The sequence below is a fragment of the Marmota monax genome, unplaced genomic scaffold (assembly GCF_021218885.2).
Source record: "Marmota monax isolate L192 unplaced genomic scaffold, Marmota_monax_Labrador192_F-V1.1 WCK01_AAM20220418_F8-fsc00320, whole genome shotgun sequence".
NCBI classification, from domain to species: domain Eukaryota; kingdom Metazoa; phylum Chordata; class Mammalia; order Rodentia; family Sciuridae; genus Marmota; species Marmota monax.
The window spans coordinates 777,928-850,016 of NW_026694783.1; the positions used below are offsets into that span (position 1 = coordinate 777,928).

Below are 72,089 nucleotides of genomic sequence, written 5' to 3' on the forward strand. Positions count from 1 at the left end.
TGACCGCTCAGTTTGGGCCCCCGAATTTATGTCTGTTTATGTCCATGTTCCTGCCAAGTGAAGTCCAAATACTACCCAAGAGTCATCTATGGATGAAGGTTTTACACTAGGGTCAAAAAAGTAAGTGTGGGAGAATTGTCATCACCATGATGTGACAGAGAAGAAAAGAAATGTTGAACTTGAAAGAATCTGGGGTACAAGTGAGTACAGTATTGACATGGTATTATTTTAGGTGTTTTATTTGTATTCTTTGTGCATACCAACTTGCTACAGTTCAGTAGTAGAAAGTAAATCAATGAGTATTATGTTACTTTTTTGCTTAAAAGAATTTTTAGAAATTATTGCATTTTTATTTGCATTGATTGACCCATTCAAATAGAAATCTTTGGATAAATGAGTTCCTTTTTTAGAAAGAAAAATATGGACAATGATATGATAATGATTTAAAAGCAAGTTTATTATGCATAAAATCAGAACTAAGTTAATAAGATGTTTTTATCAATAAATTTTGCATTGTTGAGTTTGGTTAAACAAAACATTATTACATGTTACATTAACTTAATACGATCAATTTGAATTTTCTTTTGCTTATATTTAATTTGTTAAGGGATTTGGTTTTATAGTTGCATATGGAAGATCTATAAACATAAGGAGTGGAATTTTCACCTAGCTCATGATTGTATCTATCTGTTTAACTTTATAATAAAGTAATCTAAGTCAATATTGTATGTGTCATGTGTTAGTTGACTCTGAGAAACACTCTTGGGCCAGCATTTCCCAAAGATGATTCTGCGAGATGCTAGTCTGAGGAAATTAGTAACACACACACTCACACACACATACACATACACAACACACACACACAACACACATCACACACACTCACACACACACAACACACACACAACACACACCAAACACACACACACACACTCACACACACAAAACACACACACAAAACACACACACACAACACACACACTCACACACACACACCACATACACAACACACACTCACACACAAAAAAACACACACACACTCACAGACACACAAAACACACACACTCACACACACACAAATACATTTATTAACCAGAGGGTTTGGGAAATGCACTCCAGCGCCCTCCGGGGGAATTCATGACACATTAACATATCTCTACGTGAAGGAACCATTGACTCTTGCCTATAGCTTTCCAGAATTATTTTCACTATATAAAACCATTTTTATGGAACAATCATCAAGATCTATCAAAGTTCCACAGAACATGGTAAAGAAAACTTGCTCTGGGAAGGTGCAGCGGCACATGCCTGTATCCTAGCTCTTTGTGAGACCCGGGCAGGAGGGTCACTTGGGCCCCGCAGTTGGAGGCCATCCCGGGCAAGATGGCGAGATATTGTCTCCAGGAGAAAGGAAGATGGCCAGGAAGGAAGGAAGGGAAAGCAGAGCAAAGCATGGTTTGGGCTAGAGAAGCACTGATTACGGACGCTCCTCTGCGGAGACCATCAAGGGGAGACTTTTAACAGCACCAAGGCTCCAGAAGGCGACAGGTACTGAAACCAGAATTTTTCTTCTGCGAATACAAATGGTTCCAGTAAGGAAGACAAGGTCGGTGGACATGTGCTGGAAAGGTCCAGAGTGCCGACACAGGATGCTGACCCAGTCTAAAGAGGACCCCTGGTAGAAGGCATACGCAAGGATGGGGTGCTTTCTTCAGTGTGGCCCAAATGAGTAGATCTGGGTGAAAGTTATCAGGGGGCAGGTTTCACTCCACCGAAGCAAGGCCACTCCACTTCTCAGAGATGTCCAGAGGTGAGCACTGCCCGCGGACACGCATGTGCCGCCCCTGAGCTGCCCAGACAAGGGCTGAGGGCGATGAGGTGGAGTTCAAGTTGCCCCGAGAAGTGGGGCCTCATGGTCTCAGCAGCGACGTTCTGTGGGTGCACTTGCTGTGGACACAGAGACGCTGCTCCTGATGAAGGCCCAGGTAGCAGTGCACCTTCAGGGCGACAGTGCACACTGATGAAGCGGCCCCGTGCTCCCAGGGACCCAGCACAGAGCCCTGCTCAGCCCACCTCAGGAGAAGGGCTCCTGGGCTCGCTGACGTCCTGCAGGAGAAGGGCTCCTGGGCTCGCTGACGTCCTGCAGGAGAAGGGCTCCTGGGGCTCGCTGACGTCCTGCAGGAGAAGGGCTCCTGGGCTCGCTGACGTCCTGCAGGAGAAGGGCTCCTGGGTTCGCTGACGTCCTGCAGGAGAAGGGCTCCTGGGGTTCGCTGACGTCCTGCAGGAGAAGGGCTCCTGGGCTCGCTGACGTCCTGGCCGCGGTGCAGCCCAGCTCTGAGCTCCCCTTCTCCCCACTCTGCAGGACAACGAGGACCTCTCTTCTGCCCTCTCTTCTCCAGCGCCCCCCGTGCTCACTGCGGCGACGCGGTGCTGCCCGCGCAGAGGGAGTCACAGGGACCCAAGGGACCCCCGGGACGCGCCCCCAGGCCCCGCGCGGGCTCCTGCCTGTGGCCGGTGAAGGGCACATCCCCGGGCTCCCGCAGCCCGCGGCTCACCTCCCGACACCGTCTGCGCCTTCTCTGTCCTTCCTGCGGCCACCACGCCGCCGCCTCCTCTGACCCCGCTGGCTGCCCCTGGTGGACTACGTGGCCGGTCTCTGCTGTTCCCTTTCGGCTTCCAAGGGCTCCGCGGTCCAGGTGGGGGACTGCGTTTCTGTTCATTTCCTGGGTGACCTCACCTAGTCCCATGGTTTTAAAACGCCATTTCCATGCTATCGACTCCATATTTGTCATCAGCCCAGACACTTCTCTTGAGCTCCCAAATCCCGTACCCACTTGCTACTCAACATCTAACTGAGTGTTTAACAGGCATCTCCGATATGACAAGCTGATATGGGGACCTGACCTAGTGAATGCTGTGGTCCCCTGGCCACCCTGCTTCAGGACAGACCCTCCTCCCTCAAGACCCTCTAGAAGTTTCCTTCAGCTGAAGGAAGCCATCTTGTTGGAGCTGGCATCCTCCTCTGGACAACTCTTGCCCAATGCCTGGTCAATGGGGGGGGGGTCCCCTGGCTTATGTTCCTCCCTCCAGGCTTATCAGTCTTGTGTTCTGTTATGACGTGTGTACACATTTAGGGCTGGCTACATCTTCTTTAAAATGGACATTTTTATCATTATCAACGCCCTTCTTTGTTCCTGGTTATGTGTCTTACTCTGAAGTGCACTTGGTTTCTCTTTAGCTAGTTTAGTGATGTGAAACAATGCATTTCACATTTGGCCTCAGTTATCATTTTTTGCATTTAATTCTCTTCTTTTTCATTCAGGGCCTCTTTGGATATACCTTCTCTATGAAGTTTCTAAAGCACATTAATTTCCTCTGGTGTACGGAGTGTTCTTGGAATCTCTCTTACCATTTCCGTCAGGCTGTCACCTGGATATCCAATATGATTATTTGTTCAATGTCATTGAAAGCTAATCAGGCATTTCCCCACCAAGAGTGGTAGGTAGTCCAGAATAGAATAATTAGAAGACTGACAGTCCTATGGTATGAGAGACTTTGCAAATATCCTTCTTTGCTGAGTGTTGCAAAAAAAAAAAAAAAAAAAAAGAAAACTCGATCCACAAAATACTTATTCACAAAGATTCATGGGAGTCTTATTCGTAATATCACCAAACTGAAAATGACTCAAGTTCCCATCAACAAGATGAACAGAAGGACACATTGTGGCACATTGACATAATGGAATACCAACAACATTAAAAAGTTACCAGTTGTGGATATGCAGAATCTTAAAGACCTTCGGTCAGACTTGGGAGAGTTCTATTTACATGTCCATCTTCACTGGTTGCAAAGACCAAGCAAGTCATAAAGGGCCATGGGGTGAGGGAAGGAGAAGCAATATTAAACCAGCAAGAATGCCCTCTTGGAGGAAGGCACATTTGATATGTGATCTAGAGAATGAGGCAGTCATAGGAAGAGCCGGGGAAAAGACCTCAGGCTAAAGGAGTAACAATCGCAGAGTCCTTGAGGCAGGAGAAGTTTCACTTTGCTGGTGAGAGACCCCTGTGGCTGAAACACAAGAGCAGAGTAGGGAAGGCCTATGGGAACTGGGGGGAGTAGCAGGAGGTAAGGCCGCAGGGAGGCAGGACAGCTCATGGGTAACGCCACAACCAGGGCCAGGGGGGCACTCCTAAAAAGCCACTCGGTTGGAGCTGTTATACTGAAATGTACATTGCATGTTTTTTGAGAAGGTATTTCCATTATTTGAAAAGTTTCCTCTTTCTAGTCAATCTTCCCCATCCTCAAACCCAGGCAACGACTTTCATATTTCTGTCACCATAGACTGGAATACACACACACGGAAGAATCTGGTGCTCTGGACTAGGTGGAATGTGGGTATCTCCAAACACTGATACAGAGTGTTTCTCTCCCTGGTAGACACAGCTATAGACAAACGTAAGCCCCAAAGCCACACCCCAGTAACCGGCTCCTCCAGCCACACCTGCCTCCAGGTACCACTCAGTTAACCCCACCAGGGGACAATTCACTGACTGGGTTAAGGCTCTCACAACCCAATCATTTCTCTGTGTCCTCTACTCTGTACCATTGGTCTACCAGTCTGTTTTGGTGCCAATGCCATGCTGTTTTTGTTACTATTGCTCTGTAGTATAGTTTAAGGTCTGGTGTAGTGATGCCCCCTGCTTCACTCTTCCTGCTAAGGATTGCTGTAGCTATTCTGGGTCTCTTATCTTAGCAGATGAATTTCGTGATTGCTTTTTTTGTTTCTCTGAGGAATGTCATTGGGATTTTGATTGGAATTGCATTAAATCTGTAGAGCGCTTTTGGTAGTATGGTCATTTTGATAAAATATTAATTCTGCCTATCCTAGAGCGAGGTAGATCTTTCCATCTTCTAAGGCCTTCTTTGATTTCTTTCTTTAGGGTTCTGGAATTTTCATTGTATAGATCTTTCACCTCTTTTGTGAAGTTGATTCCCAAGTATTTTATTTTATTTTATTTTTTTGAGGCTATTATAAATGGGGTAGTTTTCTTCATTTCCCTCTCAGAGGATTTGTCACTGATATACAGAAATGCCTTTGATTTATGGGTTTTGGTTTTCTATCCTGCCACTTTGCTGAATTCTTACTAGGTCTAGAAGTTTTCTGGTGGAGCTTTTTGGGTCTTCCAAGTATAGAATCACACTTCAGGAAAGAGAGCTAATTTAAGTTCTTCTTTTCCTATATGTATCTCTTTAATTTCTTTGCCTGTCTTATTGCTCTTTGTCAGTATTTTATTAAGAAGTTTTGCATCTATGTGCATCAGAAATATTGGCCTGAAGTTCTCTTTGTCTGGTTTTGGTATCAGAGTGATACTAGCTTCATAGAATGAATGTGGAAGGCTCCCTCCTTTTCTATTTCATGGAATAGTCATTTTTTTTTAATTTACTGCCTATGCTTTTCAGGACTTACCCAAATAACCACTGTCAATGTCTGAAAGAGTTTCTCACACGCTCTTCTCCTGTAGTTTAATAGTGTCAAGCCTTCCATTGATACTTCTGGTCCGTGTTGAGCTGGTTTCTGTGTAGGATGAAGAGCAGTGGGGTCTCAGTCTTCCACCTGGGATAGCCTGTTTCCCCAGCGTCGTTTCCTGAAGGGACTCTTCCTTCTCCGATCTATGTTTTGGCACTGCTGTGAATCAGCGGTCTGTGGACGAGGGGGTTTGTTCTGGGATCTCTGCTGTGTTGCAGTGGTCTGTGTTTTAGTGCAGTGTCATGCTGTTTGGGTTATCATAGCTTTGGAGAGTGTGTTCAAGTCAGGGATTGGGATGCTCAGAGCTTTGTTCTTTTTGCTCAAGATTGCTTTGTTTATTCAGGATTTTTTGTGCTTCTATATGTATTTGATGATTTTTTTTCTAATTCTATGAAGTCATTTGTATTTAAATGGGAATTTTATGGAATCTGCACACCACTTTGGGAAGTATGGACATTTTAACAATGTAATTGTTCCAGTCCACGAATACGGGCATTCATTCACTCATTCATTCTGCTTTTTGTGTGTGTGCTTTCTTCCATTTTTTGATCAGTGTTGTACTTTTCCCCCATAGAAGTCTTTCTATTCCTGGGTCAATTTTATTTTCACATATTTTATTTTTATAGTTATTATGAATGGTATTGCTATCATATTTTTTCTCAGCAAGTTCATTATTGCTGTATAAAATGCTGTAGATTTTTGTTTGCTGATTTTGTGTTCTGTAGCCCTACTGAATTTGCTTATCAGTGCTAAGATTCTTTTGGTAGAGTTTTTAGATTTTTCCAGTTTTTAGCTTTTTTTAGAGTCATATCATCTTCCCACAGGGATTTTATTTATTCTCTTCTTATTAGTATGCTTTTTATTTCTTTCTCTTATCTAATTTTCCAGCCAAAACTTCTAGTACCTGTTGAATAACAGGGGTGAGTAGGCACATTTCATCTGGTTCTAGATCTTGGAGAACATGTTTTTCAATTTTCCCCATTCAACATCATTTTGGCTACCTGGTAGAAAACTATTTGAGATAACATTGAGTAGAATCAGAAAAACCGAAGGGTGAGCACTGGGGGAATCCCAGTAAGAACTGTTTGTGGGTAGGCCCAGTTTGTGGTGGGTAGATGAGATGGTCTTCAGAAATATGGGATTCAGTCACATAGACTTAATGTTAAGTGTGGTTTGGCAATTGGTCAAAGATGAATAGGAGGTCAGATGGAGGGCAGGAAGGATCAATGGTTCTATTTTTAACATGGTAGATATCTGACGCCTATTAGACATCTAAGAGGATGCTAAGTAGGCTCTCCAATCTGTAAGTCTTAAGCTCAAGAGAGACGTGTAGACTAGAAATGTAAAACTGAGAGCCGTCAGCAGGTGGGTCTATAGGAATTGGTAAGGCACTAAGGCCCTCATAAGGGCGTGGTGAGTGGCTGATACTTGACATCCCTCTCTTAGGGGAAGTCCTTCCTCCCCTCCTTCCTTCAAGTTACACAGCTTTATTTAGAAGACAAGGACAATCCACCACCCAGCCCTCCCACTCCCAAGGTCCTGGCCACATGGACCTTGAGCTCAGGACAGACGGGCATCCTGCAGAGGAAAGATGGAGTCAGAAGTCTGAGTCCAGAGGCCAGACCATGAGACCAGCCCAACTTATGCTGTTGGGGCCCGGGTTTTGCCTCCCACAAAGTGCAGTGTGTCACTGGTGAGCTGAGGCCCTTGGAGACTCCGGGTGCTGGGTCTCACCTGCAGTCACGGCCATGATCAAAGCCAGAGGTAATTTCCAACCAGTGCCTGGCGTGTGGTAGATTTCTTAGTTTTATTAAGTAAATATTTAACCCAGGAAGATGAAAGTCAGGTAGCGATCGGTCTTATGTATGTAGAATGTTCATTGCAGAATAGGTGGACATGCAGCAGATGTTCAAAAATCTCAAGTTAGTGAGGAGATAAAACATTGGAGTGCAAGAGCAGAACTGTCCCCCCCCCCCCAGTGGTCGTTATGATGAATGTATCCCCAGGAGAGTCTCCGGTGAATAATCAAGAAGATGAGGCAGAACAATCTCTGTAGGTTGGGTGGTCAGGAAAATCCCGCGATGATAAATTTATTGACATCTATTTGATTTTTTTTATTTCAAATGATGTTGTAAAACAACAACGAGGAGAAAAAAATTAAAAGGAACCACAATGAAAACGTACAGAGAGCACCCCAAGTGAGTTTGAGCGCCGATGGGTTCTGTCACACAAATCTGGTGGCAAATCAGCCTGGACTGTGGGGGTAGGTGTGCAAGGTGCCTTCAGGAAGACCACCTCACAGGTGGCCCGGCACCTCCCCTGTGGGTTCCGTGGCTGAGAGGGTAAGAATGAATGCACGCGGACCAAGTTCAAGTCTACGGAGGTCCTCCTACTGTGGAGAGCTCATTCCCAACAGCTATGCAAACCCCTCCTCTTAGCATTACCTTCACTGTGTTACTAATTTATTTATGTAAATGTTACTTTATTATCATGAATGTAGACATTTATGAGCAAAAGTCATGCAAAAAGATGCTTGAATGATTCATTTAGATGTACTTCATTGAATTCTCATTTTCTTTCCTTCTCTGTCCTGTCCCTTCACTTACTCTTTTTTTGTTTCTCTATTTTTATCCAAACGTGTACTTATATCTTCACAAAATAGAGATCTTACTCTGTAGAGTTCTGTACCTTTTAAAAACTAATATCACAGCACAAACATTTCCCCATAGCTTTTATTATATTGAAATGTATGATTTCCAATGGCTGTGTAATATTCCATTATGTAGAAATACATGAGAAATGTCTAATTAATCCCATATTGTTGAACGTTAGGTCGTATTCATGTTTCTGCTTTGTAGAACGACTGTGATGGGCGTCTTTGGTGTGATTATATACACTACTTCTCTATTTTAGATAAATGCTCGGAATCTGTGTTTTTGACAGGTTTCTTGAGAATTCTTTTTTGAGGAAACATTTTTCCCTTTGTATAGGCTTTATCTTTCTTAATGATTCTATATCTCTTTTCAGAATATATAAGTTCTTAGAAATTTTAATCAACCAGTTAGTTTTAGGCCAATTACTTTTGATATGTTATATTTTGGACAGTAAATACCTCCCCCAGCTCACGTGTTGAAGCTTGGTCCCCAGCACTTCTGGGGAGCGGTGGACCCCTTAGGGCTAAGGCCTAGTGGGAGGGAGCAGGCATCGAGGGGTGCCCTTGGGAGGCATCGAGGAGCTCCCCTTCCTCCTTCCTGGTTCCCACCAGGTGAGCAGCCTTGCTGAACCATGCCCCCTCTGCACCATGAAGTTCTGCCTCATCACAGCCTGGGAAACAGGTGAAGTGACTGTGGACTGAAACCGTGAGCCAAAGTAGATCTTTCTTCCCTTAATTTGATTTTCTCATGTATTTTGTCACAGTCACAGACAATTGACTAACAGAGAAAACTGGTACCAAGAAGTGGGGATCGTTGCTGTGACTATACCTGATCATGTGGCTTATTAGCCTTTGGAGCTGGTTTGCACAGGGGACTTGAAAGGTTTGGGGAAGCAGGATAGAAAAACACCTTAGCCTGCCGTAAGTGGAACTTAAGGGGAATGCTGGTGGAGTTCAGAAGACCAGAGTGCGGGCAGGAATTCAGACAGTAAAGGCCATGCTCACGAGGCCTCAGTTGGAAATAAGGACTCTACCGGAGGCAGGGACCATTCGTGTTGCATTCTGGCAAAGAACTTGTATGCATTTTGTCCTTGCCCTGAGGTTTCGAGGGAGCTGAGTTTAAAGGGGATGGATTAATTAACCCGGTGGGGAAGATTTCAAAGTGGTACAGAATTCAGGCTGAGACATGAGTGTTGTCGTCTGCCTTTAGATTAACCGTGAGAATGGGGTACAAAAGAAGAGTGGGAAGATTAGAAAAGCTTGCAGTTTTGCCATGGCACGGAGGTACAGCTGTAAAAGAGGTCGGAGCCGTTAGAAAGAGGTCAAGCGCTTGTCCTGAGATGGGAAGAAAGCTGTGTGAGGGCATCTTGGGAATCAGTAAGACTGCCCTCCCCTCCCAGGCTGAAAGTCTGAAAGTGCAAACCTGTCCTTCGAGAAGAGAGAGCCTGGGCGTCCTGCTCTACAGGCCACCCCACTCTACAGGCAGAGGTCACTGCCACCACAGCTCAAGCAGGCCTGGTGACTGTTGCTGCTGTCAGCAGACGGGGACGTTGCTCCCGAGGTGCTGGTTTTGCAGGCAGGTGGAATGCAGGAGTTGTGGGTCACAGAAGCTTCTACTGAGCTTCCAAAAGGCAGTCTTGGAGGCTAGGAGGTTTGTGGCAGGGCCGGAGTCCCTCCAGCAGCCCTCAGAGGGTGACACGGGAAGCTGTGAGAGCTGAGAGGCTGCAGGAGGCTGCAGGAGGCTGCAGGAGGTCAGAGGTCCAGGAAGGGGGAGTGTCTGCTGAGGACAGGGACAGAGAGTGGTCAGGCGGGCCGCAGCTGTCAAGGTAATGGGGGGCGCTGCCCAAGCCCGTTGGCGCTCCCGTCGTGCCACGGAGTGTCCGGATGCAGGAGTGGAGCTAGAGCGTTGAGCCTGGTCCCTGCTGGGTCTCAGTCTTCTTTGGTCTGACCTTCCTCCCCTCTCCCCGTGCTGCGAGGCTTCCCTCTGCCTGTTCCGTTGTGGTTGGAGGCATACACCTTGTCTGGGTGTGTATGGGGCTCACAGCTAGGAGCTGTCCTTGAGTCTCAGAGGAGACTTTGGACTTGAAATTTTGAACAGTGCTGGAACTGTGAGACTTGGGGACCCCTGGAGATGGACCAGATGCATTTTGCAGTTAGCTGGACATGAGCCTTGGGCTTCAGCAGTGGAATGTTGTATTTTGGATTTTCACTGTCCCTGAAAAGATCATATGTTAAAGGCTTGGTCTCCAGCTGTCGGCACTACTGGGGGGGCGTGGAATTTGGACAGGAGGTGGGGTGTAGTTTGAGGACGTGGATGATTGACAGTGAGTCCTTGCAGAGTGTGTTGGGCTCCCTGCCCCTTATCCATTCTTCCTCTCTCTTCCTCCCTCTCTCTGCTTCCTGGCAATGAAGAAGTAAGCAGATCTGCTCCACCAGGCCTTCCCCACAGTGATGTTCTGCCTGATATAAGTCTCCAGCAAGGAGCCAAGTGCCTATGGACTGGGAAGTTGTCAAATTGTGAACAGGAATAAATCTTTCCTCTTTGAGGTCATTTTCCTCAGGTGTTTTGTCACGGTGATGCAAAGGTGACTAACGGGATGTATTTCCTCATTGATATAAAACTGGTACCAACAAAAATTTTTTTACCCAAGTATTTTATACTTCTCTTGGAACAATCTAGATGATCACCAATTTCCTACAAGTTTATTCATTTACATCTTGAACTGATATTGGACTCTCCCCCGTATATCTCTTCTAGATTTAGAGCCAATGAGGGGTAACGGGTCAAATGGACTTTGACACCCTAGTAGATTCTTATCTTGGCTTTGCCACTGTGATTCTGGGTGAGAAATCTGTCCTTCGGGGTTCCGTTTATTCATGTGAATGATAAAGATAATCTCTATCACATGATTTTGGAGAATTAGATTATGTATTACTTCATGTAGACCTCTCTCTCTCTCTCTCTCTCTCTCTCTCTCTCTCTCTCTCTCTCTTTTGTGGACTGGGGATTCAACCCAGGGCTTCATGAAGGCTGGTCAAGTACCCACCACTGAGCCGCACCCCGCCCCACACAGGTCTCTTAAAGCACAAGCCGCCATCTCTGTTCCACTGCCTCCCAGGGACGTCCTCGCCAGCTCTACTGCTGTCCGCTCCGTCCAGGGGGCCGACTCCTTTCTGCTGGACTGTGGGCCTCCCGTTTCCCTCGAGATGCCCAGGAGTCCGTTCTCACAGTGGCCTTAGCGGTTCTTCACGGATCTCTCCTGGCATTTTGCTCTGGGCCCAGCCTTCCAGGGTATTGTCACAGAGACGGGAGAAAAGCCACCTTTCCCTCACTGCAGTGCCGCGTTGTCCTCCCCATCTCACCCGTGCCCGTTCCCACCATTTCCCACACACTGGAAAGGGGACTTCTGGCTAAAACCCTTCAATAGCATCCCACAGTGAGGAGAGTAAAATCCCAGCCCCCAGTGACTTGTGTGTGGCTGATTCTTTGACCTCATTTTGAACACTTTACCTCTTGCTCACTCCTATACAACTGCGCCAACTTACTGCTCTCAAACACATCCAGCACACTAAGCCCACCCACCTGTCCAAATTAGGTAACCAACTCCTATCCAGGTTAACTGAGGCAGTAATGAACAGAAGGAAGACCTGGATCTACGAGGAGAGCACACGGTCTCCCCAGCCAGCCACACACAGTCAGAGCGACTCTCAACAGGGCCGAGGGCAAATGCCGGGACACGGCCTCGTCCCCTACCTAGAAGGGACCTGGACTCTCCTGAAGGGGGTCAGTACTGGTGGTGTCAGGGTGGAAGCGCAGGACATGAAATGTAACAACTGGTGAGGCCACAAATATTCAACACTCCTCAGCAACAGGAGTTTGATTCTGCCTCGTTCATTTAGGTAGACGCAACAATAGCCCTCCAAAGATGTTCACGTGTGATCCCCAGAACCTGCGAGTGACAGGAGGTACCTTGAGTGATGAGTCGAGGTTTTGAGATGGAGAGATGGTCCTGGATTGTCTGGGTAGGTCTAATGTAGTCACATGGGGACTTATAACAGGAGGAGAGGTCCTGGATTGTCTGGGTAGGTCTAACGTGGTCACATGGGGATTTATAACAGGAGGAGAGGTCCTGGATTGTCTGGGTAGGTCTAATGGAGTCACACGGGGGGGATTTATAACAGGAGGAGAGGTCCTAGATTGTCTGGGTAGGTCTAACGTGGTCACATGGGGATTTATAATAGGAGGAGAGGTCCTGGATTGTCTGGGTAGGTCTAATGTAGTCACATGGGGATTTATAACACGAGGAGAGGTCCTGGATTGTCTGGGTAGGTCTAATGGAGTCACACGGGGGGATTTATAACAGGAGGAGAGGTCCTGGATTGTCTGGGTAGGTCTAATGTAGTCACATGGGGATTTATAACAGGAGGAGAGGTCCTGGATTGTCTGGGTAGGTCTAATGGAGTCACATGGGGATTTATAACAGGAGGAGAGGTCCTGGATTGTCTGGGTAGGTCTAACGTGGTCACATGGGGATTTATAACAGGAGGAGAGGTCCTGGATTGTCTGGGTAGGTCTAATGGAGTCACACGGGGGGATTTATAACAGGAGGAGAGGTCCTGGATTGTCTGGGTAGGTCTAACGTGGTCACATGGGGATTTATAACAGGAGGAGAGGTCCTGGATTGTCTGGGTAGGTCTAATGGAGTCACACGGGGGGGATTTATAACAGGAGGAGAGGTCCTGGATTGTCTGGGTAGGTCTAATGGAGTCACAACGGGATTTATAACAGGAGGAGAGGTCCTGGATTGTCTGGGTAGGTCTAATGTAGTCACATGGGGACTTATAATAGGAGGAGAGGTCCTGGATTGTCTGGGTAGGTCTAATGGAGTCACACGGGGGGATTTATAATAGGAGGAGAGGTCCTGGATTGTCTGGGTAGGTCTAACGTGGTCACATGGGGATTTATTACAGGAGGAGAGGTCCTGGATTGTCTGGGTAGGTCTAATGGAGTCACATGGGGATTTATAACAGGAGGAGAGGTCCTGGATTGTCTGGGTAGGTCTAACGTGGTCACATGGGGATTTATAACAGGAGAGAGGTCCTGGATTGTCTGGGTAGGTCTAATGGAGTCACAACGGGATTTATAACAGGAGGAGAGGTCCTGGATTGTCTGGGTAGGTCTAATGGAGTCACATGGGGATTTATAACAGGAGAGAGGTCCTGGATTGTCTGGGTAGGTCTAACGTGGTCACATGGGGATTTATAACAGGAGAGAGGTCCTGGATTGTCTGGGTAGGTCTAATGGAGTCACAACGGGATTTATAACAGGAGGAGAGGTCCTGGATTGTCTGGGTAGGTCTAATGTAGTCACATGGGGACTTATAATAGGAGGAGAGGTCCTGGATTGTCTGGGTAGGTCTAATGGAGTCACACGGGGGGATTTATAACAGGAGGAGAGGTCCTGGATTGTCTGGGTAGGTCTAACGTGGTCACATGGGGATTTATAACAGGAGGAGAGGTCCTGGATTGTCTGGGTAGGTCTAATGGAGTCACATGGGGATTTATAACAGGAGGAGAGGTCCTGGATTGTCTGGGTAGGTCTAACGTGGTCACATGGGGATTTGTAACAGGAGAGAGGTCCTGGATTGTCTGGGTAGGTCTAATGTAGTCACACGGGGGGATTTATAACAGGAGGAGAGGTCCTGGATTGTCTGGGTAGGTCTAATGGAGTCACACGGGGGGGATTTATAACAGGAGGAGAGGTCCTAGATTGTCTGGGTAGGTCTAACATAGTCACATGGGGATTTATAACAGGAGGAGAGGTCCTAGATTGTCTGGGTAGGTCTAACGTGGTCACACGGGGATTTATAACATGAGGAGAGGTGAGAAGCTAGGAGGAGACCTGACAACGGAAGCACAGTTTGGAACGATGTACCTCACAGAGGAAGGAGAGGGAGTTAGGTCAAGGATGCGGCAGCCTCAGCAGGTGACAAGGCATGGAACAGGACGGCTGTGAGCCTCCAGGAGGAATGCCCTGAGACGTCGTCACTCAGAACTCCGGATTCCCAGAACTAGAGGATAACCCACTTATGTTGCTTTAAGTCACTAAATTTGCAGTGATTGGTCGTGCTGCCCACAGTAGCTACAGGTTACCACTCCACGGACGGCACGGTGGGTTCCACAGTCCCCACCTCAAATCTCTTAAATTCTCTATCAACTTATCTGGAGGCAGTTCTGAAATCTGCAACTGAGTGCTGATCAAGGTCAATGGCTGTCAGAACAGGGAAGTGTGTTAATGTTCATTAGTAGGTCCTACCCCAAGGCTACCAGAAAGGCAGCCCATCATGTAGGGCATTTGTCCAGAGAACACCATGGTAGATCCACAACAATAAGGACCTCTCTGGAAGGCTGTCTTCCAGGCTCTGGACGGGGATGAGGCCAAAGCTCTCCCAGACATCTCCATTCAGGAAGAATGGTCCTCTGGAGAAGGCCTGGAAGCTGGCCCTCAGGGAGGCTGGACACAGTTCCAAAGGGTGACTGACAGTGGCCAGGGACCTCGGGCAGAGGTTTGATCACGTTCTCTCTCTTTACAAACCCAGGATGGTGTCCATGTGGGTTTATATAAAGACCGGCCTCTGTTTCAAAAGCAAGGGTCCGTATGTGTTTGGAGCAATGGTCCTATTTGTTGGGTTAATGATTCACGGACACAGATACATTGCAAAGCCAACTCCCCGTGTGCATATGAAGGGGTGTGTACATCCGAGCGTGTGTGTGGGGGGTGTTCTTTAGCTATGGTCAGGTCACGAATCATAGACAGCAGAAGTAAAAGATCAACAAATTGACAAATGTTTAATATAAATATGTCCAGAGCATAAATGTCCCTCCTGTTTCCGAATCCCCAGTGTCTCTGGAACACTGGTGAACACCTCCAAGGGTGGTATAGCTCCCGAGGTAAAAAGGTCTGAACTCCGAGGGAGGAATCATTCCCTGCTCCCCCCCAGACTCTCCTTTATCCCTGAAGGTCCCTACCGGGGGGCAGGCTCTGTGTGGCAACTCCAGATGGCTACGTCAGTTTTCACAGCTCATTTCAGAAACACCAAGTGAGGAGGAGTGAGTGAACTGTCTGTCTCTTACCAAAGAACACTCTTCACCGAGCTGCTCTGAGAGATGCTGGCCTAGGTCTTGAAATACCAGTTTTTAAGAAGGACATAAATATGCAGGGTGGTCTTTGGAATTAGTCACCATGCTGGTTTATTATTTTAACAAACACAAACAATGCATATTAATAGGTACCATCTCATGTTTCAATATATGTATAAATTGGGTAATGTTTCAATCAGGCTAAACATACTCTCTCCTCAAACCTTTATCATTTCTATATGATGACAACTTTCAAAATGCTTTCTTCTAGCTTTTTGAAAGGCATCCTATGTTGTTACCTATGATCACCTGCACTGTGCAAGAGCTCGCCAGACCTTCTCCTCCTAACTGCATCTTAAGACCCTTGATCAATCTTTCCCTGCTCCTCCTCTCTCCCTGGCCTCTGGAAACCAGTATTCAAATCCCAGCCTCTACGAGATCAATCTTTTCCCCACACATACAAGTAAGGTTTTTTCTCCCCCCCCCACCTGGCTTATTTTTCTTCTAGTTCCATCCGTGTTGCAAATGACGGAATTCATAATGTTTTATAGTTGAGTAGCATCCCACTGTGAATATGTACTACTTCTCCGTTATTCATCCGTCGAGGGTATTTAGGCCGTCAGTGCTGCAGTGAACGTGGGAGTGTCTTCCACGTGCACATTCCATTTCCTCTGGATAAATACCTGGAAGTGGGATTTCTGGATAATATGGTAGTTCTGTCTTATTTAAAAATGTTTTATTTAAAAATCCTCAACAAAATATTAACTACTGAATTAAACAGCACATTAAAAAATCATTCACCACAATCAATAATCACTATTTGTCTCAAGGACGCAGGAATGTTCAGTATGTGCACGTCAATAAACATAACAACCACATCATCAGAATGAAGGACGAAAGACAGGTGATCACTTCAACAGACGCAGGAAAGGCAGAGAGGAGTTTCATATCCCGCCATAGTAATAATACAGAACAACTGAGGGATAGAAGGAAGGTACCTAAGCATAATAAAGACCATCCGTGGTCGATTAACGACTAACATACTCAATGGGGGAAAGCTGATGACTTTCTAAGGTCTAGGCCAAGACAAGGGTGCAGACTTCCACCACATTAAAAAATATCATTCTATTTTATCTTATTTTGGGTACCAGAGATTGAACCCAGGGGCACTTTACCACTGAGCTATAGCCCCAGCCCTTTACTTTATTTTTTTATTTTGAGACAGAGTCTCACCAAGTGGCTTAAGGCCTTGCCAATCTTCTGCCGCCGCATCCCCCGAGTCACTGGGAGACAGGTATGTGCCGACACACCTGGCCCCACCACGTTATTCACCATCATTCTGGACGTCCTAAGCAGAGCAATAAGGCAGGAGAAATAATAATAAAAAAGACATTAGAATTGGAAAAAAGGAAGTCACATTGTCCCTGTTTGCAGGTGTTGTGAATGTATACACAGGAAATCCCCAAACTGTTAAATTAGTAAATGAATTGAACAAAGTTTTAGGATCCAAACTGAGCACACAAAAGCCAGTAGTGTTGCTATATGTCAATATGGATCTAAAACAAAAATCAAGAAAACAATCCCATTTCTAATTGCTACCAAAAATACCTTGGAATAAATTTAACCAAAGAGGCGAAAGACCTCTGAAATGAGAACTATGAAATATTGGTGAAAGAACTGAAGAGGACTCAAAGAAGGGGGAAGCCATCCTGAGGTCATGCGTCAGGAAAATCAACGTTACTAAAATGCCCAGACCACCCAGAGTCGTTTGCAGGTTCAGGGCAATAGCTATCAAAACCCAGTGGCGTTCTTCACAGAACTAGAAAAAAATCTAAAATGTATTTGGAACCGCGAACCCCTGTGCACAGCCAAAGCCGTCCCGAGCAAAGAGAGCACAGAAGGCAGCTCCCACCGCGGCATCGAGCCACTTCAACAAAAACGGGGTAAAGGCTTGTATAAAGTTCACTTTTATAAAGATGCTCTACACATTAATTCAGCTATTTTACAACAACCCTAGGAAATTGATACGATTATTAACTGTATTTTACAGATGAGAGAAATAAGACAAAGGAATTGAATAAGGTGCCCAAGTTCACTTAGCTGAGATAGTGTCAGAGTTGGGAGCAAATCTAGCTCATCAGATCCCAGGGTCCATGATGTCAATTCTATGCCAAGTATTTTTATCATGACCTATTACCCACAGGTTGAGTTCATTACAAACCAACAAATCCACAGCTCTAAGTCCTAAGCGATCAATTCGAAAACAGTGCCCGAATCCACATGCCTGGATTCAACCTGGACCTTTCAAATTGTGTTGAGCGTGTTGACAGATTAGTGTTCATAATGACACTCACTGAATACTTTCTAGGGGCCAGAATCTGTTCTAATTGTTCCACATGCATTAGTTATCTAATCCTCACAACGACCTCATCGTTAGTTATGTGTTGACATAGAAGTTTGTTTCATGATTCTTCTTGTTTTATCTGTACTGCTTCTGTCTGTGTTTTGCTTTTTCAATCCCTTGTTCCACTCATTTTAATTCCTGCAAGCACTTTATGACTTCCAGGGACTAACGTGGTCACTACTGGGTGTACTTCAGCAGAGGATGGAACTCACATCTGGTGAGGTTGCTCTTCACAGTTCCTACAACCATGAGTTTTGTTGTCATACGTAGATATTTATCTAACATAAATATATGTGACTTATAATAATGTAAGGGCTTAACATTTTTAGATTTCCCTGGAGTGGACACATCAGCTACTCCTGATGAATACTAGAGAGCTCGTTTGACAGTGTTTCAAACCGTCCTCTGGTCTGTTATTTTCAGGATGGGAAAGTCCCTGATAGACTCTTGAATTTGCAAGTAACAGGACTCTCTTGGGCTTTGATCACCCTGCCCCCCACCCAGTGAACTGATGTAGATACCCCCCAGCGGCCCTGGGATCTCTTTTGTGCCGAGGAGGGCAGATTGTCACAATAGGCCACTCTTTTAACTTGGGTTGTTGTAAATCAGAGTGTCTTTGAATAGTTGATTGTTGAAGTTCCTTAGTCCAACCTTGGTCATCATACCTCCCTTGTCACCGTTGCTGGACTCTCTTGTTACAAACTGTCCCTCACTGCATTCCGTCTTCCTCTTACCCACCACTCTCTGACCGTTGGGTCCTGACAACCAGCACTCTCCAGGAGATTCAGGTCAGTCCACCCCTTGACCTGCGGTCTCCAGCTTGGTCATCTGCAGAGTCGGCTTCTCCCTGGAGAACATGCATACCTCACCACCCTTACCCATCCATGCTAGAGAGGCTTCCGCCAGCCAGCAACAGACAACTTCTGCCTTCCTATGAACCTGCATTTATTCCTTCCTTCACGGCATGAGCACCTGTTTTATTTCAGGATGTCTTCGGCACTGAAAAGACACAATTCCGGGTCTTGGAAGCTCCTGCCTACGGCGTTGGTTAAACTGCTGTGTGGTTCTGCATTCCTGTGGCTATTCCTGCTTTTGTGTACTCTGTTCCTTACCTATTCCCTATTGGCCAGTCTGTTCTGTCCATAGCTAAAAATTCAACGACCCTCTCTTTGGTGTTTATAAAACCAACAACAGATTTTGCTGTTCTGCTTGGATTTCAGGACACAAATCATTGCTCAATGCTTACTAAGACTCCACGTATGGTTGTTTCCCTCCATTTAAGCAGAAGTCCTTGGACACAGGCTCTGTGCTTGGACTTCAGATCGTACCTTCCTTTTCCTTGACTCAGGACCTATGTTGACCTGTACATAGGTCCTGAGTCACCAGACACATGGCTCTAACAATGCACCCCTTCCTCAGAACCTACCCAGGCTATGAAACTGCTTTTCCAACTGTTGTACCTTTTGTCTCCCTCATATCTTCCCATGGTTCATGATCCTTTTCATAGTCTGCCTGCAGTGGCCCACGACCCGTCACTAATGCCACTTGCCCCTGGAATATGCTAGAGATGTGCACCAGCTACTCTTCAGGGTGAAGTCATGCCTCCAGACAGAGGGAAGGCAGGAGGTTGGATGTATCTTGCAACATTTCTTTGCAGCAAAACTAGGACAAAAACATCTGACAGCATCAGATTTAGATGTCAAAAATGCAGACACCATTAATAATTTATGGTTTTTCCTGCTAAGGAGCAATAGTGCTCATTAGGAGATCTTAGACATGTCATAATGGTGGCATGTAAATTGTACACAATCTGAGCATAGCCCAAAGGCATCCAAAATAGAAATATTGAGATTCAAGTCGCCAAGCTTGCTATTTTTTCCAAAATGCTCAAACCTGGAAAAAAAATGTCTCTTTTGCTAACTCATAGATTTTGTAGAAAACCATCGCCTTGCCTCTCCTCCAAAACAAAGCATCAAGGAGGTTTAACATGTTCACTATTAAGGTAGAAGTGAACCTGTGCTATTCAAACAATCATGTGTTCCAAGCAGTTCCTAGCTCACACACGGGTTTTTTTTAATGAAACATCATTTTAAATATTTGTAAGTAAATTACACAAAAAGGATCATTGACCTAAATCTAAGTGCTACACTTACATGTTTTAGAAAAAACAGGAGCAAATCTTCATGTCTCTGGGTTAGGCAATGGTTTATCAGCTGTGATACCAAAGACATAAACTGGCAATTTTAGGAATTTCATAAAATTAAAACATTTTGTGCTTCAAAGGACACCATCTAGAAAAGTGATGAGACCATTCAGAGAATAGGAGAAAATATTTGCAAACATATATTTAATGGGGGACTTGCGTTTAGAATATGTGAAAAACTATTATAATTCAACAGTAAAAAGTCAGATGATCCTATTTAAAATGAGCGTAGCTTCCAAGGAGGCTTGTCTCCTAAGAAGACATACAAATGGCAATAAGCAATAGAAGAATGCTCAACAACCCTGGTCATCAGAGTGATACACAATACCCCTCACACCCACCAGGACAGCTGTAAGAGAGAATCGGTAAGTGGGGGTGACAGTGAGGCGGACTGGTCCCCCCAGCACTGCTGGTGGGAGAGTAATATGGTCTGGCTGTTAGAAAGCAGCCAGCGTTCTTCCCAGGAATTCCCTTGGCGTATGCTGAAGAGACCCTGCAGTTTTGGTTACTGTAACTCCGTAGGAGGACTGAAGTCAGGTACTGTGAAGCCTGCAGCATTGCTCTTTTGGCTTAGAATTGCTGTGGTTATTCCGTGTCTTTTATTCTTCTAAGTGAATCTCAGGATGTTTTTTTTTTTCTATTTCTGTGAAGGTGTCACTGTTATTTTGATGGAAATTGCATTGAATTTGCACGTTGCTCTTGGTAGTATGACCATTTTAACAATATTAGTTCTGCCTATCCATGAACAGGGGAGGTTTTCCCATCTCCCGAGGTCTTCTTCAGTTTCTTTCTTCAGTGTTCTATAGTTTTCATTGTATAAGTCTTTCACCTCTTTGGTTAGGTTTATTCCTAAGTATTTTATTTATCTATTTATTTATTTTTGAGGCTATTGTGAATGTGACTGTTTTCCTGATTTATTTCTCAGCAGATTCATTGTTGGTATACAGGAAAGATATTAATTTTTGCATGTTGATTGTGTAACCTGCTACTTTGCCAAATTTGTTTATTATTATTAGCTCTAGCGGTTTTTTAGTGGAGTTTTTTTGATATTCTAAATATAGGATCATATCATCTGCAAAAGCATAAATATCAGAAGAAAGTTTTCTTATTTTTACATAAGAAAAAAGGCATAAAATTTAAAAATCTAATTTCCTTTCCCCAAAGCTAGAAAAAACTGTGATTCAAATTCAAAATATTAATAGATTGAAATAACACACAGTAACAAAAAAGTAACAAAGTAGTGAATCTGGATTGATATATATGATTAATCTATCAAGTGTCTGAGAAAAAATGCAAAAAGTTCATAAGTATAACATTGGAGTATTAGAAGGCAAGGAACGAGGAAGGGTCACCAAGTCCTAGGCCAGAGACTTGACTCTGGGCCTCCAACAAATCAGGTCTGGCTGCTGGCCCCCAAAACCAAACAGAAAAGGAAGTGGTTCACAGCACGAAAGAAACGTCAGTCAGCGTAGGCCGCAAGGCAGACCAGGGACCCACGTCTTCACCCAGGTCTTTGAGGGGCTGACGATGACCTAGGTGCTTTATGAAAGGGGGATGACCGTAAGGTTTGGGGTTTGACTCTCTGGAGGCTTTTCACAGCAGCCAGAGCAGGTGACCCTGATCCAGTGCAGTCTGACCTGCTGCTGTCTCAGGATGGTCAGGCAGGCTGGTGCCTGGAGGGCAGCTGGGACTCATGGTAAGATGTTTATGGATGAGACCTTCTTCCTGGAATCCAAGGTGACATGGCGCAAAGGAGGTGGATCAAAATGGGGTCGGAGATATCCAGTCTCTAATTCTGATTTTAGCTGACCCCTGGACACCTGTGGGTGTGAGCAAAGAGTTTATCTTTGTTACAAAAGTGTACAGGTTCACACATCCAGAAAATCTTTCCAATTTGATGAAAGACATGTTTGCAGGATGAATGTAATAAAACCATTCTATCTTCAAAGCACTGAAAAGAAGAAATAAAGAGAAGAGCTTTAAAAAACAAAAATAATGCCACTGTCGGGGAACTAACAAAAATTTGAATTCTCATTTATGTGTCATCAAAAACAATGGAGGGGGTGGACAGTGGCTCCGTGGTGGGGCACTTGCCTGGCACATGTGAGGCCCTGGGTTGCTAGAAGACGGGAGAACATGGTTAACGTGCTGAAAGAAGAAGAAAAAACAAAAACAAAAAACAAAACCTGCCAACCCAGAATTTTATACCTAGTGAAAATACTCTTCTAGAATCACAGTCAAATAATGACAATTTCAAAGAAAGAAAATTAAGAGAATATGTTGCTAGAGTAGCTGAAACATAGGGAATGCTAAAAAATGCTCTTCAGGTTGGAGGGAAATTATACAAGATGGAATCTGAATCTTCAAAAAATAATGAAGATCATCAGAAATGGTGAATATGTAAGGAAATATAAAAAGTGTTCTATGGGTTGACTACTGAATTAGGTCCTCCAGTTTTCTTGAAATCTAAGAACTGGGAACTATTTAATTTCCTAAAGAATTTTCAAGTCAGTGATTTAATGACTTTTCTAATAATAAGCCTAATTGCTATCTTTATTGGGCCCTAAAGATATTTTTATAGAGTCAGGTGTAGTGGTGCACACCTGTAATCCCAGCTACTCAGGAGGCTAAGGCAAGAGGATTACAAGTTTGAGGCCAGCCTTGATAATTTAGTGAAACCCTGTGTCAAAATTTAAAAAATATTAAAGGCTAGAAATCTAGCTTAGGGACAGAGTACCCCTAGGTTCAACCCCACTACTGAGAAAAGAAAAAAGTGTACCTAGAATTTGAATGAAATGCACTATAGTCACATTTAGAGAGGGTGAGAGAAGGATATCACGCCTATACTTAGGGTTCACTAAGGAAAACAGAGGCTGCTCTAGATATTTCAAATAGAGAAACATTAAATACAGAGAATTGAGTTGTACAAATTTCTGAAATGTTGGAAGAGCACAAGGGAAGACAATATTGAAGCTAACATCCTTGCTGGAGCTTATTTTTTTTTTAATTTTTGCCAAGCTCAAACTTGAGGAAAACACAGAGTTTGCATATGCACATGTGTAGAGGAAAGTCTTACCAGTAAACCTAGAGCGGCTACTAATTCTTGTTCTCTAGGGTCAATCAGTATGATACCCTGAATGCAATGGATCAGTGTGATATCTTATCAAAGGAAGAGATCATCAAAATCCATGCAAAGTAGATTACAGCATAGGACCCCAGCTGAGATGCCACTGAGGTGGATGGTGAAGGCGTACTGCTGGCCTCTCCAGTGAAAACAAACTGCTATGGTGGTCTTCTAAACCAAGTGCGGGGAGAAAATTCATATGCCAGATCAGTCGTTGTGTACCAGTACCAGGAGATTTGTTAATTTGCTCAAGCAATGACACTACATTTGCAATAGCAGTTACACTAGAGTCATCACCTAGTTAAGTTTGTGAAAATCCCTTGTCATTCTCTAAGATTCACCTGTTTCCACAAAGACCAAGTAGGTCCAAGGCGGATGTGACAAGAATCACCACTGAAGTATTTTCACGTCCTTGGTGATGGCTCTAGTCTGTGAAATCCTACCAGATGTACAATATTGGCTTTGGTTCACTACTGTCCCGGGTATCGGCAGTCCTAGTGGCTTCCATGTGGCCTTTCCCACCATAATGACCCTCCTTCTGTAGACGAGGAGCCAATCTGAGGATTTCTCCAGATGTCAAGTGTGTGTATTTAATCATCATTCCAGAACTGGGAGATGGCCACAGGAAGGTTCCAAGGGCCGCCTGGCACACTGTGGGGCAGACCTGAGCTGAGACCCCATTGGTCATCTCATCTGCAGAGCCCCTGCTCTGACCGGTGGACTACGGTGACATTCGCAGTCAGGAACTGGTGTCGGTTCAGAGCCGGTGTCCAGGAGTCCCCCGAGGTCTGATTGTTTCCTTTTATCTATAAGGAGCTACCTTGGTTTCAGGCCAAAGTCCCTTTAGTGCAGGTCACTGTGTAAATTTTTGGCAGTGTACTGGGATTCTTTTGCATGGGGACCTCGGGGTCTGGTATCATAAAATGGCTGTGGATTGATTGAGAAGGCTTGACTCTGTTTTTATGATTCAGGCTTGAATTTCATTCATTGGCCTAGAATTTTTCTGTTTATACAGTTCAAGTAAGAATTTAGGAGGTCCATATCTGTTTCACTTTTGGGTACACAATAATCAGCTGACCAAAACCATAGATCTGTACCATTCAGATCGCTGTATCGATTCCGCTGTCCTGACAATAACCCCACGCACCTTGACTTCAGTGGTGGGTGCTGCTACACGGCCCCCATTCATCGTGGAACTTTTTCTTAGGGAGTCTATATCAATACATTTAGGCTGACCCGATTTTATGTACTTTCATCCTTATCCCACATCCTTGATTCCATCCTTGCATATTCCATGGATTTCTGTCTGTGTAAATTAGGAAATTCAAGTAGTTCTTTTGAGTTTAGAGCACCTTCTCTTGGGTCACGTTTTGCACCTTATCTTTGGGGGCTTGTTGGGGCTTGCATATAGTGAAAGACAGAAGCCAAGAGTGACCGTGGTGAGGGTTCTGAGGAGAATCAGAATTTCCTTACAAGACAGATGTCTCAGAGGAGACCACTACGGTTCCCTCCGGCCACGGGGTACCCTTCCCCTCAGCTGGGCAGAGGAGACTCCGCACAGGGTGGGAGCTCCCACGGCAAAGACGATGCATCACGACTTGGGAGCTCAGTGTCCCCATGTCACTGGGATGTCCCCACATGTCCCCTTTCCACCTTCCCAGATCTCCTTACTCCTTCCTAGTCACACTTCCACTTCAAAAGTAGACATCCTGGGTTGCAGTCCTTCAGCGGATCTTGGGGCGATCGGCTGCACTCAGTCTACTGACTTCAGAGTTTCTCTTACCCAGATCACCCAGATAGATACGCCCATCAAAATACCCAGAAAGAACATCTGATCAGAATTCCAGGGCCCCCCATAGTCCATCAAGTCGATACATGAAATCAATCATCACAAAAATGCTCAATTATAAAATCAACCACTCACCGACTCTTTACAAATAGTAGTGAGCAAAGGAAAGGGGGAATACCAGTTAGTGCACAATCACACAGGAAAAAGGGCAAGAGCCGTGTGGCTGCCACCCTTCACAGCTGTGACGTGCCGAGGCCAGAGTTGATACGTAGCTTCCTTCTTTCTGCTGCATCCTGTCTGGCTCCTTTCCTTTAGCAAAGTTCATGCAGTTCATGCAGTGCCACACTGTTAGAGTCTGTAAACAAGTCTGGATGGTGCCTGGCAAAATGCCAGAGGGAGTGGTTTGAGAAGTAACAAAAGCAAGCCATTAAGTGTGGAGATTCCTGATTGGTTGACTGATGTATCTAGTTTATGCTAATTAGATAAGCTGTGTGGAATGTATAAATACTGCTCCTGTCCTGCAATAAAGGGTTTCCACTCCTGCTGTATCAATCTACACAAGATGCTCGTCACCCCCCAGTTATTTTGCCCAGCCAGCCGGGCTGCGGCACCACATACCTACAGTCCCAAGAGCTTGGGGCTCTGATGACCCTCCCTTTATTTGGTTACTGTAGTGTCCTGTTAGCTTACACTATTGGTCACGTTGGTTCTGAGCGTCACCCCAAACAATCATCAAGGTTCCAGACTTGGCCGTATTTCCCACCATGACTTATCAGCATCATTCCTTGGTGATAATGGGGTTATAGACAGGAATCTACATTGTTCCTTCCTTCAGGAATTTATATGGATGTCAGGACACAGAAGTACCTAGGGACATGAAGTTAGGTTTATTACTCACATGGGAAACACTCAAAGAATTTCTGTGGAGTTTTCTTCTAGAGTGAAGAAAGAGTAAAGCCTTGGCTTTGACCACGTGGGGGGTCGCATAATTGAACTTCCTGCTGGAGCCCTTGGAGAGGTATGTCCTTTCTTATTGGCTGGCCAAGACGGGGGGAAGGGAAGGTGATACACACAGGAGAAGTATTTGGAATCAGTCAGGAAAAACAGATCTTTCTCTTCACTTCAGTGGGGAAGAGTCACCTCAAAAAATGCAACCTCCTATTTTGCCTGTGGGTTCAATTGCTCCAGAGCCCAAAATGGCAGAGGCAGTAACTTCTAGTTGCCATGTACTTTTTAAAAAATTTCATTATTTTTCAGTTGTACTTGGACACCAGACCTTTATTTGGTTTATTTTTATGTGATGCTGAGGATGGAACCCAGGCCTCGCACTTGCTAGGCGAGCTCTACCACTGAGCCACCACCCCAGCCCAAGTTGCCACCTACTTTAACAGAAGCCTTCTCCTTTGAAAACTCAGGCCACTACACTAAAAGTGCCCAGAAATAAAAGTGCGATGAGTTGGTTTCAGGTAAAAGGTAAAGAAACAATTCAGTTCTCAACATCTGGCTACAGACCCATGGTTTCTAACTTCAGGATAAACTCCCCTGTATATTGTTCACTGATTAAAAAGTGCACAGTGGTCATCTTCCATCCATGCTTTCTCTTTCCACGGTTTCCCTGACCCATGATCAACCAGAAAATCCCAAAGATAAATAATTTGTAGATTTTTAATCACATGCCACTCTTGATAGATGATGAGAACTCACCCTGTAGAGTTTATGCTGTCCACACCTCGTACGCTACCCCTGTTGGTCCCTTGGTACCCGTCTCATTACCTGATCATCTTTTGTGGTATCACAGTGGTCATGTTCATGTACCCCTATTTTACTGCATAATGACCATGGGGTGCAAGAATAGTGAGTGACATTGGCAACTTGGATATGCCAGAGAAAATGCTTCCTTTAGGTGCAGAGTTGAAAGTACAATATTAAGAGGGAAGGAGAGAAACAGAGGAAGAGAGAGAGAGAGAGAGAGAGAGAGAGAGAGAGAGAGAGAGAGAGAGAGATCGACATAACTTGTATTATAGTATATTATTTTACTTTTCATTTTATTAGTAGTAATCACGGATAAGTTTTTAGTGTGCCTCATTTTAGAGAAAACAAAGTTTACATAAGAGTTAGCTCTAGCCATGAATTCTGGCACCCGCTGGGGGTCTCGGGACACAGGTCCTTGGACAAGGGCAGACCACTGCATTGTGTCTTATTTAAAGCACCAAGTGCTTAAGTCTTGTTTCCTCAGCAGAGTCCTTAACTGGCCATCCCAGTGTTCTGTTTGCCTTTCAGTAATAAGGTAATAGAGCCCTTTTTAGTGAAATGAATTCCTAGGTCACTCAACACTGTTATGTTTGATGCTGTTGTGACAACTAAGGCATCCCATAAACCCCGGATGATGAGACTGTTGAAGCATGCATCTGTATTTCAGAACTCAGATCTCTGCCCTGCCTGTGATATAAGTGGTCAAATTAGTCAACCTTCCCTGGTGAGAATGATGTTGTATCAAGGATTCGGATGGTTTCCAGTACTGTCAAACTGGGCACCCAGCACTCATGGTAATCAGATGAGCTCTGACTTTTTCTTTAACATAAGGACCATTTGATGAGTATTGCCATGGATGACACAAGTCTTCTTAGTCTGCCCGGTTCTGAGAGGTTTATTCACATATCTTTTCTCCAAATCTTCTTGTTAGAAATACTCCATCTTCATTTCCTCCAAGTACCCAACCATTAATCCAAATAACCAGCCACTCCCTGTGAACTGGTATGAATTCATATTTCTGGCAATCTCTCTCTCTAAGCAGAAGAAACAACCAGCTTTACTGATCAGAGTTCTGCCCACTTGGAGAATGACATCACCCCTGGTTCTTCCAGGCTGCATCAGTCAACACTGGGTGGTAGCAGAGCATTCCCTGGAACTATCTGTAAATCAGTTTGCAAATATTTTCCTTTAGTAAACTGGTCATGGCTTTGTGTCAAGGGCGTGCCAGTGCAGCAGAGTAAGGGGTGTGGACCTGTGAGCCACTTGCTCGTGCCGTTAACAGGTGCCTTCAAGACTGTTCTGAGTCTGGTCTTACGTATTCTCCCACTTGATAATGATGTTTGTTTTGGTGGGTCAGGGAATACATAATTCATATGGACAGCTCATATCACAATGTCACTTTGTGTCCCACGGCCAGGTATCTTTTGGGGGCATGGCAGCCTCCAGGATCTCTTTCTCAAAAGGAGACTAGCTTGAAGAAGAAGACTGGTTTTACCCCTCACTGTAGGGGATCAGCACTATGATTCACCCACGGGGGACTTTTTCCGGCACCATGTGTGCCTTGGACCCTTTAAACCTCACGGGGTCGTGAGCGTGTAAGGTCTGAGAACTGGATGAGGTGCCTCTCCACTGTGAAGATTCAAGTAATGATTCTGCTTACCAGACTTAGAGAGTTGTCGGGACTGGGGTGTGATCAGTGGCAGAATCCTTGACCAGCTTGTGAAAAGCCCCCGTTTGAATACTAGTACAGCAAAATCAATTGATAAATAATAAAAGTTAAAAAGAGTTTTCAAGTCAGAGGTTTAAGATGGTCACTTAGAGGAAGCTGCCCTTCAGTTGCTCTTGGCTCAGGATTCAAGCAGCAGGGGCACGGCACAGGTAGGTGAAGAGGAGTTTCACTAAGATTCAATTCACCGGACAGTGTCTTAGTGACTCAGGATCTGGGCACCTGCCTGGCCTGCGTGAGGCACTGGGTTTGATTCTCAGCACCACATATAAATAGATCACGTAAAGCTCTATCAACAACTGGAGAGAGAGAGAGAGAGAGAGAGAGAGAGAGAGAGAGAGAGAGAGAGAGAGAGAGAGAGAGAGAGAGAGAGAGAGAGAGAGAGAGAGAGAGAGAGAGAGAGAGAGAGAGAATTGAAGAAAACTTAAACATCCCGATAATCAGCAATGAGATAAAAGCAGAAATAAAAACCTCCAACAAAGAAAAGCTCAGAACCAGATGGATCTCAGTTGATTTCTACCAGACCTATAAAGAAGAACTAAGGCAAATGCCCCTCATTATTCCATGAAATAAAATTATTCCACGAAATAAAAAGAGATGGAACATTTCCAAATTCATTCTATGAAGCCAGAATCACACTCCTGCCATAACCAGATAGTAACACATCAAGGAAAGAAAACTGCAGACCCCTATCCACAATGAACTTAGATAAAAAATCCTTGATAAAATATTAGTAAACTGTATTCAACAACACATTAAGAAGATTGCACATCATGACCCTTTTGGTTTTATCCCAGGGATGCAAAGATGTTTTAAAATATGCAAATCTATAAATGTGATTCATCACACAAATAAAATAAAGGACAAAAATCACTTAGTCACCTCAACACATGCAAAGAAATCCTTTGGCAAAATTCAGTACCCTCTCAAAAAACAGTGACAAAAAACACTGACCAAACCAAGGATAGAGGGAATATCATAAAGACTGTACATGACAAACCCAAAGTCCACGTCTTAGTGACAAACCCAAAGTCCACGTCTTAGTGACAAACCCCAAGTCAACGTCTTGTGACAAACCCCAAAGTCCATGTCTTAGTGACAAACCCCAAAGTCCACGTCTGTGACAAACCCCAAAGTCAACGTCTTGTGACAAACCCCAAAGTCCACGTCTTAGTGATAAACCCAAAGTCCACGTCTTAGTGACAAACCCCAAAGTCCACGTCTTGTGACAAACCCCAAAGTCCACGTCTTAGTGATAAACCCAAAGTCCACGTCTTAGTGACAAACCCCAAAGTCCACGTCTTAGTGACAAACCTCAAAGTCCATATCTTGGTGAATGGGGAAAAACTGAAAGCATTTCCCTTAAAGTCTGGACAAGACAAGAATGTACGTTCCTCCCCACTCCTCTTCCATACAGTCCCAGAAATTCTCACCAGAGAAATGAAGCAAGAGAAGGAAATAACAGAGATACAAATAGGAAAGGAAGAGGTCAAAGAGTCACTGTTTGCAGATGAGATGATCCTATCCTTAAAAGATCCAAAAATCTCCACCAAAAGACTGTTAGAGCTAATAAACAAATTCAGCAAAGTAGCAGATCACAAAATCACCTACAAAAATCAATATATTTCCTATATACCAGCAATGAATCTGCTGAGAAATCAGGAAAGCAATTCCATTAACAATAGCCTCAAACAAACAAACAAAAAACCCCAACAATAACACAACCCTAACAATTCTACCCAAGGAGGTGAAAGACCTCTACAATGAAAACTATAGAACATTGAAGAAAGAAATCAAAGACACAAGAGATGGAACTTCCTCCCTGATCGTGGATAGGTACAATTAATGTTGTAAAGTGGCCATACTACCAAAAGCAATACACAGATTTAATGCCGTTGCCATCAAAATACCAGTGACATTCTCATAGAACTAGAAAAATCAGTTCTAAAATTCGTTTGGAAGAATAAAAGATCCAGAATAGCCACAGCAATTCTAAGCCAAATTAAAAAAAAAAAAATGCTGGAGGCATGACACTGCCTGACTTCAGACTGTACTACAGAGCTCTAGTAACAAACACTGCCTGGCACCCAACAGGAGACAGACAGACAGGCTCACACGTCTGCAGTCATCTGTTCCTTGACAAAGATGCCAAAAACGTACACTGGAGAAAAGACAGCCTTTGAAACAAAAGGTGCTGGGACAACTGGTTGTCCACACGCGGAAGAATGAGACCAGACCTATTGCTCACCCTGCAAAAAATCAACTCAAAATGCATTAAAGACCCAGGCACTAGACCAGAAATTATGCAGTTTCTAGGAAAAAACAAAGTCAATACTCCAACATACAGGCACAGGCAATGACTTTCTCAATAGGATGCCAAAGCTCAGGAGATAACACCAAAAGTTAGCTAATAGGATGGCATCAAATTAAGAAGGTTCTGCACAGCAAAGGAGACAATTAAGAATATGAAGAGAGAACCCACAGAAAGGGAGAAAATCTTTGTGAGATGCTCTTCTAAAGGAGGATGAATATTCAGAATATTAATAAAGAACTCAAAAAACTTAACATCAAACCCACAATTATTAAATAACCCAATTATCAAATAACCCAATTACCAAATGGGAAACTAAATGAACTAAACAGACACGTCTCAGAAGAAAAAATGCAAGTGGCCAACAAATATATGAAAATACTTGCAAGTCAAGACTACCCTGAGATTTCGTCTCACTTCAGTGACAAAGGCAACCACCAAGAATACAAACAGAAACGAGTGTGACCAGGAGAGAATTGGAGAGAAAGAAGCACTGTCATCCTGTTGGTGGGCGTGTAAATCAGCACGACCACCACGGAAATCAGTGTGGAGGCTCCTCAGGAGTAGCCATGGACCACCCTGCGACCCAGCTCTACCTCTGCTTGGTATTTATCCCAGCGGATCGAAGTCATCATACTATAATGACACATACTGCCCATGAACCAGCCGAGGTGACATCAGCGGACGAATGGATAAAGAACATCTGGTATATGCACACTGGAATTTCATTCAGCCATAAAGAAGAACGAAATTATGTCATGCTGGAAGATGGATGGATCTTGAGAACATGAACTGAAATAAGCAACTCAGAAAGTTAAGGGCCGTATGTTTTTCCTCTGTTAAAGCTAGAGGGGAAGAAGGAGGGAAAGTGGGGGGAGGGAGTCTCCCCATGAAAGTTGAAGGGAGATCAGTAGAGTCAAGGCACCAGGGGAGGAGGTGAGGAAAAGGGAAATATTGGGATGATATTGGCCAAATTTCACTGTTATTCTGTGTGCGTGTTCAAATATGTGTCAGCAAATCCCACCATTATGGACCTCCACAATGCACCAATGAAGTGTGAAAAGAAGAGTCACATTACATGGAAGAGGCACTATTCTAGGAGGTGCCCATTTTTTCCCATCTGTAAATACCACGATCATTTACCGCTGTCAAAGATCTCTACAGATTCAAGTGTTCTGATCACTGCTTCTCCACACGACCTCTTCTGCTTCAGGGTCCCGTTATGCCCACTGAAATCAGGGAGCCCATTTCAACGATGCCACCTGTCAATGCCTTCCCAGGCTGCAGAGGACAGCGGCTGCGGGTTTCACAAGGGTCTGGTGCTCCCTTCAGAACGCATGTCCACGAGGCCTTGGCGAAGGTCGGTGCTCCAGGCCCTCCTCAAGATCCCGTTGTGAGGCTAGGGAAGGGGTCACATAACACGCCATCCAACACCTTATTTATTTCCGATCACCATCCTTTCCAGTATTCCAGGACCATATGGGTCGTTGAACTTATGCAAACACTGAGTCCAGGTTTCAGTCCGTCAACCAAAGAGAGTCTAATAGCCACTCCCCGCGGCTCAGGAAAATCCTTGGCCCTCACATTTCTGGTGATTACGTCCCTGTGACTGCATTCAAGATGATCCAGCAATGTGTCCTGACGTCTTTGGTCTAGCAGACTCAACCAGATCCGTATTCTTAAGGCTTCTATTAACAAGATACAGTAGCATCTTTACACTTTATTCTGGTGCCACCCTTATACTCTCCTGGGCTATATTTCATACTATTACCTGGGACATTCTAGGGTCAGACCCCGATTAAGAGTCTGGTGACAATGCGGGATGATGGGTGAGCATCTTAAAGACAATTGCCCAGGTAGAGTCACCATAGGGTCTTCAATTTAGGGAAAGCTAGTCTCCCTGGGGGAGGAGGGGCAGCTTCTGACAGCAAGGAGGGTTCATGGAGATTTCAGGGTTCAAGGCTCTGAGATTTGTCTGATTCCACTGGCATTTTGCCATTCTAATTAACAGGGTCTCAGTCATTCCCCCATTAACGTCCTAATTGACAGAAGAGAGACCTGGAGAAATTGTGGATTTATAATTTTCTTTGTAATTCTGCAATTCAGAGAATTGGATGTTTCATTCTGATATTAACCTTTATCAGTTTCAAGAGAGAAAATATTTCTGATGATCTGAACCTGACTTGAACCTATCGTTTTCTTTCTGTAAGTCTCCCACTCCGGTCAGTAACAGCAGTCTGTAGTCATGTTGTAATGTTCATTCCCACCCTAAAGGTCTATGGTGTTATTCCAAAGCTCGGTTTTCCATAGACATGTGATTTCAGGCGACGATAACTTAAAATATCTGTTGTGTTATTGCACACCAGGAATTATCAGGTCCCCTTTCCCATTGGCTGTGACCTCATCAACATATTCAATTCCATCAGGTCAGACATGTAACCTACCTGAGGGTCTGTTACCTAGAACCACCACTGATGTGGACTACTACTGCGGTGAGTGCAACCGGGGTCAGGTAGAAACGGAAAACGACTCTTGATGTCTCAGGGTAGAGGAAGTCGACACAGAAAAAAGTTATAAAATGGTTGGGAGATCTGGAAGAAAAAGGGAAAACAGGGCAGGTGACACCACCCCATATATGGAAACCCTAACTTCCCTGTAAAGAGACGCTCGTTCCACGCCACTGTGACCCACATTCAGGAACAGCTGTCGTAGGAGCCTGCACACAGCTCCTGCCCTGCACGGCTGGTTTGCTGCTGCGCTATGGGGATCCAGAAGAACCCACTTTCTTCCTTTCCTTTCTTCCTCTCTACCTAGAGTTTGGCTGATCTTGACAGAGCCTCCTGGAATGGAGGCCTGCAGGCAGGGGAGTGTGGGAAACGAGGTTCTCGTACTTTCTGTCCCTCTGGTGTGGGGAGAACACAGAAGCTCAGAGATGGTGCTGAGATGGTATCCGACACACTTGGACCTGAAAGTGGGAAAAGGGTGCTTGTGAAAAGGGAGGAGAGAAAGGAGTCTCAGACATTTTAAAAGTGGGAGTTGGAGTTGAAGCTCCAGATACAGACTCTCCAACCAGGTGCATACAAGTCCCTTGGAGGTATCTTTCTTCAGATGACTGTATACTCCAGTTTGAAGATTGGTCTAGACTTTGATCGCGCAAGGGGATGCACACCCTCCAGCCAGCTTCCTCAGGGCACTCTGGACCTCCTTGTTTCTCAGGCTGTAAATGATGGGGTTCAACATGGGGGTCACCACACAGAAGAGCACAGAGACCAGGATGTCCGTGTCCAGGGAGTGGCCCTCTCTGGGCCTGTCATAGTTGAAGTTGGCTGTTCCATAGAAGAGCACCACCACAGTGAGGTGGGACGCACAGGTGGAGAAGGCCTTCCTCCTGCCCTGGGCAGAGGGAATCCTGAGGATGGCTGCGATGATGAGTGTGTAGGAGCCTGCAGTGAAGAGGCAGGGGCTCAGGCCAATGGTGGCACTGGCCACGTGGAGCACAGACTCGTTGACAGAGGTGTCTGAGCAGGAGAGCTTCAGGAGCAATGGGATGTCACAGAGAAAGTGGCTGATCTGGTGGGGCCCACACAGAGTGAGTGTGGTGGCCAGCACCGTGTGTGTGACCGAATTCACCAGCCCACACAGCCAGGACCCAGTCACCAGACCAACACAGACCTTCACCCTCATGAGGACGGGGTACTGAAGAGGACGGCAAATGGCCACAGAGCGGTCATAAGCCATGGCAGCCAGTAAGACACATTCAGTGCCAGCACTTGTCACAAAGAAGAAGATCTGGGAAAGGCAGCCCTCATAGGAAATGGTCTTCTTCTCCCGGAAGAAGTTCACCAGCAGTACTGGGATGGTGGTGGATGTGTAGCAGATGTCCAAGAAGCTCAAATTGCTGAGGAAAAAGTACATTGGAGTGTGGAGAGCGGGACTGACCCTGGTGGCCATTATTATGAGCATGTTCCCCAGGAGAGTGGTCAGGTAAATGACCAGAAAGACCAGGAAGAACAAGCCCTGTAGGTCGGAGTGGTTGGAAAATCCCAAGAAGATGAATTCAGTGACAAATGTTTGATTGCTCATTTCCAATGGTGTCATAGCTGCAAAACAGAGAAAAAGAAACATGATGAGAATGGACTGAGAGCATCCCCAAGGGGCTTGTTAATCTGCGGCAACATGGCAAATAATATTGAATATAGAGATGCCTGGACTGTGGAAAGAGATGTCTAGGAGTGACTTTAGAGAGAGCATCACTTCTCACAGACTTTTGCATGGGTGCTGTTTTGTAAGAATAAATGGAGACTTGGTCAAAATACACAACCAGCTATCAACCCTGTGTCTCACTGAATCTGCAGTATCTCCCTCCTCACACTGTGCTTCACTGTGATGAATTTTTTTTGTATGTATGTTATTTCAAGTAATAAGTTTTATTGCGAAAAATGAAGAAAATGCAGAAAGTTATACAGAAGAATAGAACAGGTCACAAAATCAAAGCTCTCTTTGCATGCATTCCATTCTACCTCTATCTATCTTTAAAATATCTGAAGCAAAATTTCCCAAGATTGTTGTACTCTATTTAGTTGTTTGCCTGGTAATCTTAATTCCCTAACATGAAATAAATTTAACATCTGCCTTTTTATTGAACTTAGAAGCCTTCCATTCCATTTACTATCATAAATATTGGAATAGAAGCTTTCATACATATGTATCTGTGATCATCTCTGATTATTTCTTAAAAATGTAATTTTAAGTCAGCCTGCTTTTAAATACATTGGTCTAATTTTTTCAGTAGAAACTTTTATTTTTTTAAGTTTTATAAGATACAAGAAATTTTGGCCAATGGTATATACTTAGGTATTTTTCTTCTTTTGTAGTATAAGATTTACCCCACCAAACCTTACATTTCCTGAAAAAATGATTGATACAATTACTAATTTTCTATCATGTTACTCATGCTAATCTGTGATCCATTGTTTTGAACTAAAATTTCTGTTTCTTTTTCAGTCTTAAATGAAAAATATTATAGTAAAACAGTAGGCTCTTGGTCCAGATAGATGTGGATTGAAATCCATCTGTTGTTTAGTAGATGCTGATAGTACAAAAGTCAGCTGGTCTCTATTCCTCAGTTCGTTCATTGCTTAGGTTATTGATGATGTCTATTTCACAACTGCTGAAAAAAGTTTTGAGGTAATATAAGCTATGTGTCTGGCACATTACATTTACTCAATGCCTTTTATCAAGTTAGAAAATCTCTATCCATTTTTTACTAGTAGTTTTTTTTGTGTGTGTGTATGTGTGCTGGGTTTTGAATTCAGAGCCTTATGCATATTAAGCATGCACTCTACCACTGGACTTTACCCCTAGTTTCATTTAGTTAGAGTTTTTATCATAAATAAACATTGAATTTTCTTATTTTCTCTGCATCTATTGAGATGATATATATTTTTTCTTATTTAGTCTGTTACTATGGAAATTAGGTTGATTGAATTTTTGAATATTGAACCAGCCTTGCATTCTGGGCTTGATCTCAATTGACTGTAATGTATCGTCCTTATTTTCTATATGGCTGAGTTCAGTTTGGTAATGTTGTTCCCTGCCTGCCTTTGTGTATTCTATTTTCGCTGTTCTCCAGAGATGATCTATTTCTTGAAGAATCCTCAGCTGTATTCTACTGCTATTTTCAGTCAATGCATGTGAGTGGACTAGTGGGAAGCAGAGAAGGGATTTCTGATGTTTCCAGGAAGCCCTGCCTTAGGGACTGTGAACTCAGTCACAGGGATATGGCCTTCACAGTGACCCACTTTCTACCTATAAGGCTGAGCCTAGCACGGTTCTTACTCCTCCCGACGTTGGACATTTTGGCCTGTTCCTTTCCACAGCTGCAAAGGTTTTCCGTTGGGTGTCCTAATGTAACAGTTTCTGTTGCTCTTGCCCCTGAAGATTACAGCTTTTGTTCTATGCAAAAAATCAGGAAATGGGTCTGGGAGGAGTTTTGGCTGCTGTTGCTGCTCTTTGTCCCTCCACCTATCCAAGAAATGATTCTGTTAAAGACTCTTTCTCAGAATACTTCCCTATCTTCCTGGGAGCATTTGGTGGAATCTATGGAGAAAAAGAAAAAATACAAACATCTTATGTCTATAGCCCTCTGGGTCTTTATGCTCTTATACCAGTCTATGCTTAGTCTTTAGCAATTCATTAACCATTTTTTATTTGAGTCTTTTTTTTTATAAATAAACTCCTGTGTATCTAGTGAGTTCTGCCATAGTTAAAAAGAAATGCCTGGATTATTTTGGTTGCTTATCTCCCCCCAGACTTCGGTTAGTTGTTTGCCTTATAATCTTAATCCCTACTAATGTCAAGGAAAGTCATTAATTTGCATTTTCTTCTGCTCTTTTTGGTTATTATAATGATGAAAACAATATGCTTTCTAGCTATTTTGATAGATACTCAAGGTGAAATTTGAAGTCTATACATTTACTTTTGAAAACTATTTAGCAATTTCTAATTAAGTTAAATATATAGTTATTCTGTTCAAAACAATCCCATTCCTAGCATATTTCTGAGGAAATGAATGCACAGTTCACAAAAATTCTTGTGTAAAAATTCATAATAACTCAAACAAATATTATGCCTTCAGCAGAAGAACAGAAGACAAATCACGGTGTATCATACAGTGGAATAATTTGGTTACTTTAGAAACACAAATACTGGAACATTAATAACATTGACAAATCTAAAAAAAAATTTCTGGGTGAAAGAAGCCAGATACAAAATATATACTGTATGTTTCCTTTAAATAAAGTTCAAAAATTAGCAAAACAACTATAATGGTCAAGTAATAATGGTGGGTCTTTTTTTTTTTTTTGGAGCTTAGGGGTGATATCAGTTGAAGCATGAAGGAATTTTCTAAAGTGATGGAAATGTTCTATATCCTGATTTTTGGTAGTTCATATGTATGTAAAAAAAAATATAAACCTGAACACTTAAGATCTGTGCATTCTTTGAGTACAAATTATAGTTCAATTTTTAAAAATAGCCTTATTTTAAAAATAGGTAAATAATGGGGAAGAGGGGTACATGCCTATAATCCCACGTACTTGGGAGACTAAGGCAGGAGGATCATAAATTTGCAACTCTGCAAGGCCCCCCCCCCAAAAAAAAATAATTGAAAGGGCTGGGGATATAGCTTAGTGGTAGAGTGCCACTGGGTTCCATCCCCAGTACTGCAGTAAGTAAGTAAATAAATTAATAAATAGAGGTGAGGTGAAAGCATTTTTTCAAAATGATTTTTAACTCAGGATTGGTTGGAACCACATCTAAATATTTTTTTAGGTCTCTAAGAGGTTAAGTATTTTCTCCCAATTTTTTGCATTTCTCTACTTCTTTTTTACCACAGTTATAGTCCAGAACATATCACATTTTACAAGTGATATCAGTTGTTTCCTGATTACCATCTATTTGAAGGAGTGAATGTGATTGGTGGGTGCCTGGGGACTGGATCACAGATACAAAGCCTTGCTCACCATGACGGATGGATGGGCGTGTGTGTGTGTGTGTGTGTGTGTGTTATTGGTTGTGGGATGGGTCTTGACTGAGAACACTGTCTTATAGTCAGTGGGATGGCAAGTTGGCATCTCAGGCAACATTGACGGCAGAAATCTCAAGGAATATAGCAGGAATCTGCCATCTGAGGCTCAGCCAGCTCAGAACACCTGGTTATCCTGATTGCTCTCAGAGGAAAGACCTCACCACTGAGCTTCTCTGAGAGCTGCATCACACTGGGGGGGAGGAGGGAGCCCATTTCCATAGAGATGGAGATTCCAGCTAGGCTTCACGGGGCTGGTGGGATAGTACCAGCGGATGCTGCCGAGCCCTGGGTCGTTCTGAGGAGCCTGCTACTTCAGGGGAGGTGGCGGGTATCAGCCCCCGGGGCACGGGACTAGGCTCTGTGGAGCTGTGTCAGGCCTGCTTTCTAGACAAGGCACTCGGCCATAGAAACCTCGGAAAACGTCCACCCCCAGCCTGCCGTGGGCCACCAGGGAGCCAGGTGTGTCTCTGGAAGCCAGGCTTGGGTGTGAGCGTGGACATCAGTGATTGCAGAGTATCAACAACAGGGGACCATGAATCTCTTTCAGGTGAGCGCAGACTGAGAACAGGGGCATCTGGAGGGAGATAGCCTGGGTTTTAGAAAATCATCAGCTTTGAGAAGCTGGAAATCTCTAGGTCTAGAACACGCAGATAGACCCACTCATGGAATTGTGCGCGCGAGTCCAAGGAGCAGGGTCGATAACTGTGAAACCAGGAGTCCTTTCTACTTCTGGTGCCCAGGTTTTACACATACCTGTGTAGTGCTAAAACAAGATCAAAATGAAGTGCTAAAACAAGATCAAAATGAAGTGGTCTCTACCTGAAGACGTGCTGTGTTGAAGGTGGGAGAAAATCTCTGAAGCCCTCATGGAGAAGGAGATGGAGAACTTTCAAGTCCTAATTGAGGAGCACACGGTAAAGACAACAAATCAGTTAGGGCAGGCTGGCTAGCTGGTGGGATCACTCAGGAAAACAGGAAATATGTGAGGAATAGCAGATGTAGAGGAGGCTTTGGTGGATTCGATTTGAGTAATGTTGAATGTGAAGTGTCTGTGGGATAATCACGTGGAAATGCCCTTCAGAGACAGCTGGAACTGCAGGTGTGGATTTGGGAGTCATTGTGTTGAAGGCAACTGTTACAGCAAAGGGTGAATACGAAATCCCCCAGGAGAATGGAGAAAGTAGAGAAGGAGATAGAGAAAGTAGGGATTCTGGTGGTACTTGTTGTTCACGAAAATTGTAGTAAAAGTTTACCCAGAAATGACTAAAAACACCACACTATCTAGGTCAGTTGTAGGTATCACTTTCTCTAAATAATCTCCCTAAACAAGAGGTTACCTTATTAGCATTGATTTACAGTAAATCAACTTTGAAATGGAGCTGGAAGCTACATGTACTTGACATTTCCTATGTTCTCTGTTTTCTCTATCAACTACCTGGGTGAACTTCAAGTCATTTAGAAATCAGTGACATGTACTTTCTTTTAACTCCCCGTATCAAAAAGATCAATATGACAATCTCTTTTATAGGTAGATATCTAGATGTTTTCAGAAAAAGAAATAAAATTCCACATAGAAGGCAGTTCCAGCAGATTTTACTATGGGAAATTGGTACATGGTCTGTGGATGTGTAAACTGGAAAACTGAACGTAAATGTTCAGGGATTTAAAAAATACAATCTCTGAAGTTGTACATACTGCTATTGTAAAGGTCTTAAATATAAAGGTCAGTTCAGGAGGGACAATTTCATGGGGCATTAAAAAAATCTCCCAATATATGTCTATATAATTTTATCTACATATAAGTTTGTCCTTGGTTTTACTGGCTAATTTCTTGTAGGTCAGGGGTGTGGGGTAGGGTGAAGGGTGACACCCAGACCATTTTCCTTATCCATTGTGCTGTTTGAATCATCATCTTGGTCACCATCAGAACCCATTATTAACAATCATGACTCATGCATGACACTTTGTGACACAATATGTACTTGCTCCTTAGAATTTATATGATGCAGCATAGGAATTAGATCAACTTAATAGTAAACCCTCTGCTCTGCCATAATAATAACCGTAATCACCATAATCATCTATGGCATATTTCATAGAAAAATAATTTGAGTGTGAGTCTTCTTAGATTGCTTCAATACACATAAATGCCTGACTTTAAAAATCTTGTTTAATGTAGTTTAAAAGTGGTATGTTTTCTTTAAAAATTAGATTGAATTTTGTATAACCCATTCTATCAAAATCAGTGAATTTCTTTGAAAAGATAAATTTTTACATACCTGAATCCAATCAGGATTTTTCAAATTGAGTAATGAATAGAGACACACATTAGATGAAAATACCTAACACTTATTAAATGCCTATAAGACTTTTACATGCATTAACTTATTTGGTTTACACAACAACCTATAAGATAACCTATTATCCCCATTTCACAGAAAAAAGAATTGAAATTGATGCACAATATATTAATGCAAGTAGGGAAACATCAGTGAATCCCTTTAATCTGCACAATGTACATTAATTTGTACAATTAATATGTGTTAACAATTATGATTTAAGAAACAAAAAAAAAGGAATTGACTCAGAAAATTTATCATGTAATAACTATTATTTGTAGTGATACTTTGTTACCTGATGATAATACCATATATTAGTAAACTGTCTTATTATTTTCAATGCCCAGACATTCTTGTCTTTGGTTCTAATAATTCATTGCACATGATTAATAGGCCAACACAGCTTTCATTAAAAATTCCTTAAGAAGCTTAAAGTATTTAAATTTCAATAGAAAGTCGGTGCTTCAGTTAAGCACAACTAATTTTAAAATCTAAATATAAACAAACTAAAATAAATAAGCCTAGAGTCTTAAAAGAAGAATTTTTTTTTTTTTGCTCTGGCAATAAATGAAATGTTTTGCTGACTAACCTTAGGGATTCATTTCCTCAAAGGAAAAAAAAAAATGGGCATGACCAAAACTAGGAAGAACGGTGTGATCGTGAAAACCCTTATGCACATCAGGGAAACAACGATTGCCATTTGATCTCAATAACACAAGCAATGGTTAAAAGTTTTAAATCCAATTTTTCACGTTGCCCAGTAAATTGCTTAAAACACACACACACACACACACACTACAAGGTCAATTTATTCAGAAAAAATATCTGAATGATCTCGGGTGCTTGTGGCAATGTGCATTTATCACTGTGAGATCTATGAGCTATCTGGCCTGGCCCAGAGTTGTCCTCCTATCCTTCCCTGTGGCCCTATGCCCTGGGTGCCTGGAGCCGAGGGAAAGGTCAGAGGTCATTGTGCAGAACAGCTGGCCTCAGTCCGTGAGTTCCCAGTGTCCCAGTGATGCTGGTCCAAGGACACACTTTGGGGGAGGCTGGACTGTTTCACCTAACGTGAAGGGATGCCCTACCCCTGACTGGTAGGTTTAAAATCTTTTCTTTACAAATTCACCAGGAAAAAGCCTCCCTCTTGTCTTGGAAATTCAGCACTTAATTCGGCATTCAACATTTCTTTCAGTTCTGGTTTTTTTTTTTTGGGGGGGGGGCAGTTACCAGAGACTGAACTCAGGGGCACTTGGCCACTGAGCCCCACCCCCAGCCCTATTTTGTATTTTATTTAGAGATGGGGTCTCACTGAGTTGCTTGGTGCCTCGCCATTGCTGAGGCTGGCTTTGAACTCGCCATCCTCCTGCCTCGGCCTCCTGAGCCGCTGGGTTACAGGCCTGCACCACTGTGCCAGCTCTTTCAGTTCTTTTTATCTTCCTTTTAGGGGAAAAGGAAGACAAATTATTACCTCTTATGATATGTAAGAGCCTTCTAGTTATAAAATTCTTCAAAATATGAAATTCTCTTTTCCATTTAGCATTTTAAACATTCTTTTCTTGGTAGTGGTTAGTTTCAACTCAAACCAATTTTGTTCCTATACAGGGTCTAATATAGTCCTCTGCCAGACCCACTAAGAAAACCAAAGGGAATAAGATCTGATCCCTTCAACAGACTTACACTCTAATGGGAAGATGAACTGCAATATGTGCAGGAAACTTGGTAACAATTCTATGTGATCTACAAATCATCATCATTTTCCCTTAGTGTTTCCTTGGGCAGCTCTGGGAATGGAGCACTTAAGACTTGTCAAAGCCCCTCATTCCATCTTGAATATGAGCTCCTCCAGGTCCTAGTCGGGCCTCTCAATTGTGTTCTAAACACTAGGGCAACACCTTGTGTAAATGTGCACTCAATAAAGGCCTGATGAATGAAGAAGGCTGTCAAGTGCATCTATGGAGCAGAGGTCTCAAAAGATTCTCTAAAGACGGCACTGTGTGGGCCCTAAAGGATCTAAACAGGGACTTGACAGAGGCGGGAGGACATTCCTGTTCAGCGGTTCTGGTGCAGATATCTTGCTGAGAAAAATAACAGCCTCTGTGGGCGTAAGTAAGGCAGCATAGCCCAGCGGCTTCTGAGGAACTCAGTGTCTCCTCTCTCCTAAAAGTACCCGTTATGGACACCGTCAGCTCAGTTCCCACAGGACAATCAGCTCTGCTTCTTTCTTTCCCAATCAGTCATCTCAAAGTCAGGTGACCGAGAATGAGGTCACTTATGAGTAACCCCCAAACATGATATTTCTGAAGTGCAGGGGGTGTCGTGTATGAAACAAATTACTCACAAGCTTCAGGGCTTTATTACAGTTAATAAATTGCTTGCAACACCCCTCCCCAAGCATCCATGTCTTGTAAGATAAAGATGAAAACCCCTAGTAGTGAATGCATACGTTTCTGAACATAAGTTCTTCTACATCAATGATTTTTATTTAAACAGATATTTTGTGTAGGTCTATTGTTATGCTATATTGTATCATAATGGAAATGTGTCCCTATACTTTCTCCCTAAAAATTATTCCTTTCTGTCCTGCTCATCAAAAGCAGAGGATTAACACTTAGCATTATCTATTGTTTACCATAAATAATTTTTCCACTCACATCATCTCACTTAAGGAATTTAGGCATCCCAGGGTTTCTGGTTTTGTTTTGGATTTTCTTCCAGTACCGGAGGCATCAAGCCTAGGGAGTTTGATCATGCTAAATCCCTCAGGTTTTGTGATAACCTCTGAAGTCATTTCTACTCTGGCACTACAAGTAGTATTGTGGAAACTTAGACACACATAGAAAAGGTGCTTCAATAGGTCATTACATAAATGCCATCAAAATGGTAATGAAAATATGTACAATATTCTGTAATATGTTTTTAAGGAGTAGATATATCCTGATTCTGGGATAGTGTTTTTGAAAATCGTGTTGGAAAATAAACTACTTACCAGCAACTCTCACAGAGAGTCTTAGATTTCTGGTTTTGGTGTGGCCCTTGCTGCTCTCCATACTAGCACCTGGGCTGCAAAGAATGCTCTTGGTAAAACTGGCTGTTGGTCTCCATTCACCACAAAACGGACCTGTTATTCCGAGAGCTGCCTGTCACATATCTGTGGCCTCAGGAAGGAGTCAAAACCCTCTTTGATCTCTCACAATTCATTTTCCTGTGATGGACATTTATAGAGGTCTGTGGGCCGACCTGTTGGGAATATGCATCGAGCCTTTCTCTCTGCAGCTGCTCTGGGACTCCTCAGTGTGCAAACACAACTCAAGGGCAACGGCTTGAGTTCAACTGCAACAATGGAGAGCAGTTAATTCTCTGTTGGATTCATTAATGTCTTGGCAATCACCTGTTCCCAGCCTGCAGCGAGAAGATCAGCTTCCTCTCTCTTCTGGGATGTGGGTGAGCGAAGTCCAGAGTGAGATTTCTGCTAAGAAGTTGTGGGTGGCTGAAACCTCAAGACGGCCTTCCCTTCCCACTAGGGAGAGAAGGGGTCAGGGTGGGTGTATACTTATTGGGATGGATTTCGCACTGCATACGAAGTTTTTCCTTCATGTTACGTACTTTGCCAGATGGACAGATATCAGATGCCACAATATTAAAAGCATCCCCACTATCTTCAGCTAATCCACTCCTGCTAAGGGCTGATTTCCTACCGAAACCTGTATGAGTTCGTGCCCCTTAATTTTATGATCCTGCCGTTGCTCATGACCTGGTGAAGACACTGTTTGCTATGGAGTTTAAAAGTAGGGGAAAAAAAGAGTCATCAAACAGCTCTTTAGGGCACAGATGGAGAGAAGACAACAAGCTTGGAAGTCTTGTCGTACTTTACTGCACAAAAATAAAAATATTAGATAAAGAGGTAAGTCTCTAAACCTTAAAATTTCCCTTAATAACATGGGGTTTTCCCTCATGCTTAGGAGAAACACATTAACAGTACTCCTAAAAGATCTTAGAATGATTAGCCATCAGGGAAACGCAAAGCTAAAGCACATCTGATCAAGCACTTCACACATACCAGGGAGGTCACAATAAAGGGACTGATAATGATGTGTTGGTAAGGGAGTGAGGAGGTTAGAAGCTGTATTTACCACTCTTAATAATAATGTAAACTGGTTCTACTGCTTTGAAAATGATCTGGAACTTCTTCAGAAAGTTAAATATAGAGTTAATGACCCACCTCTTCCACTCCTACTTACAAACTCAAGATAAATAAGAAAGTTGTCCACCAATAATTTGTATATGAATGTTCATATTATATATAATGTTCATATTATATACACGAATCTTATTCATATTAGTCAAAAAGTGAAGATGACCAGTCAGGTCTGTAATCTAGCTACTCAGGAAGCTGAGGCAGGAGGATCACAAATTTAGAGACAACCTGGGCAACCTGGCGAGACCCTGTCTCCAAAGAAAATTCTAAAAAGGGCTGGGCTGTAGCCTAGTGGTAGAACATTGTCTAGTGTGCAGGAGGCACCAGGTTCAATCTCCAGGACGACACACACACAGACACAAAGAAAAAATTACTATCCAGTGGGAAATGAACAAAGAAATGTGGCATTTTCATAAGATGGAAATCATTCGCAATAAGGAGGAATAGAATAAAATACTAGTACAAGCTACAATATGAGTGAACATTGCAAACATCCTAAGTGAAAGGCGTCAGATCCAAAAGGCATATATGGCATTACTTCATTAGAAATATCCATGGAAACGCGAGTGAACACATGGGTCTTTCCAGATGTGAGGGAGAAACACAGAAATGGTGTTTATTTAAGAACTTAGAATCATGATCCATTAGGAAAATGCAAGTCAAACTCAGATTTCACATAGCACTTCACATTCACTAGTGTCGGCTAGAGCTGCAATATTGGGGGGAGAGGAGAGGGACTGCTTTGGGTATAGGCTTTTTCTTGAGAAAAAAGTAATAAAAATATTCTGAAATACCTGTGGATTAGACAACCCAGGTGAGGTCCCAATGTGTCACATACTTAGCACGGTGTGTTTCCCCTGATGGGAGGGGCACCACAGTGGTCATGGGACACTGTATACAGAGAAAGCGCTGTCATAGTTGCTGCTGAAGAGTTCACGTATTTCTACAACTAAAACATCTCCTAGAATGAAACCATTACCTAGTTGCTAATCTCACTATGCAATCTGTCTCCCAGCCAGCTTCCTCAGGGCACTCTGGACCTCCTTGTTTCTCAGGCTGTAAATGATGGGGTTCAACATGGGGGTCACCACACAGAAGAGCACAGAGACCAGGATGTCCGTGTCCAGGGAGTGGCCCTCTCTGGGCCTGTCATAGTTGAAGTTGGCTGTTCCATAGAAGAGCACCACCACAGTGAGGTGGGACGCACAGGTGGAGAAGGCCTTCCTCCTGCCCTGGGCAGAGGGAATCCTGAGGATGGCCGCGATGATGAGTGTGTAGGAGCCTGCAGTGAAGAGGCAGGGGCTCAGGCCAATGGTGGCACTGGCCACGTGGAGCACAGACTCGTTGACAGAGGTGTCTGAGCAGGAGAGCTTCAGGAGCAATGGGATGTCACAGAGAAAGTGGCTGATCTGGTGGGGCCCACACAGAGTGAGTGTGGTGGCCAGCACCGTGTGTGTGACCGAATTCACCAGCCCACACAGCCAGGACCCAGTCACCAGACCAACACAGACCTTCACCCTCATGAGGACGGGGTACTGAAGAGGACGGCAAATGGCCACAGAGCGGTCATAAGCCATGGCAGCCAGTAAGACGCCTTCTGTGCCGGCACTTGTCACAAAGAAGAAGATCTGGGAAAGGCAGCCCTCATAGGAAATGGTCTTCTTCTCCCGGAAGAAGTTCACCAGCAGTACTGGGATGGTGGTGGATGTGTAGCAGATGTCCAAGAAGCTCAAATTGCTGAGGAAAAAGTACATTGGAGTGTGGAGAGCAGGACTGACCCTGGTGGCCATTATTATGAGCATGTTCCCCAGGAGAGTGGTCAGGTAAATGACCAGAAAGACCAGGAAGAACAAGCCCTGTAGGTCGGAGTGGTTGGAAAACCCCAAGAAGATGAATTCAGTGACAAATGTTTGATTGCTCATTTCCAATGGTGTCATAGCTGCAAAACAGAGAGAAAGAAACATGATGAAAATGGACTGAGAGCACCCCAAGGGGCTTGCTAATCTGCGGCAACGTGGCAAATAATATTGAATGAAAAGCAGCCTGGAGATTGATAACCTGTGGGACTGGTCTCAGGGAGTCAGACCCACGGAACCGCACACATTTGCAGGGGTGATGGTGGGTGGGAGTAACCAGAGAATTGCTAGAAGCCAACAGAAAGCCGTTAGCCCTCATAATGGTGTGAAGTCATTGCTCACTGTCTCAGTAATCTCTGTCTACTGTTGTCCTTTTATGTAAGCATAGGATTTTTGGAGAAGTATATTTTCATTGCAAAAAATTCAGAAAAAAAATTTACAAAGCAGAGTCATCATCTGCAGAAGCAGTCGGTGCTGCCTTTGGTGTTTTCCAATGTGGAGTTTTTCTCATTTCACATCAATCTTGATGTCTGTGTTTGGAAAGGCACAAGTTGACTATTCCTGTACGATGATGACATTATCAGGGCTAGAGCAAAACAGAGGGAAGAAGGTGACGAGGTGGGTTGGGTTGGCTATCCTGAGAATACAGGGAAGATCAGTGGAGTAGAAGGAGACTGAGAGGGGGAAAGGTTTGGGATGGGAGGAAATGTGAAAGGTTTACGCAGATCATGTTATGTGCACATAGAAGTTTACACAGGGAACCGCACCTGTGTGTAAATGTAGAAAGCACCAGTCAGAAATTAACAGATAAATGACCCAAAGAAAGATCAGCAGAGAAAGGGGAATGGGGGAGGGGAAGGGAGGGAGATGGGGGCCGGGGACTGAATGGGGTAAATCAGACCTTTAAATCACAGAGGATCTTTTCAAAATCAACCCAGCTTCTATGTGTAACTGTTATGCTCTAATAAAAAATTTAAGAAGATGACATGATCCTCTCAGCAAAGAGTGAGAGTTTGAATTCTTCTTTACCTATTTGTATCCCTTTAATTTCTTTCTTTTGTCCAATGGCTCTGGCAATTTCAAGGATGAAGTTGAATAGAAGTGGTGAAAGAGGGCACCCTGTCTTCTTCCAGTTTTTAGAGTGAGTGCTTTCAACTTTTCTCCACTTAGAATGATGCTGGCCTTGGGTTCAGCAGAGATAGCTTTTACAATGTTGAGGTGTGTTCCTTCTGTCCCTAGTGTTTCTACTGTTTTGACAGGAAGGGGTGCTATATTTTGTCAGATTCTTTTTCTGCATCTATTGAGATGCTCAATAAACTTACATCTCTCTTAAACAAACTTGATCTCTCCCCTTTGGCTAAACATCAGATCATCTCCAGTCCTGTAAATATTTTAATGAACATTTTCCTACATGAACATATGTGACCATTTCCGATTATCTCTTCAGAATAAAGTTTAAATCTGACATAAAAGAATTTGTTGTATAGTTTCTATTTAAAACTAGCTCATGGGAGACTTTAAGTGAAATCAACCAGACACATAAAGAGAAATAGCAGTTTTTCACTTCTTTGTGGAAGCTAAAGAGTTGATCTCAGAGAAGTAGGGAGTGGAATGGTGGTTACTGGAGCCTGGGAGAGAATAACAAAAATTACTGTGAGTCTGATTTCTCAAAGACGCATGAGAAGGACTGCCTGAAACATGCCCTCTGAGTGTGGTCCTTAAAAAAAATGAGAGAGTGGTCTTCTAACAAGGTCCTCAGAAAATCGCTCTTCTCTCCTCAGTGGGCGGCAGGAGGTCCACGGGTCTGGCTGCCTAGGAGCCAGCTGTGGTGTGCTAATGCGCAGGACGGCTGGAGAGTCTCAGTAATCACTAGTAGACCGCATTCTCGGTGAGGGCAGGCTGGAAACAGGGCCATCCGGAAGGAAATGGCTTGAGCTTTGAAAATGACAGAATCTGGGATTTAGGAAACGGTTGTGGGTCCATGCGCAAACCTCCCATGAATGGCAGGAGCGTCAGTCCTAAACCTACTCCCTGGTCAGTCCACGGTTACCACATGCCTGACCAGAACAACCCGGAGGGGGAGATGCACTCTGGCCTCCTGGCTTGGAGGTTCAGTCTGGGGCCAGCTGACCCGTTGCTGCCGGCCTGAGATGAGGTGGGACGCCAGGTGGAAGGGAACAGGGGGGGAAGCGTCCCTAGCTCAAGGCAGCCAGAAGGTTGGGAGGGGGGAAGGGGACAGGAGGAGACAGTAGGCAGGGGACAAGATGTGGTTCCCCAGGGCATGTCCCCGGCCACGCCCCACCTGCCCACACTCCACGTGCCCACACTCCACCCGCCCACACTCCACGTGCCCACACTCCACGTGCCCACACTCCACTCTGTAAGATCCTTCTGCACCTCAGTCTCCGACCTCTGCTCTCTGTAAGATCCTTCTGCACCCCAGTCTCCAACCTCTGCTCTCTGTAAGATCCTTCTGCACCCCAGTCTCCAACCTCTGCTCTCTGTAACGACGATCCTTCTGCACCCCGGTCTCCAACCTCTGCTCTCTGTAACGACGATCCTTCTGCACCTCAGTCTCCAACCTCTGCTCTCTGTAACGAGGATCCTTCTGCACCCCAGTCTCCAACCTCTGCTCTCTGTAACGAGGATCCTTCTGCACCCCAGTCTCCAACCTCTGCTCTCTGTAACGACGATCCTTCTGCACCCCAGTCTCCAACCTCTGCTCTCTGTAACGACGATCCTTCTGCACCGCTGTGGGCACCACTTCCCAGCTGAGCCACGTCCAGAGTCTTCGGTCAGGAGCAGTGTGTGCACCCTTCTCTGTTTTCTCCAGCAACGCCACAGGGTCTAAATTCACTGAAAATCAGTGTCACCATTTTCTAACTCATGATGTCAAAAAGGAGGGTGCTACAACACTTTTACAGGTAGATGTCTAGGTTCATTCATAGAAAGAAATGACACCTCCCATGAAACATTGACCCATAAACAGAAAGCAATATATGATCTTTGTCCAGCCAAATACCAAATGAATTTTTAATGTTTACACATTTAGCCAATTATGCTTTCTGAATCACACATATTGCTTACTTTAAGTATGACTTGAAGGCATCACTGAGAAATATATTATCAAAATATTATGTAAATACATGTATTATATTATGCAATATACTATATTGTATATACAGCTATATATCATGTATCCACATAATAACATATAACATTAAATATACTGTAATTATATTTAAATGTAATTATGTTTATATATAATTATATAAACACATGTAACTATAATGGTATATATATAATATATGATATAATTACATAAAATTTATTTATTGTAAATATAATCATATGTAATCATAATTATGTTTATATATAATATACATTAAATGTACCATAGTTATATTTAAATGTAGTTATATTTAATATTTACATATATATTTAATGCCCTATCAATATATTTCTCAGAGATGACTTCAGGTCATATATATGTATGTATGTATATATATAAATACACACATGTACATATATGTGTGTGTGTGTATGTATATGCAGGAGACTAAGAACAATAATAATGAATTTTCTTGGTTTACTAGTGCAAGTTTTTGTGGGCCAGGGATAGAGTAAGGAGTGACGTCCATTCCACTTTCCATGTCCCTCAGCTCCCACGTTTGTGTAGGTCAGCAAGGGTAAATTATCACCATCATGATCAAAGTCCATTGAGGGCAAGTCCACTTATACACTACAGTCTGTGTGACACTCGGGACACTTCCCTCTCGGAGTCCTGTGCTGGTGCATATCAACAGGCAACCTCACTCAAAACCTCTGCTTTCTGGTAATGATTTTTCTCTCCCTGTAGGTAAGGATAAACTTCACTGGAAAAATAGATTGGGAATGCTTTTTCTTAGTTTAGCCTATACACTAAAATAAATACCTTGAAGAAGTCATGTTGAGTTTAAAAGAAGTATGCTTTTAAACATATCAATGTAAGTTCATTATGACCCATCTCATCAAAAGCACAAAACAAAACACAATGAATGAGTGAAAAAACCCCACATATTTTTACATATCCAAATTCTACCAGGATCTTTCAAGTAAGTAATGAGTAGAGAGACACATAGGAAAATAATAGCTAACACTGATAAAATGTTCTGTTAACTCATCATAGGGTTTCCATCCTTAAAGGAAAAAAAATGGACATAAAATCAACCAGGTAACTGGTCTGAGTGTGAAAACTCTTCAAGCACTTAAGAAAAATAGAACATCTATTCATATTTTATGTAATATGAAGCAATCATTTAAAACCAAAGACTTGATTTTCATGTTGCCTAGTTAATTGCCTATTTAAGACACACACACACACACACACACACACCAATCAATGACAGCACTCAGGAGAATTTTTCTAAAAGTCCAGATGATTCTAGGTGTTTGTGGCAAAATTGACTTATTGGTATGGAATATAAACTCTCTTCACTTTGAACCAGGCTACTACAGGCATACTTCCACATAATACGGGTGGTATGATGCAGAAATCTGAAAACATTCAGAAGTCATCCAATAGTTGATTGTTCTCAAACTTCAATACGTACGCAAATTTGGGATATTTCTCTCTGGTGACATGGACACAAATCCCTCCATCTGAAATAGTCTGGGGTAATGTGAAAACAACCTTCTTCTACCTGTTCAGCTTTGGACACCTTCCTACAAGACTTGCCGTAGATCACCCTTCCCGGCCGTCTAGAAGGACGGCTCCTCTTCTTCCTGTCCACAGGGCTGGACCGTCACTGTCCCTCCCACTTGGCACTCACTGAGCATATCCTAAGTCAGGTTCTCTTTGGGAAGAGCGATTCTCAGCGCAACTTGAAAGTGCAAGGACCATGATTGATCTTGTTTTTCCAGTGAGAAAAGTACAGTTTTAAGAGTTTTCACTGGGAATCTGAATTCAGAGCCTGGGTTCTAACTACTAGGGAATACAGTGTGTGAAGGACTCTCCTCAGTTGCTTCATTCCAACTAGAGCTCGGGAGTTCACTGGCCAAACTGTTGGACTCACGTGGAGTGAAACCCCTTCCCTTTCAGGTTTCATGGGCTGGATCTGAGTTTGCTTTGACTCTTCAGACTCGCAACTCCTTGTTTCGCTAGCCGGATTCCAGCTATATGAGCAAGGATTTCATAATAAATATAAGTCATGAGACCCACAGAGAGCGAGAAGGGGCATCCCAGGTGAACTCCGGAGGACATTTCTCCTCAGTGATTCTGGTCCAGGTGACCCTGGGTACAGGAATGTCCCCTGGCCTGTGGGAACTTGCTGTGCCCTTCTCTTGAGCAGTTTCCATGCAGACACTTGGTAATGTTGGCCAATTTTCCAACTGAGAGCAGCAGTTGGAAAATTGAATTAGTAAATCACCCCAGAAGACAAATGATTGAGAATGACATTATTTAGGAATGACCTTGGGTCTATGAAATTTCTTTTAAAAAGTGACTGAGAGAAGTGGATGATTCACAAGCTTCCAGATTCCTTTTAGTAAATAAGCTGATTGCCACACACCTCCCAAGCATCGTGTGTTGGATGTAAGATGAGAACCCGTAGCCGAGTGAGCAAAAGTTTCCTAATCTGAGTGTTACACAAATTTAATATTTTATTCAAACAAATTCTTGTGTGCCCCACACTGTCATATCATAATGAATCAAAGGAGATGTGACTCTGTGTTTTCTCCTTGAAAATTATTGCTACTGTTCTGCTTGTCAAAATCAGAGTAAGAATAATGTTTTGAATTATATTTTACCAAGAACATATTTTCTATTCATATTATCTTACATCAGGCACTCCTCAGAATTTCAAGTAGACAAACTCTAATGTCATTTCAACTCTGGTTTTATTATTACTATTTTAGAAATTGATACACACAAAAAGTGATATTAAGCCAGGTGCGGTGGCGCATGCCTGTGATCTCAGCAGCTCAGGAGGCTGAGACAGGAGGATCGTGGGTTCAAAGCCAGCCTCAGCAACGGCGAGGCACTGAGCAACTCAGTGAGACCCCGTCTCTAAATAAAATACAAAATAGGGCTGGGATGTGGCTCAGTGTTTGAGTGCCCCTGAGTTCAATTCCCGGTACCAGAAAAAAAAAGTGATATTAAGACTATGTCATTACATAATATCATGAAAATGATAACAAAACATGTACTATGCCTTACAGTTGTTTTTAAGAGGTAGAAATCCTGAGCTGGGGAGACTTTTGTCTGATCTGTGGTGGATGAAGGAACTACTCACCGCTCACTCGTGATGAAAACCCATGTTTCTGGCTTTGGTGGCAGGTCTTGCTGCCTCCACAGCAGTGGGGAAATTGGGTCTTGGTAAAACTGGCTGTTGACCTCCATGCATCATGATGGAGTTCCTGCAGGAACTTCCTAGAACATGATCCTTGCTTCAAACAGGAGTTCAAAGTCCTCTTTGTTTTCTCGGGAATTCACTTTCCTAGGGTGGGCATTTATAAAGGCCTGGGGACTGAACCTTTGGGAGTATCCACCTAATTTGTCTCTCCGCAGCTGTTCAGGGACACTTGGTGTGCAAACACAATGTGAAGGCCGAGGTCTGAATAGAAACTGTAGAAGTGAACTGCAGTTAATCCTCTGTTGGATTCATTAAGGTCTTGCAATCATCTTTTCCCGGCATGCAAAGAGATCAGCTTCCTACCCCCTCTGGGACACTTGTGGGTGAATTTCAGCACCAGACTTGTTGTTCGAAATGTTGGGAACTAAAACCTGAAAGTCTTTTTCTCCTTCCCAGTGGGGAGCAAAGGGATATGCAAGGACAGGGGCTTACTTGGTTGGATTCTTCAATGCATAAGAGAATCTCCTCCTTTGTCCACGTAGCTTGGCCATGGCACGAACCTGGGCTGTGCTCCATGCCTTGCCAGTCAGACACGTATCTGTACCACAGGACCAGCACCCTATCGGCCGTCTTAACTTTAAGCCACTGATGGTTAGGGCTGCTTCCTGGTGTAGCGTTTCCTTTCTTTCCTACCATCACCATTTATAACATCCCCATTTATAACCTGATTCTTGGTCCTCTCATTGCTCGTGGTCTGGTGACGACACTGCTGCTGTGAAGGTCCAAGTGAAAAGGCACAGAGACGTGAGACAGCCGTGGGGGTGGCTGAGGAGAAGGTAGGAGTCTGGAGACCTCGCAGCACGTGATTACACCAAGGTTTGGACTAAACATTCAGCAGTGTTAAGTTTCTAAAGTTCAAAATCCCCTTAACAACATGGATTTTTAACTTATGTGAAGAAGTGCACATTTGATGCCTATGGAAATGCAAATCCAAATAACCCGTGGCCACTCCCACGAGGGATGGTTATCATCAAACAGACAAATGACAACTGTTAATGAGGATGTGGAAAATTGGAGACCCTGTTCACTGCTGATAGTAATGTAAAGTTGGGCAGCAATCTGGAAGCAGTCCGGTATTCATTCAGATTAAGCAGCGTGACCATGTGATGTAGCAGTTCTATTCTCATGTACGTACCCAAGAGAAATGAAAACACGAAGTCCACCCAAAACTCGTGCAAAACTATTCTTGAGCATTATTACGAATAGACAAAGTGGGAATGACGCAATGTCTGTTACTGATGAACAGAGAAAAGGTGCTACACCCATCAGGGAATATCACCTGAGATAGGAAGAGTGGAGAACTGATCCATGCTACAGAACGGCCAAGCTCGAGGACATCTCAGGGAAAGGGGCTGGCAGAACAGGTCACATACTCTACATGTCCATCTTGTTGAATGCTCAGAATCAGCAAATCTAGAGTCATGGATGATAGTTGCCTATAGTTGAGGTTCTCAGGAAAAATAAGTGACATGGGGCTGGGGCTGTGGCTCAGTGGTAGAGCGCTTGCCTAGCCTGTGTGAGGCTCTGGGTTTGATTCTCAGCACCACATAAAATAAATAAAATCTATTGACAACTGAAATAAACTTAAAAAAAAAGAAAAAATAAATAAATGACTGCCAACAGATAGGGCCTTCTTTTGGGGGGCAATGGAAACTTCTAAAATATCAGTTTGTTGGAAAGAACCCAATGCACAAAAGGTGGCAAAGTGTGAGACGCTAAACACAGGTGTGTTTGCCTTGGTGGGCGGGGGCACCGCAGCTGTCAAGAGACACTATTTAGAGAGAATGCTGTTAAAATCACTGCTGAAGTGTTCACAGTGAAGAAATCTTCTGGAATGAAAACCATTACCTAGTTGCTAATCTCACTATGCAATCTGTCTCCCAGCCAGCTTCCTCAGGGCACTCTTGACCTCCTTGTTTCTCAGGCTGTAAATGATGGGGTTCAACATGGGGGTCACCACACAGAAGAGCACAGAGACCAGGATGTCCGTGTCCAGGGAGTGGCCCTCTCTGGGCCTGTCATAGTTGAAGTTGGCTGTTCCATAGAAGAGCACCACCACAGTGAGGTGGGACGCACAGGTGGAGAAGGCCTTCCTCCTGCCCTGGGCAGAGGGAATCCTGAGGATGGCTGCGATGATGAGTGTGTAGGAGCCTGCAGTGAAGAGGCAGGGGCTCAGGCCAATGGTGGCACTGGCCACATGGAGCACAGACTCGTTGACAGAGGTGTCTGAGCAGGAGAGCTTCAGGAGCAATGGGATGTCACAGAGAAAGTGGCTGATCTGGTGGGGCCCACACAGAGTGAGTGTGGTGGCCAGCACCGTGTGTGTGACCGAATTCACCAGCCCACCCAGCCAGGACCCAGTCACCAGACCAACACAGACCTTCACCCTCATGAGGACGGGGTACTGAAGAGGACGGCAAATGGCCACAGAGCGGTCATAAGCCATGGCAGCCAAGAAGGTACTCTCAGTGTCAGAACTGGTCACCAGAAGGGATCTGGGAGAAACACCCTCTTAGACTGAACCTGTTCTGAGAAGCTCACCATCATGACCTGGACTAGGCGTGTACGTAGCTGATGTTGAGAGACCCAAGTTTTGAGTTGATGATACACTGAAATGTGGAGGGAAGGATTGACTTACAAGAACAGATCTTGTAATTGACGTCCTAGGAAGATGAATTCAATGACCACTGTCTGAATTTCCATTTCTTTGAATTCTTCCTCAACTGAAGTGAATATTGGGAAGTAAAATTTTAAAATAATGAAGTGTGGTGACAGACTCCAGGAGAGGTCTTACTCACCCTTTCTTTGTTGGATTAGGTAAGGTCTGTTTTAGATACTGTACCTTGGCCCTAAGACGAAGGTGTGTGCCTTTCCTCTCACTCCTTTACCTCCCTGTCCCTGACTTTATTCTCATGCAACTCACTATTATTTGTCAGGTGTTTGTTTCCCTCATCAGTATGCAAATTCTGTTAAGCAAAATGTTTGTCTATTTAATCCCTATAGAATCTATAAAACTTTTGTTGGAAGGAAAGAAATTCAGTCTTCACTGATGTTCAAAAACAGTAGTTGATGAATTAATCTAGAGCCCAAATACTTTTCCTGCCAACGTTTCTCTTCCATGAAAAACACGGCAATGCCAGTTTCTACCCTCTGGAGTGTGAGTTATCTCCATGACCTTCACCACCTGGTTTACTCAGGTGAAAATGTGATATAATAGGGCAGAAGGGAATTTGCAGATGTAATTAAGTTCACATGACTCTAAAATACAGATTATCTTGTATTATTAGAGTGGGCCCCTGAGAGCAGAGATAATTCTCCGGCTGAAGATGAAATCAGAGATTCAATTCACAATCATAATCCAACAGGTCACTGATTGGCTTGATGATGAAGGGGTCACATATTAAGGAAATGCAATCCTTGGTCCTATGATCACAAGAAATCAAATTTTGTCATCAGCTTGAATGAACTTGGGAGTAGAATCTTCCCCAGAGTCTCCAGGTAAGAAGCCAGCTCACCTGACACCTTGTCTTCAGCAGAGGGCCTCGTTGAGTCGCACTGTGCCTGGACTTCAGATCCACACAACTGGGAGATAACGACAAATCGGCGTTCCAGTGACTGAGTTGTGGTACTGTGTCATGATACCAATAGCCAAGCATTCCGTTTGGTGTATGAAGGTTCCGATTGTTTGGGGCTAGTAATGACAGACCACCAGTCTAAAAGCCTGAGGAGTGTCCCAGATCCTTTCAAATCCCTGACCAGCCTTCTCTCTGCTATCTCTTTCTTCATTCTGCCTGTGGTCAACTCTCCTCCTAAACAATAGTTAAAGAGATTATAGAAGAAAAAGCCAAGCTCCTACTGTACAGTTTCCTAGTCAAGAGCTCCAGCAAAAGGCTAGAAGACAGATGAATCTGGAACTGTTGGGTAGGGTGGTATTTGGGGATTATTTTGAAGTTTTAATCACTCTCTTCCCATGCTGCTTTGCCATGATCAGCCAATGAATCTGAGTCCGTGACATAATGACCACAAGTTCTAGGAATCGTGAGAGCCCATCAACTTGCACCTGAAATTACTTTCTTGGCAGATGGTTCTTCAATGAGACTTGGGTATCTCAGCTTCCTCATTTTCTGTAGAATCTGCTGAGCGATTCCTTTTCCTTAGTGTAAATCAGTGGTCAGCAACCAAATCCAGCACACTATTTTTTTAAAATAAAGTTTCATTGGAACATAGCCACTCTCATTCACTCACGTATTGTTTATGGTTGCTTTTATGTTATGATGGCAGTATTAAATAGTTGGGCTAAGTCCACAAAGCCTAAAATATTTATTTTCTGATCCTTTACCGAAAAGATTCTTCAAACCCTGGTGTAAACCTTTGGATTTGGGTTTTAACAGTGGGTTTAGGTCATGGCTTAATCACTTTTTAACCTGGACCCCGAAAAACATCATTAGCTTCTGTGAACCTCAGGTTGCTCATGTTTAAGAAGGGATAATGTCTGGATTACAGTTTTTTGGAAGATTAAATTAATGAATGAATAACAAAGGAACAAACATAGTTGACCTAGAACACATGTCTATTATGCAACTGCCCCCATTTCAAGTTCCCTTTTAAAACATTATTTCCCTTTTGTATTTCTCCAGCTGACTCAAATCCTATTTTAATTCACCACCTCTGTCAGCTCGACTTTTAAGCAACTGGCATATTATTAAATTACATAATTCCCTCTCATTAAATAAGTACTTATGATCCACCTTACAGTTGTATCTGCTCTTTTGTTTTACAATCACATTTTATAAACATATTTTCACAAGAATCCAGTGAAGAAGGAAAGTGGATTTCATCATCAACACTTTCAGATAATAAGATTCCCTCTGAAACTGGAAATTAAAATAGCCAAACAAATGAGGCTGCAAATGACACTGTGAAGTGGTTGATGAAATCAGACCCGGGGCCCCTGAGCGTTCCCTTAATACTCCTCAACTCCCCACAGAACCTAAAACCCGAGTCATCCTGTACCTTCCTATCCCCGTTCTCTGCCCATACCTACCTGCTGATTCTCTCCCAGTTGTACCTCAAACTCACATGTGATCTTCATCTCCATGAATACTATCTAAATGGTTGGATCCTGCTCCTCTTAAAGTCTCAACTTGAAAATCACTTCTCAGAGGAGCCTTCTTCTCTTATAACATCATATTCTTTCAAATAATTTGTAACGATCTTTATTGGTATTTTTGTTTATTCATTGACTATCTGTATCTCCCTAGTGAATGAGCTCTGAGTGAGCAGGGATTATGTCTGTCTTTATCACTTTGGTTTTATTGCCTGGCCCATATATATCGTTTTAGGAATGCATTAACGGCTGGATTCATTTTAAAAGAACAAATGTGATTATGTAATGCTTTGTCACTTTAAAATGAAAGTTCATTTATGGTATAAATAAATAAAAGTAAATAAAAAATTTTTATTTACTGTATGTATTTACTTACCCATATTAAATTTTAAATCAGTCAAAAAGAAAGCATTGTTAAAAAAAAAGTAGTGATACAAGTTTCAAATTCACATTGATGACTAAACTATTCAGTTAACCAACTGATTCAATCCAAAGAAAGGGCCTGTGTATTGATGCAGCCTAGAATCTCAGAATAATGATATAATAGTAACAACAGTAACAATGGTCAACATTTTCTGCACTTATCACATGCCAAGTATAATCACTACTTCCTTTAATTCTTAAATCATCATTAAAAATCATCATCAGCATTCCCCTTTAGATATGAGTAAACTGAAATTCTAGAAATCTGCCTATTCTCTTCCGTCGAGTTAATAAAACCACATATTGGCAAAGATTTGAAGATCCAGAATACACGTTCAACTCTATTAACTAGTCAAAGGACCGTCCTGTCTCTGGACATCAGTTTCCTCCTCTGCAGAGCTAGACCAGGTGTGAGCCGTTCTTTGTACCTTTGATATTTTGTGATGATATGTGACATCTGCTTACTTTCCAGATTCTAAGATGCAACCTGTAACAGGGCAAGGATGAGCAGCCAGAGGTCTTCCGGGGACAGAAGAGCCGTTTCTTCATGGTCTTTATGGAGTATACAGGTCCAGGTGCACTGGTGAGGAAGACCAAGTGGTGCCCCCGCCCAGGAGATCTGTTCCCTGACCCCCCATCGTGAGGGCCTTACATCACACTCAAAATGGACTTTGAAGCTGTATTTAAGATACAGAGAGATCATCCCAGATTATCCGGGACAGCCAGAGCTGATCACTTGAGCCCTTCAAAGCAGACAGGTTTCTGCAGCTTGAGGGAGACCTGCAGCAAGGTGAGGCAGAAGCACCGAGCTGTCGTCTTTGAAGAGTCCCACAGGCCAGCGAATACAGGCAGGATCTAGAGGATAAGGCTGTGGCTGACGGTCAACAAGGTAACCGGGGCCTTTGTCCTAGGACCACATGAGAGTTATCCCACCCACAACCTGAATGGGCCTAGGAGGAGTCTCCTCTACAGCCTTCAGGAAGACTCACGGCTCTGCTGACATCTTGATCTGAGTCTTTTGAGACAGTTAAGCACAAGAATTACACAACCCATGCTATGCCCAAATCTACCACCTACCGAGCTACGGGATGATAAACTTGTGTTGCTGTAAGCCATCAAATCTGCTGGGTGTGGCGGCATAGACGCGTAATCCCAGACACTCTAGAGGCTGAGGCAGGAGGATCGCTAAGTTAGAGGCCAGCCTAAGCAACTTAGTGAGACCCTATTTGGAAATAAAAAAATATAAAGGGATGGAGATGTAACTCAGTGGTAGAGTGCCTCTGGGTCCAATTCCCAGTACTGGGCGGGGGAAAGCCGCTACATTTGTGGTAGTTCATTACGGTTTTTCAGTTGGAGTACCAGGGACATATTTTGCCTTTATCAACCCCCTGTGTTCATAGACATGAATTTGAGTTCTAACTCTATCTCCTAACATTTGAGCTTCTGAACATGATATTTGGATTGAGAGTTAAATTCTCCTTTAATTTAAATATCAACAAAGTTCCTAATTCTTTTCTTCTTCCCTGTCATTGAAACCTACAATGACATTTTATTTGTGAATTTGAAAAACTGGTTTTTTGACTTATGTTCCAGTCATGTTGGAATAACTGCAAATAGATGCCCCCATTTTAATAACTAAAAACTTTAAAGATTTAGATTTAGCAAACAAATACTTTAAAATATCTTTTGCAAGTAGGTTCAAAGAACTAAAGGAAACTAAATAGTTAAAAGAAAGCATGAAAACCATGTCTCATCAAGTAAAGAATATAAGAAAACAAATTGTAGAAGCACCAAGTAGAATTTTGGGAGTTCTGTTGAGAAATAAAATAGCTGAGATAAAAATTTTACTACCTAAGTTAGAAAGCAATTTTAGTAAGTGGAAGAAAGAATCGGGAAACTTGAAGATGGGCCAACAGAGACGATGCAGCCGGAGGGACAGGAAGAATGAGGAGTGAGGGAAATGAATAAAGCCTAAAGACTGTGGAGCACTCCAAACCCCAGGGAGAATGAGAATCCAGACACAGAAAAGGCACCCACAGGCACATGCAGCTACTTAACACCCCCCACCCCAAGCAAGAAGAAGGAATGGTCCACTTAAGAGCAAAAACCAGTGAGGTTGAGAAAATCTATTCTTAAAATCTGCTTCTTTGAAAAAAATCAAAAAAATTGATAAATTTTATTTTAATTCTAAGACTAATAAAGAAAGAAGACAGACTACAGATATCAATTGTACAATAAGGAAATATGGCAAATAATTCCATATATAAATTTAATAGCTTAAATGAAAGCACATTTTCACAACTTACCTGATATCAAAGAAATAATTTGAATAACCTGGTCAGAACTATTAAGAAAATTAAATGTTTAATTTAAAAAATTCAATATGAGAAACTTCCATGCTCAAATGGGTCCGCTGGAGAATTCTACTAAATTTTAATTTTACAAACCAACTTGTAAAATTAATGCTAATTTTACAAAATAGTTTTCAGAAAATACAAGAGGAAGAAACATTTCCAATTAATTTTATAATGTGAGTATTACCCTGATATCAATATTAGAGAAATCCAAAGGAAAGAAAACTATAAACATTTGTAATAAATATAAGTGCAATAATTCTTAACGCCAACTTACTATTATATATTCAGCATTACATAAAATGAATTATGCAATACTACCAAGTAGGTTTTATTCCAGGGATGCAAAGCTGGTTCACTATTAAAAAGTAAGCAATGTGATCCACCATATTTACAGGCCAAAGAAGAAAACTCACATGATCAATGCAGAAAAAGAATTTGGCAAAACCTAACATATATTCATGGTAAAGACTCTCAGGAAAAAAAAATGGAAAAAGAGGGAGATTCCCTTAACTTCATAAAAAGAATCTACAGAAAACTTACATCTAGCATATTTAGTAGTAAAAGGTAGAAAAATTTTCTCAGGGCTGGGGTTATGGCTCAGCAGTAGAGTGCTCACCTCACACGTGCAAGGCCCTGGGTTTGATCCTCAGCACCACATAAAAAATAAATAAATAAATGAATAGAATAAAGTAATTGTGTACAACTACAAAAAAAAAGAAAGAAAGAAAAATTTTCTCAATACCAGGAACACAATAAGGGTGTCTTCTCTCACTACTCTTATTCAATATTATGCTGAAAGGTCTGCCAATGGAATTAGGCAAGAAAAGGAAATACAAGATAAGTCAAGAATGAAGAAATAAGAGTTTCTTTTTACAATAATATTATAGTTGATGTCAAAAATCCTAAGAAGTCTAATAAATAAATAAATAACCCTAGAATTAATACACAAGATCAGCAGGTCTCAGATGAACATACTAAAAAAGCCAACTGTATATTTGTATAATATATATTTTTTTTATTGGTTGTTAAAAACATTATAAAGCTCTTGACATATCATATTTCATACATTAGATTCAAGTTGGTTATGAACTCCCAATTTTACCCCAAATACAGATTGCAGAATCACATCGGTTACACATCCACATTTTTACATAATGCCCTATTAGTAACTGTTGTATTCTGCTACCTTTCCTATCCTCTACCATCCCCCCTCCCTCCCCTCCCATCTTCTCTCTCTACCCCATCCACTGTAATTCATATCTCTCCTTGTTTATTTTCCCATTCCCCTCACAACCTCTTATATGTAATTTTGTATAACAATGAGGGTCTCCCTCCATTACCATGCATTACCAGATAGAGCCCTAATATCCAGAGTATACAAAGAACTCAAAAAATTAAACAATAAGAAAACAAATAACCCAATCAACAAATGGGCCAAAGACCTGAACAGACACTTCTCAGAGGAGGACATACAATCAATCAACAAGTACATGAAAAAATGCTCACCATCTCTAGCAGTCAGAGAAATGCAAATCAAAACCACCCTAAGATACCATCTCACTCCAGTAAGATTGGCAGCCATTATGAAGTCAAACAGCAACAAGTGCTGGCGAGGATGTGGGGAAAAGGGTACACTTGTACATTGCTGGTGGGACTGCAAACTGGTGCGGCCAATCTGGAAAGCAGCATGGAGATTCCTGGGAAAGCTGGGAATGGAACCACCATTTGACCCAGCTATTGCCCTTCTTGGACTTTTCCCTGAAGACCTTAAAAGAGCGTACTACAGGGATACTGCTACATCGATGTTCATAGCAGCACAATTCACAATTGCTAGGCTGTGGAACCAACCCAAATGCCCTTCAATAGATGAATGGATAAAAAAAATGTGGCATTTATACACCATGGAGTATTACGCAGCACTAAAAAATGACAAAATCATAGAATTTGCAGGGAAATGGATGGCACTAGAGCAGATTATGCTTAGTGAAGCTAGCCAGTCCCTAAAAAACAAATACCAAATGTCTTCTTTGATATAATGAGAGCAACTAAGAACAGAGCAGGGAGGAAGAGCAGGAAGAAAAGATTAACATTAAACAGATACATGAGGTGGGATGGAAAGGGAGAGAAAAGGGATATTTGTATAATATTAATGAGCATGTGGATACCAAAATTCAAAATATGATACCTTTTACAATTGTTTTAAAAATTGCTTAGGTTTAAATCTAATGAAATATGTATAGTACTTCTATGCTGAAAACTACAAAATGCTCATGAAATAAATCAAAAAAGAGCTAAAAAAATAGAAGTACATGTTGCATTAATGGATGAGATAATTCAGCATAGTGAAAATATTAATTCTCCCCAAATTGACATGTATAGGTTTAGTGCATTTTCTATCAAAGTGTCATCATAAGTTTTTGTAGATATAGAAAATATTATTCTAAAATTTAAATAGACAAGTAAAAGAATATCTGAAACAGTTTTTTCAAATAACCTGGGATAAAATGAGAAAGGTTAAAGAAAAAATATGTGTCCTATAAGAAGACTATTGTAGTATTGGTATAAGGATAGACACATAGATCAATGGAACAGAATAATGAACCCAGAAATATACTCACACTAATACAAGTAACTGATCTATGACAAAATTCAAAAGTAGTTTAGTGAGAGAAGGACAGTCTTTTGAATAGAAACTTTTAGCTACTCAAAGGGAAAAAGAAAAATTGAACCTTGACCTAAACCTTATACCTTATTAAAAAATTAACGAAATGCACCTTACATTCAAATTTCAAACACAAAATGATAAAAAGTTTAGAAAGCATTGGAGAACAGCTTTGGGATCTATGATCTGGTGAAGACTTTCCAGATAAAAACCTGATTTGTAAAAGAAAAAACCATCAAAGCAAAGATTTGTTAAAGGAGAGCCAAGCAGCTGGGGCTGTGGCTCAGTGGCAGAGCGCTCACCCGGCTTGGGGAGGCGCTGGGTTCCGTCCTCAGCACCGCATAAAATAAATAAATAAAGTCAAGATAAAAAAACAGCAAAGCAAAGGTCCACATCTCCCAAAGGCAGGGTGCAGATTGCCCTTGACTCTCAGAGCAGAAAAGATGAGAGACACACCCAGGGCTGGGCTCAGCCGTGGAGCACTCACCTGGCAGTGGGAGGCCCTGGGTTGGATTCTCAGCACCACCTAAACAAACAAACAAACAAACAAATAAAGGTATTGTGTCTCTCTATGACTAAAATAAATAAATAAATAAAAAGACGAGGTTGAGCTGTCTGACCACAGTGGTTCCCAAGCAAACCTTTATGAAAATCAAATCCACGCCAATCAATGGACGTTTGGGGTTCAGAATGTTTCCTTCTAATGAAGCAATCTAGCCTGAGTCAGTTGTGGGCACACTGTACAGTGCTTTGGATCTGATGGTCTTTAAGTCAATTGTGCTTTGTTGTAACTGGTCTGTACAAGCGCACACGGGGGTTTGCTCATCCCACCGCAGACAGGCGTGGCTGGTCAGGGTCACAGGTCCAGGTCTCCCTCTGGTAGGTATCTCCTTCCCCCTCCCCGAGAGGCCCCGGTCTCATGTTTAAAAACTCAATGAAGGAGAAAGAAAGGCGTATCAGACCAGGCAGTCCTGCAGTCCCCCATGGGAAACACTGAGGCTGACGAGAAAGCCACTGGAAAGTAACTCAAAGGCACTTGTTTAAAAAAAAACCTGTAAAATAATTAGACAGTGATTAAGTAGGTATACATGAAAGACTTTATAAACACATTTTGTTACCTTTTCTTCTGATTTAAAAGACTATTGAACAAATGTGTCAATTAGCCTATAATCGGAAGAGAAGGAAATTTAATGCACAAAGCTTCTGTCCACTATTGGAATTAGGTTCCTATTAGTATGAATTTGTTTAGTTTAAATTGAGATACAGATTGTGATACTCATAGCAAACACTAAGGAAGTAACTTAAAAATATAAAGTAAAAAGAATATATAACAAACTGTATTTTCTGCTCTATTCTGTGAACTTAAACCTACACTAAAATAATCTATTAAAAAAGCAAGTCACCAAAAGAAACAAAAAAACTTAAATGATACTTTTAAAAATATTTATTTAACCCAAAAGATGGTCATAAGGGAAGAACAAAAGTAAATAAAATATAGAAAACAAAACTCAAAAGAACAGACATGATACCATTTCAATAGTTACATTAAATATGAGTGAATGATGTACAAAAGACTGGGATTGTGATTGGGTTTAAAAGCAAGATCTAATTATGTACAAAATGTACATGAGAGACACACTTTAGATTCAATAGTGCAAATAGGTTAACAGCAAAAACATGGGGAAAATATACACCGTGCAAGCAGAAAAAGAGACCAAATGACTCATTAATATCAGGAAAAATAGACTTTAGGACAAAAGGCTTACTTTTTACTTTATGTATCTATTCTAATTAGGTCTATATGAGAGCAGAATGCACTTTGACTCATTGTACACAGTTGCAGCACGACTTTTCATTTCTCTGGTGGTACACCATGTAGCCTTGCACCTTACGTGCAGTCACACATGTACCCGGGGTAATGATGTCCATCTCATTCCACCATCTCTCCTCTCCCATGCCTCCTTCCCACTCTCCCTCCCCTTTGCCCAGTTAAATTTCCTTCATTTTCCCCATGTCTCCCCACCCATTATGGATCACATCCACTTATCAGAGAGAACATCCGGCCTTTGGTTTGGGGGGATTGGCTTACTTTGCTTAGCATGATATTCTCCAACTCCATCCATTTACCTGCAAATGCCATAATTTTTATTCTCTTTTAATGCTGAGGAATATTCCATTGTGTATATATATACCACAGTTTAAAAAGAGCTTATTTGAAACAAAGAATGATATTCTATAATGATACAAAATAATTAATTCAGAAGGAATCTTTAATGATTATAAATATATATGTATTTAAGAACAGAGATCCTGGTTGTGGCTCAGAGGTGGAGCTGGGTTCGATCCTCAACACCACATAAAAATAAAATGAATATATTGTGTCCACCTGTAACTAAAAAATAAAATATTAAAAAAAGAACAAAGATCCAAAATATGTGAAACAAAAAAATCAGCAAAATTGAAAGGAGAAATAGGCAATATGATGATAGTTAGAAACTTCAACACTCCACTACCAACATGTCTGGAACACCCAGACAGAAAGCCAGCAAAGATACAGAAAACTTTACCAACAGTAGGAACCAACTCGACTTAACAGACATCCACAAAATGTCCCAACAACGTCAGAAGACACATTCCTTTCAAAGACACATGAAATGTTCTCTAGGAGAGACCACATTCTAGACAATAAAACCAATAATATATTTTAAAGGGCTTGAATAATACGAAGTATGTTCCTGGACCACATGGAATTAAATTAAAAAACAACAGTAGAATGAAATCTGGAAACTCCGCAAATATTTGGAAATTAAGCAATGTATTTTTGAATAATTCAGATCAAAGAAAAATTACAAAATAAATTAGAAAATACTTTAAGTGAATTAATATGAAACATCACACATCAAAACATATGGAATGCATCTAAAGCAACAGTAATAGGAAAAGTTCATGGCTTTCGTGCCTAAATTGGAAGTGTGCCTGCTCATTGTGTACTCAGTCCTGGGTTTGATCCGCAGCAGCAGCAACAGCACCAACACACACACACACACACACACACACAAAGTTAAAGTTACAAGAAGGATAAGGAAATAATATGAACTTTATGCCAACAAATTAAACAACTTAGACAAAGTAGTCAAATCTCTAGAAAAGCAAAAAATATCGTAACTAATGCTGAGCCAAGCATGGAGGTGCCTGCCCATGTCCTAGGTGTTCAACAGGCTGAGGCCAACTGGGAAAGTTGGTAAGACCCTGTCCCAAAATAAAATAAAAAGCCCAGTGACAAACACCTGCCTAGCACGACTGAGGCCCTGGATTCAGTTCCCAGTACCACCAAACAAAGACTTCACACAGGAAGGAGTGAGATATCTTTCCTTTTATAATCAGTGCATTACAGTTCTACATGACCATGGGGACCACTGTCACATATTTATAGATGTGATGATTGTGATGATCATAATCTGCTTCCTTTGAACCCACAGAGCTACCCTCTTCCCTCCTTCTTCCCCCATCCTCTTCCTCCTCTCTATTGGTCTTCCATGTGTCGATTTATCTTTTAAATTTGTGGTTCATAGTTACACATAAAAGTGGGATTCGTTGTGGTACACACATGGTGCACCTGGTGATCTGGTTTATCTCCAGCTGCCGTTCCTCCCTCAGACTGGATCTCCTTACTGCACTGTTCTCCCTTGAATTTTCATGAGATCCCCCTTTTAAAAAATTCCTTTTTCTCTGTAAGTTTTGCAAATGAGAGAAAACATTCGAACCTTAACTTTTTGAGTTGGGCTTATTTCACTTAGTGTGATTTTCTCCAGTTCCATCTATTTACCATCAAGTGACATAATTTCATTCTTCTTTAAGGTTATACGAGTTTAACTTCATTGTGTGTGTGTGTGTGTATATATATATATATATATATATATATATATACCATCTTTATGGACTTATCTACTGATGGGCACCTAGGCTCATTCCACAACTTGATCACTGTGAATCACACTGCCATAAACAGTAATATGCACATATCACTGTAGTACACTGAGTTTAGTTCTTTTGGATAAGTTCCAGGGAGAGGGATAGCCAGGTCATATGTTGAGTTCATTCCTAGTCTTTTGAGGGATCTCCGTACTGCTTTCCAAAGTAGTTGTACTGATCTTCAGTCTCAAAAACAACGCATAGGGCTCGGGATGTGGCTCAAGTGGTAGCGTGCTCGCCTGGCATGCGTGAGGCACTGGGTTCGATCCTCAGCACCACATACAAATAAAATAAAGATATTGTGTCCACCTAAAAAACTAAAAAATAAACATTAAAAAAACAATGCATAAGTGTAATTTTCCCCATATACTTGCCAGTCTTTATTGTTATTTGTATTCTTGATGATTGTGGTTCTAACTGGAGTCAGATGAAATCTCAGTGTAGTTTTTAAAAAAATTTTTTAGCTGTAGATGGACACAATACTTTCATTGTGTTTATTTATGTGGTGCTGAGGATCGAACCCAGGGCCTCACACATTCGAGGCAAGCGCTCCACCACTGAGCCACAGTGTACTTTTGATTTGCATTTCCCTGATTGCTAAGGAATTTGAACCTTTTTCATATTTTTGTTGGCCATTTGAATTTCTTCTTTTGAGGAGTGTTTATTTAGTTCTTTTGCCCATTTATTGATGTGTGTGTGTGTGTGTGTGTGTGTGTTGGTGTCCTTTGAGTTCTTATGTAATCTGGATTAACTTCCTATGGGAAGAGTAGCTGGCAGAGACTCTGTTCCACTCTGAAGGCCCTCTCTGCAGGCCCTACATTGATCCCTTTGTGTGCAGAAGCGCTTTGATTTGAAGTCCTCCCACTTCTTGCTTCTTGGTTTCTTGCTTGTGCTTCAGAAGCCCTTAAGGAGATTGATGCCTGTACCAGTATGTTGGAGTGCTGACCCTGTGTTTTCTGCTCGCAGTTTCAGGGTTTCTAGTCCAATTCCAGCATCTTCCATCCACTTTAATCTGACTTTTGTGCAGCGTGAGACACAGGAATCTGTTTCTACATGTGGATACCCAGTTTTCCCAGCAACATTTGTTTAAAACGCTATTTTCTCCAGTATATTTTTGGCACTCTGTGAAGGGTCAGATGACTGTATGTGTGTGCATTTGTCTGTGTGTCTTCATTCTGACCCCTGGCCTTGGTGTGTATCTCTATGCTAATACCATGTAGGTCTCTATAGTTCTGTAGCGTAACCTGAGATCAGGTATCTGAGGCCACCAGCCTCACTCATTGCTCAGTATTGTTTTGGATATTCTGGGTCTTTTTTTCTTCCATAACTGTTTTTTCTGGCCCTGTGGAGAACACCATTGGTATTTTGATGGGGAGCACATTGAATCTGTACATAAAGATTGGTAATAAGGCCATATTGACAAATGTTAATTCTGCCTAAGAACAAGGCAGACCATTCCATCTTCCGAGCACTTCTTCAGTTTCTTTCTCCAGTGTTCAATAACTTCATTGTAGAGGTCTTTCACCTCCTTGTAGATTGAGTCCTACATATTTTATTTTATTTTTTAGACTATTGTGAATATATTTTTTTCCTTTCATAGAAGGTTTATTGCTGAAATACAGGAAAGCTGTAGATTTTTGCATTTTGATCTTTTATCCTGTTATTTGGCTGAATTCCATTTATCAGTTCTATTAGCCTTCTGGTGGAGTTTTTGGGTCTTCTAAGTATAGGATAATACCATTGGCAAGCATAGATAATTTAATTCCTGTTCCTATTCATATCCCTTTAATTTCCTTCTCTGTCTGATTGCCCTGGTTAGATTTTCAAGAATCTATGGAATAGGAGTGGTGGTGACATCCTCGTCTCATCCCTGACTTTACAGGAAATGCTTCAGTTCTTCTCTACCTGATAATGTGTTGGATTTGGGTTCGTCATATTGTGTTTATGATGTCAAGGTGAGTCCCTTTTACCCATGGTTTCTTCTGAGTTTTTATCATGAATTGGTGCTTTCTCTGAATCTATTGAAATGATCATATGATTTTTGTCCTTAATTCTATTGATGTGCTGAGTCACATTTATTGATTTGTTAATGTTGAACAGATCTTGCATCCCTGGGATGAAGCTAATCTGATCATGTTGTACAATCTTTTTAATGTGTTTTCAAATGAGATTGTTAATATTTTATTAAGGATCTTCACATTTATTTTCATAAGGAATATTGATCTGTAGTTTTTTTCCCTTGAGGTGTTTTTATCTGGTTTTGGTATCAGAGTGATGACACCATCGTAGAATACTCCCTTTCTATTTCATGGAATAACTTGAGGAGGATTGGCATCAATTTTTCTTTAAATTTCTGGTAGAACCCAGCTAAAAATTCATCTGATCCTGAGCTTTTCTTTGTTGGAAAACTTTTAATTATTGCTTCAATATTGTTGATTGAAAATAGTTTGCTTAGGTTTTTCTATAACCTCAGTTCAGTTTGGCTAGTCACACGTTTCTGGAAATTTGTCAGGATCTTTATGATTTTCCAATGTATTGAAATATAAGTTTTCAGAATAATTCCTGATAATTCTTTGGATTTCAGAAATGTCTGTGGTGATATCTCCTTTTTCATCTGTAATTTTGTTGATCTGGGTCTTCCCTTTAAGGTCTATCAATCTTGTTCACCGCTTCAAAGAGACAATTCTCTGTTGCATTGATCCTTTGTATTTTCTTTGTATCATTTATTCTCAATTCCCTGAATTTCAGCTCTAGTATTAATTATTTCCTGTCTTCTACTGGTTTTTGAATCAGTTTGTCCTTGCTTTTCTAGGGCTTTGAGTTGTGACATTGGGCTATTTATGTGGGAACTTTCTGGGTTTTTGGTCTGTTTGTTTTGTTTTGTTTTAATGTAGGCACTTGATGCCATACACTTTCCTTGTAGAACTGCTTTCATAATGTGGCAGTCTGCTTTTTTTCGCTGCTATGACCAAAAGACCTGACAAGAACAATCTTAGAGGAGGAAGATTATTCGGGGCTCATGATTTCGGAGGACTTGGTCTATAGATGTCCGACTCTGTCTTTGGGGTCAAGTGAGGCAGAACATCCTGGTGTCCTAGAGGGGAACCGGCTTAAGCCATGGCTCCCAGGAGCAGAGAGAGAGTCTGCTCAGCAGGACAAAGTGTACACCCCACAGGTTCGCATGTCCCCAGGGGTCTGCCTCTTCCAGCCACACCCCACTGCCCACAGTTACTACTCACTTAATTCCTACCCAGGACTAATTTGCTGATTGGTTAAGGTTGTCATGACCCAACCATTTCACCTCTAAACTTCCTGGCGTTGTGTTACACACGACCTTTTGGAGGACACATATCCAAACCATAACATTTCATCCCTGGCCCCCCAAAGCTCATGCCGATCACACAGTGCAAGACACATTTAGTCCATTTTCAAGAGTTCCCAGGGTCTTAACAGTTTTAGCATTGCCCAAAAGTCCAAGCACCAGATGGCCTTTGAAAACCGAGACAAACTCCCAGGGTGAGCTCCTGTAAAATCCAAAAGCAAGTTCCACACAGCCAATATGCAAAAGCACAGAGTAGACACTCCCATGTGAAGAGAGAGGGGCACGGAAAGAAGGGATGGGACCACAGCAAGACTGAAATCCAGCGGGACAGGGAAGTGCTGTAGCTGCATGTCCAGCAGCTGGACACACGGGGCTTGTGCAGCTCTGCCCGGGGCTTTGCAGTTGCCCCCGTTGGCTGGCCTGGGCTTGGTCCCCGCACTGGCACTTCTTCATCCTGGGGGACTGAGGCTTCCTCCGCACATCTCCACGAGGAGTCCTTTCAGGGGCAGCTGCAGGAACCCGACCCTGCTGCGATCTCCCTGGCCTCCCGGGGCTTTCTTGGACATTTTGGTGGAAGCCTTCATGACCCCCTGGCTCCAGCATCCTGCAAAACCAGCACCACAGGGTTGCTGCGGAGGTCTGCTGCCTCCCAGAGACCATGGCTACAGCAGCCTCCGAGAGCCTGAGTGGCTGGCGGTGGGACGACGACTTCAAGGGCCCCTCTTGTCTGTCCTCAAAGGAATCTTTACTTTTACCCTTGGGTCTGAGACAGGTGTGGTCTTCCTGACCCTGAGATGCCCTCAAGCCATGTTCCTCGGTGTCTCTGGTCAAAGTCTTTATGTGTGTATTTATTTTATTTTATTGAAAAATTTTTTAAATGTGTTTGTGATTTCTATAAAGTGTTAGAAAATGCATACTTTTTAAAATTTGTTTTAATTAGTCACACATGACATACAATGACCTTGACATATCATACACTTGGATCAGATGGGATATAATATCTCATTTTTCTGAGTGTACAGGTTGCAGAATCACATTGGTCATGCAGTCGCATATATACACACAGTAATGATAATGTCTGTATTTATTTTAGTTGTAGATGGACACTGAGCTGAGCCACCCACAGCTACAACCCTAAAGAGCTTGATAGGAACCTTAAGGGCTGACTGAGGTCATCAGGAAGAGCTATTCTGAGGACAAAAGCCACGGCTCCATCAAGTCCCCCACCCGGTACAGCACCAAATATG

The 72,089-nt window shown here is 42.6% G+C and overlaps 3 protein-coding genes and 1 non-coding gene across 4 annotated transcripts; all 4 read right to left on the reverse strand.

Moving 5' to 3' along the window:
- Positions 1 to 7,171: 7,171 nt before the first annotated feature.
- LOC124079965 (small nucleolar RNA ACA64) lies at positions 7,172 to 7,307 on the reverse strand. Its single transcript, XR_006847545.1, has one exon. It is a non-coding gene; the product is annotated as a small nucleolar RNA ACA64 (small nucleolar RNA).
- A 26,460-nt stretch (positions 7,308 to 33,767) lies between these two features.
- On the reverse strand, positions 33,768 to 34,727 carry LOC124079939 (olfactory receptor 5V1-like). Its single transcript, XM_046425792.1, has one exon. It carries the CDS (start codon positions 34,725 to 34,727, stop codon positions 33,768 to 33,770), a length of 960 nt encoding a protein of 319 aa, XP_046281748.1.
- An 11,019-nt stretch (positions 34,728 to 45,746) lies between these two features.
- LOC124079942 (olfactory receptor 5V1-like) lies at positions 45,747 to 46,688 on the reverse strand. The gene has a single exon (XM_046425793.1). The coding sequence runs from the start codon at positions 46,686 to 46,688 to the stop codon at positions 45,747 to 45,749; it is 942 nt and encodes a 313-aa protein (XP_046281749.1).
- Positions 46,689 to 54,863: 8,175 nt separating this feature from the next.
- LOC124079943 (olfactory receptor 5V1-like) lies at positions 54,864 to 59,669 on the reverse strand. The gene is made up of 3 exons (XM_046425794.1): positions 59,607 to 59,669; positions 59,266 to 59,384; positions 54,864 to 55,494 (listed from the first exon to the last, which is right to left on the reverse strand). The coding sequence occupies exons 1-3, from the start codon at positions 59,667 to 59,669 to the stop codon at positions 54,864 to 54,866; spliced, it is 813 nt and encodes a 270-aa protein (XP_046281750.1).
- Between the last annotated feature and the right edge of the window lie 12,420 nt (positions 59,670 to 72,089).

Excerpts from the sequence above, each read along its gene's own strand:
- LOC124079942 (XM_046425793.1), bottom strand. The coding sequence starts at position 46,688 with ATGACACCATTGGAAATGAGCAATCAAACATTTGTCACTGAATTCATC.
- LOC124079943 (XM_046425794.1), bottom strand. The coding sequence starts at position 59,669 with ATGCCGCCACACCCAGCAGATTTGATGGCTTACAGCAACACAAGTTTA. Across the intron at positions 59,385-59,606 it reads GTTTATCATCCCGTAGCTCG|ATCCTGCCTGTATTCGCTGG; the intron begins GTAGGTGGTAGA and ends CTTATCCTCTAG. Across the intron at positions 55,495-59,265 it reads GTCTGCTTTGAAGGGCTCAA|ATCCCTTCTGGTGACCAGTT; the intron begins GTGATCAGCTCT and ends TGTTTCTCCCAG.
- LOC124079939 (XM_046425792.1), bottom strand. The coding sequence starts at position 34,727 with ATGACACCATTGGAAATGAGCAATCAAACATTTGTCACTGAATTCATC.